This window comes from Abrus precatorius, unplaced genomic scaffold (assembly GCF_003935025.1).
Source record: "Abrus precatorius isolate BTA unplaced genomic scaffold, Abrus_2018 Scaffold3, whole genome shotgun sequence".
Lineage (NCBI taxonomy): Eukaryota > Viridiplantae > Streptophyta > Magnoliopsida > Fabales > Fabaceae > Abrus > Abrus precatorius.
In genome coordinates this window covers 18,177,530-18,238,477 of record NW_020874373.1, presented here as the reverse complement: position 1 = coordinate 18,238,477, position 60,948 = coordinate 18,177,530, and the positions used below count along the sequence as shown (strand labels likewise).

The 60,948-nt window shown below is 31.2% G+C and overlaps 3 protein-coding genes across 8 annotated transcripts; 1 reads left to right on the top strand and 2 right to left on the bottom strand.

Annotated features, from left to right (window-relative positions):
* Positions 1-11,466: 11,466 nt before the first annotated feature.
* Positions 11,467-33,453, top strand: LOC113860636 (ABC transporter I family member 11, chloroplastic). 6 transcript variants are annotated; one of them, XM_027493080.1, is made up of 10 exons: positions 11,467-11,651; positions 11,885-11,964; positions 12,100-12,151; positions 12,274-12,407; positions 14,027-14,141; positions 14,570-14,656; positions 14,810-14,858; positions 16,778-16,862; positions 27,483-27,604; positions 33,086-33,453. In XM_027493080.1, exons 1-9 carry the CDS (start codon positions 11,505-11,507, stop codon positions 27,559-27,561), a joined length of 828 nt encoding a protein of 275 aa, XP_027348881.1. In that variant the 5' UTR covers positions 11,467-11,504; the 3' UTR covers positions 27,562-27,604; positions 33,086-33,453. The 6 variants fall into 6 exon arrangements, with proteins under 6 accessions (XP_027348881.1, XP_027348886.1, XP_027348883.1 ...); XM_027493085.1 differs by having other exon boundaries at positions 11,499-11,593; positions 11,890-11,964; XM_027493082.1 differs by lacking the exon at positions 33,086-33,453 and adding an exon at positions 30,630-30,758 and having other exon boundaries at positions 11,499-11,651.
* LOC113862272 (protein LAZY 1-like) lies at positions 28,521-32,231 on the bottom strand. The gene is made up of 6 exons (XM_027495362.1): positions 32,103-32,231; positions 31,606-31,672; positions 30,226-30,992; positions 29,556-29,678; positions 29,393-29,495; positions 28,521-28,540 (listed from the first exon to the last, which is right to left on the bottom strand). The coding sequence occupies exons 1-6, from the start codon at positions 32,229-32,231 to the stop codon at positions 28,521-28,523; spliced, it is 1,209 nt and encodes a 402-aa protein (XP_027351163.1).
* Positions 33,454-46,040: 12,587 nt separating the features above from the next.
* Positions 46,041-54,512, bottom strand: LOC113860635 (probable metal-nicotianamine transporter YSL6). The gene is made up of 8 exons (XM_027493079.1): positions 54,445-54,512; positions 54,063-54,410; positions 53,736-53,908; positions 52,202-52,299; positions 51,850-51,987; positions 49,176-49,365; positions 48,402-48,534; positions 46,041-47,362 (listed from the first exon to the last, which is right to left on the bottom strand). The coding sequence occupies exons 2-8, from the start codon at positions 54,406-54,408 to the stop codon at positions 46,431-46,433; spliced, it is 2,010 nt and encodes a 669-aa protein (XP_027348880.1). The 5' UTR covers positions 54,409-54,410; positions 54,445-54,512; the 3' UTR covers positions 46,041-46,430.
* Positions 54,513-60,948: the final 6,436 nt, after the last annotated feature.

The window sequence follows — 60,948 nt, the reverse complement described above, 5'->3', positions numbered from 1 at the left end:
TATATAAGTTAAGTAATAAAGAGTACAAAATAATGAACTATAGGTTAGGAGACCATATTGAGGTTGTACGAGTTGGACTGAGTCCAAAGGTGTCTGACCTTCGGCATATTTAATTGTGTGGTGTGATATTGTGTGATAGTTTTGTGCTATGATTGATATATTGTATTGATTGCATGGTGTGATATTAATGGTAGTTTCTATGTTAGATTGACCTGTTGTACTGATTGTATGGTGTGATATGGTATGATAACTTTCTACATTAAACTGACATAATACAATAAGTATATATATGCTTTGATAGTGGAAATGTATTCAAATTGAGTGAATTCACATGAATGATTGAAGTATTGACTGATATTGAAAGTATATGATGTATGATAGAGAAAGAATGAAATATATGATTATGATGCATGGGTAAAATAACTTGAAAAGGGTAATTACGATACATATTATAGCATATTGAAGAATGTGTTATAATATCTATTATGATCCATGAATTTATATAACTTATAACTCACGTATTATGACATGCTGATTGATAAAAAGAATATGGAAATGAGAAATGATAAGAAAGAGAAAGAGAATAAGTATAGATAGTACAACGATATACTAGGGTATATAGTCTAAAGAAGATTTGGAAAATCTTGGAAAAATGAGAATGATGAATGTTAACAATAAAAAAGTGCAGAATCAATTATTGAAAAATAAACATTTATAAGTCGCACCCTTATTTTCTGACGAAGCTCCTGACTGTACTTTTGCTAAAAGGAGCCGGGGCAGCACACGTGTATCCGTGATGTTGCCGCCAACCAACAGCTATCTATGCTAGGAAGTCCTCAAAGGATCCTAGAGACAATTGTTATGAAAATGTTATAGATGTGTAATGGTATAGAATTTGTATGATTATAATATATGTATTGTAACGGATCGATTGATGTTGTTATGATATGAGTATTGTAGTACATCGACGAGTGTGACTGAGACACATGTATCGTGACATATGAATTGAGACAATATGATATATATATATATATATATATATATATATATATATAATAACATGCATGTCAACATGGAAATGGATGTTTAATGAATGACGTGTTGTATATGCTTTGATTGATAGTTGTATTATTGTATGTATTTGGAAGGGATGAGTGTCAATATGAATTGTGCAATATTGATAGTGAATTAGAATAAAGTATTAGACAATAACTTTAATTGCTTTTATGATAATTCATAATAAAAGAGATCTAATGGGGCGGGAAAAATACTCACCCTTACTGAAATGTTTCAGATAATGAAAGAGAAGTAATGGAGATGGATGATTCGTTTTAAGATCATACTGTCAAGGATTGTGGGAAGAGAATTGCTCAGATATAATTGATTTAATGTAATAGATGTATAAATCCATTCATGTATTTTATTCATTAACAGTGAAATCTTTTATTGAGAGATTTTGTAAATTGGTCAAATTTTATTAATTTGTATTCTCATATTATATCATTTATTCAAACCTGTACTATTTCTTACATAAATTATTTTTTATTTTTAAAAATATAAATATTTAAAGAAAATTATTTAAATAAGAGAAGGATGTTACACATGTGCTCTTCACAACTAATTTCTTTTACCAAATTTCCATGGTCACCAACTTCTGCCATAGCTAAATCTCCAACCTTACCTACAATCACCGTAAATCAACATTAGGTATGAGTAAGAGTTTGGACAAGTTTGTCATCACCAGATCCCTAACCTTATTACCATGCTTAGTTGAAATTACTTTAACATCACCTTATCAAATAATAGTGTGATAAGTATTATGAGTTTAGTCTAATGATCGTGTTCAACTCACTTTTACTTGTAGTTTAGCACTCTAATATTTTAAAAAACTATCGATCTTAGATTATGCAATAAGCCTTGCAATAGTGGCATGACAAGAATAGGAGAAAAATGTACTACAATAGCTTATGAAAATGAAAAATGAAACATTGTGAGTGATGGAGCTCAAGAGAGGGGATAGGCCATCACGCGAGTTTTTAATTTTAAAAATTAATTTAAATGGTTAAATTTAATTTAACAAATATCATTGAATATTCTTATTTCTCATAAATATTAAATATTCTCATAAAATTATATATATATATATATATATATATATATTAATTATTATAAATAGGGAATGATCTTCTTATACCAGTGTAAGTTTAAAAACTCTTACACCCAATTTGAACCCTTCATTTAACTTACATCTAACGGTTAGTGAATTAATAAATTATAACCCATTAGATGTAAGTTAAATGAAAGGTTCAGATTTAGTGTAAGAAATTTTAGACTTACATTAGTGTAAGAAGATCCTGCCCCATTATAAATAATTATTGCTTACCATTTGAATTAGATAACATATGTAATTTATGTTATGTAATTTATGTTATTTGTTATCATGCATCGATCATATACACAGATTCTCATTTATTTATTTAAATTATTCATTATAAAAATTATATTATTTAAATAAATTGATTTTAATTGAATGGTTTAATGAATTCTAGTATTATAGATTGATATACTTTTAATTTATTCCCTTCATAATGTTTTATTCAAAAACCATTCATTTCTTTTAATTGTTAATAATTTAATTAATATAGCATTGTAGTGTATAAATAATTTGTTTCAATATATATATATATATATAGGAAGGATCTTTTCACACTAGTGTAAGTCTAAAAACTTGTACACTCGATCTGAAGCTTTCATTTAACTTACATCTAACAGTCAGTAAAATAATAAATTATAACCCATCAGATGTAAGTTAAATGAAAGACTTAGATCAAGTGTAAGATTTTTTACTTAATCAATGACTCCACTTTTTACCCAAAAAAAAAAAAACATGATGAGCAAACTACAACAGAAAATGACTTATGGAAATTAAAACTCAGTTACTACATATCTCTAGTACAAAAGATAGAAACCTCATTTTATATAAATATATCATACTTTGTGTAATTCAACATATATGAGAATTGAATTATACAGTTTTGAATTGTTATGTTGGGGTTGCAAGTAAGTTGACAACAACAATGATGTTTGAATTGATGAGTTAAATGTTAGAGTTTATATGAGATGATCTTAACATAATGGGTTATAATGATAAGTCTTTATCTTGATATCACAAGCTTAACAAGTTTTCTATGTCTTTGATCCTATTAATAAATCATAGTTAGTTGTCTTGCTATCAAATAAAATCAATGCAAATATAGATGAAGAAAGCATGGAAGAAAACATTGATGTCAAGAATAATCTTTTCCTTAGCATAAAACGTTCGTCAAACAATAATGTACTATTGGATAATGAAATTTTTATACAAGACATGATCATAAAGAAGGTAATTGGTTAAATCTATTCTTTCATAACATAAAAGAAAGATTGTAGGGTTTGTAAGAAAAGAAAAATGGTCACCTAAACATGTATTTTTTAGATGACATGTATTCTATATAACATGGAACTATGTTCTTATGCTACCTCCTAAGATAAAAAGAACACTCGTGGAATAATAAAAATGAAGGCAATAATGAGATCAAGAAAATTAGGAATGAAATTACCAGTAACGAAAAAAACATGAACCTTACTATTATTTAAAGCTTTTATACTTATACTTTGACTGTAAATTCTTGCTTTTGTGATTATATAGATTGAATGAAATTTGAAAAGGCAACCCATTGACCTTGAAAAATTAAAATTTTCACATTTTGTTAGGTATGTTACTAAAAGTATAGTGACAATTAGTTATTTTAATTGGACAAATATGCCTACAATCTTGTACCATATTTGGAATAAAGTATAAATGAGAAAAATTAATTTCATATTCTCTTTATCACCAATGAAATTTTGTTATGGGACTTATTAAATGTTGATTTATGTAGCAAAGTTTCAAGGATGTAAGAGAATCACAGGGACCTTGTCTATTAGCAAGACGAGAACTTTGTATTTTCTAACAAAGCAGAGGAAACATATCAAAGATAAAGACGAAAATAGTAATCCTCATCAACTGAAGAAATATCAATGATTAATATATGTAATTGATCATTGGTGATGTTTGTTAGGCCAAAATTCCATAGAAGAATTTAAAATAATTTTGCTTTTTATGTTTCAAATATAGTAATGTTGTCACATCACTATTAAACAATTCAATATTTTATGATATACAACACAAAAAGAAAGTAAAGCTAATGTAGAAAAGACAGAGAGAATTACTTAAATACGTAGGCGATTAACTAAGGGATAAGTTCATATGGTGCGTTTCAAATAACTTAGTAAATTTTTTATGTACTTTTTCAATTTACATTTCAAACATGTGTAGATTGCATTATTAAGGTCAAATGTTACATTTTATACACTCCACAAATTTTATGAGAGGTAGTAAGACTTAACAAATAAAGTGCAATTGATGATGAAAAAATTCAAAGAATTGTCCGTTATTGTGTAATTTTTTTGTCAATCTATACTTAAACTAGGATTCTATGCTTTTTTTTTTAGACAGTGTTTAACATTATTTATTTGCTTATGCTTATTTTTTATTATTATTAGGAGACCCTATCACAAACTTTCCTTAAACATGAGTTAAAATTGAAGGGGAGATATAACATCATTTTTCAGGTACTTGGTGTACCTCAACATCCTAGTTGTGTTAGAGTTGTAGGATTGGGTGTCACACAAATATTTGTAGTTAGGTTGTCACAATAAGCTCCACATCCATCATCTATCAAGTAGCTAAATACGAAACATTATGTAGCACATTTGACGAATATTATGGCACAATTGAGATGTGGACAAGGATTGTCACTATTCATGTTAGGTCAAATGCCATTTATATGGCTAGTTTACACCATTCATGCCTACAACATTCTAACCACCTTTAATTTTTTATTTTTATTAGGAGACCCTATCACAGACTTTCCTCAAATATGAGTTAAAATTGAAGGGGAGACTAAACATCCTTTCTCAGGTATTTGGTGTACCTAAACATCTTAGTTGTGTTAGAGTTGTAGGATTTGGTGTCATAAAATTTTTTGTATTTGGATTGTCACAATCAACGTCACATCCATCTTCTATCAAGTAGCTAAATATGAAGCATTAGGTAGCACATTTGATGCATATTGTGGCACAATTGAGATGTGGACAAGGACTGACATTATTCATGTTAGGTCAAACACCATTTATATTTATGGCTAGTTTACACCATTCATGCCTACATCATTCTAACCACCTTTCATCCTTCCTCAAATGCCTCAAACATTAGTACCTAGTTAGTAATCACAACCCAATATACCATACGATAACCAGGAAGGTAGTTATATACCAATTTCTTGGAAAATTCTTGAGATATGTAGAAATGTTATTTATATTTATTTAGTCATGTTGTAATGTACTTTATATTATTAGTAATTATTTTTGCAAATTTTTGTCTAATGACCATGACTATATATTGTATTTGAACACCTCATATCTCCTTGTTGCAAGAGGAAGAATTTATAAAATAATGGTTAGGAACACTTTACACACTAACTTGGAGCCTTCCTCCAACCAAGCTAAGGTATCAATTAAGGTAGTGCAACAACACAAAGAAAAATCTCCATTGCACGTACCTAATGATGAAACAAACCTTATTTGTCTTAGAGATGTGATAGATACTTATGTTTCTTAGCCATTGTTCTTAATAACTTTATGACACCATTATTCATAATTTATAACTAATATATCTAAAAGTAATGTTTTCAAATTGCACTATCATATTCTAAAGGCATAAGAGAAGAAACATGTCACACTAAGGAGTCAAATTCACCAACCAATAAGGAACTTGTTTTTACTTCAAACCTTACAAAGTTTGCACAAGCCCAAGGTATTGTATGCTTTGATATCATGAAGCTTGTTAGAGTTGATTAACGTAGATGAAGCATAAATTTGTATGTTTGTTGGAGGAGAAAATAGTATATTGTCATAGTTAGGAAGGAAAAAATCATTGATATTATGTCATTAGTGGTTAGGTGCCTCCAACATTTGTTATACATTAGGTAATATCATTGTATAAATTCTTCTAATAAGATTATTTAATCTTTATGTTCTTCCAATACATTTTTATTGTTGATTTTTAATCAAATGTATTTGTGTGAAGTCTATTTGCATAACACTGATAAAGCAAGTTGTAACGCTCCGAATTTTGGTAATATTATTTATTATTATATATATATATATATTCATATGTGTGTTGATTTATTTGATAATGATGTTTATGTGTATTAAGTACATGAATGTGTGTATTTATGTGCATGCATGACTGGATAGGGCTAAGATGGGCTAAGTGCCTAAGTGCATAATGTGATACTGGGTTGTTCTCGCTATAGCGAAAGGATTCTCGCTGTAGCAAGAAGGCCCTGGGAGGAAGGACCAGAACTGTCGTCTTCTTGCTGTAGCAAGAGACGTCTCATTGTAGCAACAGAGCGACAGTTTGGGGTGCATTTTTGGGTGCAGTCTCGTTGTAGTGAGAGGGTCTCGTTGTAGCGAGATTCTGCAAAAACCAAGATGCAGTTTTGTTGCAGTTTCGTCTGATATTTTTGCTGCAACGTGAGGGTGTGTTTCTCAAAAATCCCTTCGAATCCCTCGACCCAAAACCCTTTTCCACCAATTAAATTGCCTCCAAAGCCGTTCAGGAGTTTGATTGAAGGTTGAATCCGTGTGAAGAATGCTTGGAGGTGAGTTTTAATGGTTAGGGTTCCGTTTCTCATCCCTTTTTCTCTGTTTCTCAGTTTCTTGGAGTTCTCATGGAATTCTTCCATGTGTTTAGGCCACAATCTGTGTAGGGAGCACGTCCGTAGTCAAATCCGAGTGTGAGTCTTTAATCCGAGGTAAGGGAGGACTTTACCTATCTCAAATGTATTGTAATTCTTGTGTGTTTTGTTAATTAATGCAATGTGGCTGAGATAGAGAGTAGAAATTGTGTGTTTGATGGAAATTGGTGTGCAATGTGATGTATGCTGTAATAGTTAGGCTCCGTAGGGGTAATTGTGTGTGATAGAATGCTATTGATTGGTAAATTAATGTTATTATGAATGAATGAAGGCTATGTGCAGTATATTATGGATAAAATGTGGGCTATATGCCAGTACTGTGAATTGAATATAGGCTGTGTGTCATGTGCAAGCATGAATATTGCATACATGAATGAAAAGTATGTGAATGGGGCGTGTAACGTCATTGTAATGTGCTATGAATGGTTCAGCAATACACTGGAGGTGTGGAAGATGAGGACGGTAGAAATACCTTGGGGAAGAGGGAGTGGTGGTGACACCGACTGTGGAACGGGTGCACCACGGGCCACATACTCTCTTCCTGACTAGACCTTTGACTACCTTTGCTAAGCGATCCGTAACTGCCCACGTGGTATCCGTGAGGCGGGGGTAACCGACGACCATTCATGGTGTAAATCTGTGATCACAGTACCACAGTGAGTGTGGCTAACGTGCATATGCATGGGTTTGTGTATTATTTATAGATGTGAAATGCTGCCGATGCCGTGAGTGTATCGGTGTTGACTATGCTGCCTGTGATTGTGTTTGTTTAATGTAGTGGAAATGTGCTGGAGGTAAGACTTTATGCTAACTGTGTGTTTTTTGGTAGCGCAGAGTACTCACTCTTACATTCATTTTTCAGGTAATCAAAATGATCAGCACCGAACTCAGTGAAGGGGTTAGATGAAACTGCTATAGGACTTAGAATATTATTTTGGAAAACTGATGTATTTGAATAAGTCCTGTAGCAACTGTTTGATATAATTTGTAACCCCTTTCTTTATTTGAAATGGTTGATGAAACTTGAATTGAAAATTAAAATTTTACTATTTCAAAAATTTGTGAAATTTCATATTTATTGAAATTAAATTTAAGGTGTTACACAAGTAAGTTCTCATTTATATCTTTGTATAAGCTAACGAAAGGTTCAATCCTACCTTACATCAACATATAGTTGAAATGCTCAAGTGTCATGTAAGTCAAGATCACTTGCTTTTAGCACCAAACAATGTTGGATAAGTTAAGATGTAATGATTTTCTTTTCCATATTTGACTCTTGTATTGTTTGTAATCACTTTTTGATTGTAATTAACTTAAAGGTATTCACTATCATAGACAAAATTGAGTGTAAATTGTTGTCAACACCTCTTATGAGACCTTATATTATATAGATCCACTTCCTAAAAAATTACGAAAATAACACATATGCATAACTTATTTAAAATGTAAGCATAATTCAATTAATAATATATATGCATGTACATGGACTGTAACATGTTTATTATGTTTATTTGATTTATTTTCTTAATATCATTATCACTTAGGGGAGTTCAAGTCTGTGTAGGACAAATATCCATCAAACTAAATGAGTCACTGTTACAAATAACATTTTAAAATAGTTGTTATTACAATATATATAATCTTTTTATTTAATTTATTTATGTTTTTGTTTTTTGTAAAGTGTCTTACGCAAACAAATAGTGTTGATTATATTTTATATGTCTCTTTACCGTGGATACTTTCCAACATGGAAAATTTACTATCTCAATTAACGCGAGGGATCTATATCTTTTTAACTTAATAATTTTGTTTTAATTAACTTAATTTTATGTATTTGTCACATGTTTAGTATTTATGTAACTTTCTTTGTAATTGTAGCATCATTCATTATTTATAAATCCTAAATCTAAAGACAACGTTTTCATATTGCATCACTACACTAGGGAGTAAAGAGATTGGAAAAGAAACAAGTCACACTAAGGAATCCATTGCTAGTCTAACCAATAAGGGAACTTATTTCTAATTCAATCCTTACAAAGTTTATATAGGTCTAAAGAGTTGCATGCTTCAACCTCATAATGCTTGTTATGAAAGGTGATTAGCTTATTGACGATGCACAAATCCCTATGACTGTTGAGCATAAGAGAAAGAAGTATATTGACACTGTTGGGAAGGAAAACTCATCAAGATTATACGTTTGAGTGCCTCTACTGTTTGCATAATTTCGTTCTAATAAAATTATTTATTTTAAGGTTCTTCTAATGCATTTTGTTTGTTAATTTGTTATCAATGAAATTTGTGTGAAGCCTACTTGCATGACATTGATAAGACAAGTAGGTTCTCATTTTTATTTTCGATTGAGTTGGGTGAGAAGCTCAATTCCACCCCACATTAATATATAGCTAAAATGCTCAAGCATCATGTAGACCAAGATCAATTGCTTTTAGTACCACACCATATTAGGTGAGTTGTAATGAATTCTTTTACCATATTTGACCCTTTATATTGTTTGTTATCATTTTTTGGTTGTAATTAATTTAAAGATATTCACTATTCGTATGCATTTTTTGGTGTTAATTTCCATCTTCACCTATAATGAGACTTGGATTATATGGATCCACTTCGCTAGAAATTCATGAAGTTGACACATATATACAACTTGTGATGCAAGTATATATTGGATTGTAACATGAATTTAATAATTTTGTTTTATTAAATTCTACCATATTTTTTCATTTAACTTGATTTTGTGTATTTGTTATGTGTTCGGTATTTTTTAGAGTTTCTATTTTAACCTTTCATGATAACATAATTGAACAAGTTCAGAGGAAGTGATGTGCATATTTTTATTATAAATTTTTGAAGGACAAACTAAGTGCAATAAATTCTTAAAATATATTTATATAAGAACAATGTATTTATTTCACATTTGCAAGTATATTGTATTTTATTCATTATTGATTTTGCTTCTCCAAATGTAATTATTGTAAATTTTCTCTTTTATTTGTATTGTTTTGGAATTTTGGGATATTAAATTGTTCATTAATTAATTTAATTATTCATTATGATATATTATTTGGTTTATCAAGTGTATGAGTTTTGAGATATTGAATTGTTTCTAAATTTATTTAATTATTCATTGTGATAAATTTTTTACTTTATCAAGTGTATCAAATTTTTATAATTAAACAAATGTTTTCAAATTTTTCTAAAATTTAAAAGAACAATTAAAATAACCGCTATCAGTTATATACTTTAGAAAGATGTTGAACTTGACAAATAATAAAGTATACTTTAAAGGTTAGTTCCACCACAAATTGCTATTCAAAGTATATTTTTGAAAGTAGTTGTTAGGTGGAATCATTCTCTAAGTTTCTTACACTTGCATAACATCTTTTAAAAGAGCAATTTAAATCACTTTCCAATGTTACGTGGAACCGCTCTCTAGTTGATAATCTAGCATAGTAAACGAACTTGATTGGAGATTCCTCAAATCTATTGAACGAGGGTTTGGCTTCCCAACTAATATTATTAATCTCATCATGAATTGTGTCTTCAACCCCTTACTTTAATTTGGAATGGACAAAAAAAGCTTAGTCTTTTGCCTTCAAGAGGACTTGGTCAAGGAAACCCCTTGTCTCCCTCGGCAATGGAGCTAGTTCTTTTTTGCACGTTGGTTGGCTAAATACAATTTGTCTATGCAACAAAATTTCCATGGTCCGTATTCATCTTTGCATTAGAGATTTATGGAATGTTAGAACTTGGGACCTATATAGACTATATACTCCCTTGAATGTAGAATTACAAAGAGAAAATTTTGAAACCAATGTTAATAATTTTGAGATGCTTCCAGATATTTTGATATGGAACCATATGCAAAGCAGTTTGTATACACAGCTAAATCAACCTTCCTCTGATTGATGAATGGCTCATTTTAGCTCCCTCACAGAAATTGGAATTGGATAGGGTCTTAGAAGAGAAAATTGGCCTCTTCCACAAAGTGTACTAGGTGCAATAACAATGAGGAGAATATTCTCCATTATTGAGGTAACAAGTATAAGTATGAGCAAAGGAGTTTTACATTAATATATATAAGTGAAAAAAATTCATAATTTAATGTCTTAAAGTTTTTGGTTGCACGTGAGATTCAAGTCTTTGAGATAAAGTTTTAATTGAGCTGAAACTTACGTGGAATAAAGGACGTCAATGTGTGATTTGTATCTCAAATTACATGAAAATATTAGGAATGGTTAGTGTTGATAATTTTATATTTCATAGATATGCTTCCTGTAAATGATATAAGGTTGTTGATGTAAAGATATTGGCAAGTTTCCGTCAAGCATCATTTGAGAGAAATGACTTCTTGTGTGGACTTCCTTAGAAGCTAGCTTGTCTTTTATTTCCTTTTGTAATTATAATTACGTGTAATTATTTATATTTATTACATTCCTGGTTATTTTAAAACTACAAACTTAATTTTCAAAATTTTAATAAAAATATGGAACTTAAATTAATTTAAATACATCTCATCTATATTTAATTATTCAAAATTAATTTTATTAAAACCAATTTTAATCATTTGAAGTTAGTATGAACGAAGTATGGAACCCATCCCATCCCCAGTACGAGTCTTGTTTTCCTTCGCAGTAAAAGCAACCAGCTATGGCTACCTCTTTAAACCCACCGCTTGGCTTGCGCTTCCTCAAACTCAAACCACCATCGTTTCCCCTCGCCCCCATTCGTCATTGCAGGTTCAACTTCCCAAAGACTCAGCTTCTCAGAATCAACTGTGATTACTCCTCTTTCGAAGTATTGCTTTTACTTTACCATTAACCATCTCCACAATTAGAAATAGAACTGGTCTTATGTTCAAGCTTCCGTTGATTTTGATTTTGCTTTTCTTTCACTGTAATGCATTTAGCGTGCTGATTGAAGAGGTCTCGTATTTACCTACTTTAGCATGCATAAATAGGGACTATGGACGTTATTGTGGAAATTGGAGGAGTGTATGTACTAAAATTATTCTAATATTTTTGCTTAAGGTTAGAGATGTTAGCTATCAACCCCCAGGGACTCAGCTCAGACTTCTGAATTCAGTTAGTTTTTCACTTCCCGAGAAAAGGTGTCTTTATTTCATCACATTAACTTCAATATGTATGTGGTTGAGATGTTTATCCCGAATATGAATTTTCCCAAATATATATTTTCCATTCCTAGTTCTTTTTTTTTTAATATGTAATATTTTCGATTGCCACAGTTTTGGTCTAATTTTCGGACAGAGTGGAAGTGGCAAAACAACTCTCTTGCAGGTGTTTTTTTAGTCTTTTCCTCTTAGTATAATGAATTTGGTTCCTTAAACATTCATGAATGTAAAGTTTGTATTTGGATAATCATCATCTCTCCTTGAAAGGCATCCCTTCCCTTTGGTTAGCTTCTTGCAGGAATAAACAAACCAACCTCTGGATCTATTTACATCCAAAAATATGGGAATGATGGACATCTTTGTCAATCGCCAGAGCCATTGGTGCCTGAAAGGGTTGGTATTGTCTTCCAGTTTCCTGAGAGGTACAAATATGAACTAACTGATGTGTTAAGCCTTAAGAGATTTGTTACACTAGGACTTGTGTTAGTTTTTGTTCTTATGGTGTAAATCTTGATGCTAGGCAATGCCCTCCAATTAAAAGGGTTTTTATGAGGATAACTAGGAGAGATGCTGGGGATTATGATTCCTGACTTAGTTGTAACTGTTTGTAGTATAATTCTAACTAACCGATTAGTTAGTTTATTCAGTAGTTGGGTGGGTTGGGAATCAAATATTCACTTGTATGGTAGGAACAGCATCTCATTTTGTAATATGAGAGATTAGGAGAGAGCCTTTAACTCTTTAATTGTCCATGGGTATTCTTCATGCTTGCTGTTCTTGCCTAGCCTAGTTTGTTACCAGTGGTACATAATTAGGAATTAGTGTTTCCTCAATAATACTTCATTTTTATGTTTTCTGATCCAGTTCTTATCAACTGGTATCTGAGCTTTTCACCATGTCTCTTAGCTGCAAATGAGCGACATGGGTAGTGATGCTTGCATTGTGGTTGTCTAGGACTAGTCAAAGGGCTAGTGTGAATCCAGCCCACATGGATGTTGGGGCTGTGGAGCAAGGTAGGATGTTAAGGCTTAGGATCCAATTGCAAGGTATGGGACTCAAGTCTCTCATTAGAGGTATGGGATTTTGGTTGGGGATAATAATGACTTGGACTCTCCAACTGCAGGGGCACTTTTGTGGCGTAGTTCTGTTCAGATTCTTGTCAATTAGGATAAGATTTTTTTAATTGATCCAGTTCTTATCTCTTGGCCTATACATCAACTATATTGTTTGACTATTGGGATCCCTACAATTGCATGTGGCTGTCCCAACAAGAATAGACATGGAAACAAGAAGCAATACAGCTTAGCCCTTGGATTTTCTCATGTAAATTTCTTTGTCAAATTTGTAGAGGGATTGTAGAACCTTTCATTTATGTATTTTCTTCTTTGTCTTTGTACTCTGTCCTTCTGTAGTCTATTATGGAGAATTTCTTACGCTCCATATGTCCCACTCTCATTTTGCCATTTTAAATGGGTTGCTCAATGGTCAGGACTCCAACCATTGTGGGACTTGGGAAAGTCAGATTTATGCTAAGTTGCTCTCTGGACAGAAGATTTTTCTGTGATTAGAACCCATGACCTAGGTCACAAAGGCAGCATCATTGCAGACTTACATGCCCACCATCTTCTTTTTATTTTTCTAGTATAATATATACTTTTGTTGAGGTAGAAATATGTATTAAATCATTAAAATGAGATATTTATGAAGATCTGTTTTCAAACACTTGTTAATGCAGCAATTGCCTACGATTAGAGATAGCTTTCATCCGTCATTAATTTCTTTTTTCTAATTGAAATATTTTGAACTTTGAATTATAATTTTTTTGTTCTTATTATCAAAATATTAATGGAAATTTACTGTTTAAATACCTCTTATATGGGTCATGATACTAAGTCAAACCTTTTTGGATTCCTTAGTCAGAGTGGTATGTTCTTGAATTGTCTAACTGTTTCCATTATCCATTTGTATATTTTGTCTGATCTTTTTTCATTTTTATTGGACTGTCATTTCTAAAGTTCTACACATTTATGTTGCAACCTAGGTATTTTGTGGCTGATAATGTGCTTGATGAAGTCACTTTTGGGTGGCCAAGGCAAAAGGGTAATCACCAACAGAGGGAGAGCCTTGCTCTAGGGCTACAGAGGGCAATTAACTGGGTAGTTATGCCTCTGTATATGTCTTCTTTAACTATTGATATAACTTCTGTATATCACATTGAGTAGAATAAGAAACTCAATGTGACACTTAAGTCGTGGGACTCTGCCACCTAATGCACTAGTTTTTTGGGTTGTGCTCTCCTCATGTGCTTAAGTCATAACCATTGGTGCTTTCAAAGTAGCCAGGATCTAACGAATATTTCTAGCTTTGTATGATAAAAGTCTGCACCTACATTGGGTATAGAACTGTGTTCTTGTTCATTCTCAGTGATACAATTAAATCTCTCTCTTTACTCACCAAACCAGTTCTAACATTTTCATTGTGATTTGTATGCTTATTTAGTATACTCATCATATTCTTTTAAGATTTTCTTCTCTTAATATATTTGTGTTTCTTGTGTGTTGCTCTTTGTTATTCATTATTATAGGTTGGATTAAGTGGGATATCGCTAGATAAAAATCCTCACTCTCTCAGTGGGGGTTACAAACGTCGTCTTGCCTTAGCAATACAATTAGTAAGATTTTTTTTTTTTTCAATTGCCTGCTTGTTATTGCTTCATGCCTTCATCTAAGTGGCTCTTGAGTAGTTGTTGCAATCTCACTTAACTTTTAGCTGTCAATCAACCAAGGATCAATTGGTTTAATTGTTTTTCGAAATGTATTTTCAGGTGCAAATCCCTGATCTATTGATATTGGATGAACCTCTTGCTGGACTGGGTACACAATTGCTAACTTTGACTTCTTGCTTCTATTTTGCTGTATGCTATTGCACTCAATGAGGTTGCTGATTTCTTCCCTTCCCATTGAGGCAGAATGCAGCATTTTTCTTTCGGTCCTTGTCCATTGCTTCCTGCATAGATGCCACCAAGAGTACTGACTTCTCCAGTTGTGATTCAATCTAAACCACCTTATCATCTAATACTGCGATGTTTACATTTACGGCAAAAACCTGATCCTCCAAAAGCCTCTACCCATGGTTGCATTGCATTCACCATTGTTGGCAGGCCATACCAATTAATAGGTCACCAAACCAGAAAAACACAAAATAATGGCACAGGGATTAAAGATGCAGCATGAGTAATATAGCTTTCAGCAGCTTTGAGCAAAAATGCCTTAAGCCCCCAAAGTTGTTGGTCCCAAGCTGGGTACCGAAATACTCATAATTGCCCCCTTCTCTCCTGCCCCTTTCATATGCACCCCTTTATCATTGATTCATTTCCTAGTAACTAACTCCTCAATTTGCTTAACTGCCTGCTACACTGACTAGCTGCTACACTTCCCCTTCCCTCTTTTGGAATAGACCCTCCAATCCCTTGGGGCCACAGTGATTTTGGTCTAGCATTTGCTTGTTGGCCCTATCTTGTTGCTTTCCAAAGTTTTTCTTTTTCAAAATTATTAAACAACACAGATGAATATATGTGCATGAGATGACAACAGGCCAGCCATTTATTCCCATTAATTCTTAAATTTAATTTCCTTAATATAGGAAACATATAACAGATTAGAGGGATTTTAGGAAACAGCCTTCCGAGTGCCTTATGTTAAAGTTTACTGAACAAATTCAGTAAACAGAATAAAATTATTAGAGTACAATTAATAAAACAAAAAAACAAGAAAGATTAAACTGATCCCTAAATTTTAGGGGTTGTGATCAAAATTCAATAGAAGATTACTTCAGTGTTTTGGATCAGATAACATATAATCACATTCATAATGTGTTTTCAGTCCTATGCTAGATCATGTGCGAAATATAAGGGGCACAATAGGAATTTGGTATTGTGCTATAATTTTTATTGAAGACCATGACTTTATGCTTTTTCTTTTATTTTTGGCTAATACTGTGGACATTGGTTAAGGAAACAACAGTAGATGATTTTTATTGGGAAAGGAAGCATTTTTATTATTTGAAAATGCAGAATTCATTTAACCTGTGATTTATGTAATTAAAAGCATTTAATAGGGTGTATTTAATGTCCCTTAACCGGTATCTTTAAGGACTGGTTAGCAAGACCCTTTCCTTTTATAGCTGAAGTCATTTACCAGTATCTCTTTAACCAGTTCCATAAAAGAGATTTAAGAGGTAGTGTGAGGAGTGGAGGCGAAAGTGACAGAAATGGACCTAAATTATATGAGGAGGAGGAGGCCCAAGTGGATCAGATTCTGGACATGGTCCAAAAGAAACCCACAGAATGGGAAGTGTACTTAAGGCACAAAAGGGGCATTCCACATGAAGGAGAGTAAGAGTATGAGTGGGTATGGGAGTTATTTTGTTGGTGGCCACTTTGGTTTAGACAGAGAGTGAATATATGGAGAAGCATCTCGCTCTGGGAGAGGGAGTGATCATTCTATTTTGTAACTTCTCATTGAGTGTGATCTTTTCTTCTATTTCGATAAAGCCCTCCTCTGTTATTAATTTCTAATCCCTTAAAAAAGGGTAGCGTAGTATAGGGGCAAATTGACATTGGTGGAATTTGATCACAGGATCAAGCCACTTGAGCTATGGCTTGTGGACATGTTTTTAGTTCTTTTAATTTGAAGGATGTGAATCTTAATTCCTTCAAGAAATATATGACTTTTTCTTAATGAACTATACTATATTTTTGTAATGCTGCACCTAATACTTTCCCATTGGTCAGATTGGAAAGCACGTGCAGATGTTGTGAAGCTTCTAAAGCACCTGAAAAAGGAATTAACTGTGCTTGTTGTTAGCCACGATTTGAGGTTGTTTTAATTGATAGTCTATTTTGTTTATCTGATTTCGTAATGATCTTTTTTATTTAAGTTCTACTTTGTTTGAGTTTGTCTTTTGCTTTGCTTGATTATTTGCCTATGCCATTTAGATATTCTAAGTGTATTTGGATGTGATTATTTTGGAAGATTATTTGAGAAAAGCTTAAAAAAATACGTTTCATTTGTGTTTGGATCATTTTGATAAAACAGCTTATAATCTTAGATTAATTTTTTTACAAAGGAAATAACTTATATAAGATAAGCAAAATTTTGGAGCTTAAGATTAAAAGCTACCAGAGTATTTTCTAATTAACTTTTATTTTCCCATTTATCCTTAATAATTAATTATTTTAAATACAAATCTTACTATCATACATAACTATTTCCTTTTTTTATAATCTCAACCTAGAAAAAGTAATTATTTCATGCAATCCCATGATAGATTATTTTATTCATTTTTCACCTAACATATCCAAACATAAAACTTATTTCATAGAATTAGTTATCACAATAATTGATTATATAAACGATTATTGAAATAATCTACTTTTTTCACACTAAATTTGATCGTTACAAAACACTGATTAAGGTGAGCTTCAAAATGATGATATATTGATGGATAAACACATGATGCTAATATTTATATTACATGACTTTTTGTGTATCAATATTATAGAGAGAAAATGTATAAATGTTGTGTCATATGATCACACATGAATCATATTTATAATTATAGAGGGTACAATAGAATCAATAATAAATATAAAACAATAAAAACAAATCCCAAATTTACAGTTACATATAACGGGATATCTGATCATATCGCGTATTTTGTGATGATTATTTTCTAATACTCCCCTTCAAGCTTGAGCAAATAAGTCAAATGAGGCAAGCTTGCTACAAATGTAGTCAACACGAGAGCCTCTAAGGGATTTAGTGAACATGTCAACCAACTAATCATTAGAGTGGGCAAAATCAGTTGTTATTTTGCCAAAAAGCACCTTCTCTCTTACAAAGTCACAATCTATCTCTGTGTTTGGTTCATTCATGGAAGATAGGATTTGATACAATGAGAAGTTCAGCTTGATTGTCACAACTAAGTTTTGCCTCTTGTATGTCTCCCAAATTTATTTGTTGAAGTAGATGCCTAAGCCATGTAAGCTCACATATGGTTGCTTCCATAGCACGATACTTAGCTTCTGCATTGGATCTAGCAATTATGTTTTGCCTTTTGCTCCTCTACGAAATAAAGTTTCCTCCAATGAAAACACAATATCAAGAAGTAGAATCTTCTGTTTGATATTGATCTTGCCCAATCAGCATAAGAGTAACAAATGATATTGGCATTACCTTTATTTTCATGTGATAGCCCTCATCCAGGTGCATTTTTAATGTACCAAAGAATCCGTATCACAATATCCCAATGGATATTACAAGGAACATTTAGAAACTGGCTTACCACATTGACTGCAATGTGATGTCTAGTCTGCTGATTGTGAGGTAGTTAAGTCTACCCACGAGACATCGATATCTTCCTGGGTCTTTCAATGGCTCTCCTTGACTCGGAAGAAGTTTAACATTGGGATCCATAAGAGTATCACATGGATGACTATCAAGCTTACCAGTCATAGTAAGAATGTCCAAAGCATATTTCTGTTGTAAATGGCAATGCCAGAGGAGGATTGGACAACTTTAAGGGGACCTAATTCTTTCATTTGAAATTAACTAAAAAAATGAACTGAGTCATTGAATGATTTCTATGTCATCGCTAGTACTAACGATGTTGTCAACATAGACAAGAAGATAATACATTGTGCAGATGGAGAGTGAATGGAGAAAACATAGTGGTTAGCCTCACATCTAGTCTTGCCAAATGGTATTAAGGCAGAGCTAAATTGCCCAAACCAAGCACAAGGATATTGCTTCAAGCCATAAAGAGAATGAGGAAGGCGACAAACACGGTGAGAGTCATAAGAAATAGTAAATCTTGGAGGCTAGTCCATTTAAACATTTTTCTGTAATTCACCATGCAAACATTTTTAATATCTAGTTGGTGAAGAGGCCAACGATGATGAGCAACAAGGTCAAGGAAGACGAACATAAGTGGTTTTGGCTATGGGAAAAAAGTGTCCTTGTAATCTTGACAAAAAATCTGTGTATATCCTTTAGCTACCAAGTGAGCTTTGAAACAATCAATATTATTATCAAGTCCAATTTTCATGGTATTAACCCAAAACAACCAATCATAGTCTTATTAGGAGGTATAAAAACAAGGTCCCAAGTGCTAGTAGAATGTAGAGTGCCATTTCATCCAACATGGGTAGCACCAATAGGGATCAGCAATAACTTCACCTATGGACTGAAGAATAGACACAGAATCCATAGACAAAGGAAAAAAACAAAGGAGATAAATAGTCATAATGAAAAGGACGCATTGAGAGGATTAGGATTTCGAGAAGACCAAAACATAGTAGTCAATAGCAGCCATAGCAACTGTTATCGTAGCAGAGTAGAATGGCAGGGCACTGCTATAGAGTTGCGTCGTGTTTCAAAGGAGTGGTCGTTGCGCTGCGAAATGCAGCAAAAAACAGGGGAAATCATGGCCATCATGGCCACTATTTCATTCTCACTAAAATTCTAGATTTGCCCCTCTATTTCTGAACGTTGGTGACTTTTAAGATGCCCAATCTTGGGATTTCACCCCCTCTTAGTTCTCATTCTCATTTCTTGGTTCTCCTTCATTCTGTTTTTTCATCTTTGTTCTCTACGATTCCACTGCTACCAATGTCTTCTTTCCTCTTTCATTCTTCGATCATGTTCTTCATCTTCAATGAAGCCTTTGACATGACCCAGGCTATTTTCTGTCGTCTTTTTCAAGTCTAGTGAAACTTCCGATGTCATCCAAACATTTTTCGGTCATCTACACCTCTGTCTAACTTCCAACAAACCTGCACATTTTGCGGTGACTAAACATTCTCTTTTTTCTATTTTCCTTCTCTATTTTGATTCTCGTACACTGGCGAACTTGGCGAACTTGCTCTATTTTCCTTCCCGGTTATTTTATTTCCTTCTCACCATATATATGTGTAGCTTAACTTAAGTATATTTAAAGAGCCTAAAATAACGGTCATCCCATTATCCTGCCTATAGCATTTTTGAAGTTAGCCACTCCGCGCCGCTATCTGGGATTGACTACTATGGACCGAATACCTTTGCATAACACAATGGGAAGTTCTGGTGATGTAGGTGGAAGGATAGTTGGAATAGGGGATGAGGCTAGAGGATCAAGAGTAGTAAGCAATGTCAAAATCTGAGACCATCGTTGGTAAGTAAGGAGAAAAGGTGGAACAAAAGTAATAACAGGAACAGGGTCAATAGGAGGAATATCAAGAATGTTTGTTGTGGTGTATCAGTGCAAGATGTTCAATGAAAAATGTCTTGCGAAATTAAAAAGGATTGAAACTGGAAAGATATATATATGCGAGCATTATCATTGCACAGTATTTTAATAGAACCAAAATAATTTTGAATTTTAGACAAGAAACCTTGAAATATAGGAAAAACATTAGAAAATTTTTTCATTAAGAATAATCAAGTAAAACAAGAAAAATCATTAATGAATATAACAAATTAAGAATAGCCTAAAGTTGAACTAACTATTAGAGGGAACCAAATCAAAGGTTGCTGAAGCACTTGTATTGACACGACTACTATATGTGTGATGAGTATGTTTTTCTAACAGACATGACTCATAATTAATAAATGCACCAAGAGAGTCTTTCCCCTGATAGGTACACTTACTTCCACCGTCACCACTTCTTTTGGCAAACATGACTTGTTTTATTCTTTCTTTTGGCTCTAGTAGATGGAGCAAGACAATGTTTCAGGCAACCTTGACATATAGTAATTTGATTGACCTTGCCTGCAAGTTGTGCAATTATTCCAAGGCCATTTCCATGTTCACCAGATTGCAAGCCTCCTCTATCACTCATGATCTTATTGCCTATAAGTTTATGATCAATGTCTTCGATAAAGCTAAGCTCTTCTATGAGGCTTGCCTTCTTCTGCGGGAGATGAGGGAATTGCATTCACCCTGATATTGTCAGCTACTCCACACTTCTTGTCATCTATGTTGACAATCAAAAGTTCATTGAAGCTCTTTCTCTATTCTTTAAGATGAATGAAGCCAAATGCCCCCTTGATTTTGCCACCTATAACATCGTCATTGATGTTTATGGCTAAGGAAGCCGACCGCCTCGTTTGGAGCATGAAGAAAATAGGGATTCATGAGATGGTGAAAGAGGAGAGAGAATGATGATAAGAAGGGAGGTTGAACAAGATGGACTAATTATTAAATTTTTAAAATAATATAAATTTTTTAAGGATTTTTTTGTAAATATTAATTTTTAAATAATAAAATATTAAAAATAATGATGACGTGTTACATATATTTAGGCTATACAACACATGTTTGATGGAGTAACTACAAGTATGAGAACTCATAGAGACGTATTGAAGGACTTTTCTGTAAGGATAGATTTACATCAAGGCTTTTTGCATTCTTGTTTAACCTAGTTTTAGATGTGTTTGTGAGTGATATACAAAAAATTATTATAAAGTATGTATTCTTTGCAATCGAGGAATCAAAAGAAGCTAACTCTAAACTTGAACTTTGGAGGTATGCTTTGAAATCTAAAGATTTTCACTTGAACATAAATAAAATAGAGTATATGCATTTGCAATTTTTGTAACAAATAAGATGATTATGCGTCGAAAGTTAAATTGGAGAAATAAATAAAAATGTTACTTGTACAATACAAATTGGTGATTAATGTAGAAAAAAACATCAAAATTTATTTGTAATCATAAAGTACCTATCAAGTTAACGAGAAAGTTTAATTATACTATTATACAACCAATTATCTTATACAGTAGTAAATGTTGGGTTTAAAGGAACAATACGAGAAACAAGTGAAAATTGTAGAAATTAAAATCCTGAGATGGATGATTAATCACATAAAAAGATAAGAAATGATTGTATACATGTGAATATTACAACAACACCTGATGTGAAAAAGATGATAAATTAATTAAGGTGGTTTTGATACATGCATAGAAAGCTGCTGGAGGCACTAACCGGAAGTGTGAATTGTATAACTTTTAGTTTACTAAAAAGGAATAGAGAGAGACTTAAAAGATTATTAGAGAAAATATTAAAGGAGATCTAGTGACAAATAATATTTTAGAGAATTTGGTTTTTGACTTACTTCAATGGCATATGTGATTCTTGTAATTGATTTCATCTAGTGTAATAAGAGTTGTTGTATTCATAAGTAATCATGAACCTTATGATTTACAAATTACAATTCAAAAATTAGGCCCTCTAATTAGCTATTCAATTTACAATTTGACAACCACCATAAGAAAAACTATACTATTCAATTGATATGTACTCAATTGCCAAGGGATTTTTGCTGCAATATCTTTGTTGCATACAATATTGTGTGTTCTAGCTTAGTTATCCCTTGATTTAATCCTTAAATACATTGTTTCTACATGTCAAAGGACTTTTTTCTTCTATTAGAACATATGAAAATATTCATGTTGAGAATGTTGTAATATGTAACCTTAACATATCATCTAAATAGCTAAATAATGTAATTATTGATATTGTTGATATGTAAATATGGTAATTAGGAACATTGAGATTACGTTTATGTAAATACAGCAAATAGGAACATAATGTCAAGATTACATTTATTAGATAATATTCTGTAATTAATATAAATCCTTGTACACTTGTATAAATTCAGACCTTTGAGTCAAATGCAATACACAGAAATATTCAAACACCTCTTCTCCTTTCTATATGGTATTAATTTTGCTTCCAAACCACCCTTTTTTCTGGCTGCTACAGTAACCTCATAACTGCCAAGCCATTTACCAAGCAGCATTGCCAACTGCCACTGCACACACCCACATACCCTGCCTTTGTCAAACAGCATGCATCTCACATGCTGCCACTGTTCAAACACGCCCTTCTCTTTTCTGCACCGATCTTGCTTCGGTCACATTTTTTGGTACCTTGCCACTCTCAGATGACCCCCTCTCCCTTGGTATAGTTCTTGGTCCCTTTCTTTTTTCTCCTTCTCCACGTTGTGTTCATGATGTCAAACCTAGAGGATGCTTTTGTGACCTGCATTATTGATGCCATGCAATCTACTCCACCTGTCGCCGCTATGGCTCAACTAGGTACTCCTATTGCTTGTGTTTCCCAATCTTCTTCCCTTGGGTTCTTGATTCTAATGCTTTTAATCACATGTCTAGTAATGCTACTCTTTTCTCTCAACTCACCTTTCTCAATCCTCTCTCCTTCGCCTCTTCTAACCTACCATAGGAGGACTTCACACAAATTCTAAGTTAAAACAATTGGAGCTTAATCCTCCCAATTCATCTGCTACTCCAACTGCCTCTTCGCTTTCGTCTTTCAATAGATACAGCCCATTAGATACCCTACTTCTACCAATAATCCTCTGTGTCACCAGATCCTGAAAAACACAAGAATCAGAAAAGAATGTTACTGAGCAATTTAATGATGAAGTGATTTGGCTAATGGACAACAAATTTAAGGAGAATTGAGACAAATATAAAACAGAGGATAAAGGTAAGGTTGAAACTGGGGTGGTACACTCGCTGCCCTTAATATGGACAGTAGAACCATCAGCGAGTATTACAAAAGAATGAGAACTGGGTAGACAAAAGGAGGAAAGGATACCTCAATCCCCAGTCATATGATCAGTAGCGCCAGAATCAATGACCCAACGCCTAGAAGAAGAGGAAAAATGTGCAGTACGATTACCTTGTTAGACCAAAGTGGCTGTAGAGGATGTAGACAGCTGTTAGGAAATCTGAAACTGAGTATACTGAATAAATTCCTCATCACTTATATGCACAATACATCTTTCTTTCTCCTGAGTAGCTATAACAGGTTGAGACATCGAGTTAGCGAAGCAGGAATTACCTTGTGAGTGAAAAAACGAATGCTTCTGCGGAGGATGAGTGCATTGATTTCGATAATAGCCAAATTCGTCACAGTTATAGCACTGTACAATACCACGACCTCCACTATGCCCACGGCCACGACTACCTCTACCACTATTGCGACCACCACGGTGACGGTATTGGGCTGCTAAGGCAGAGTGGTCAGGAGACTCATTTTCTATAGTGTTCTTAAGCTCCTCAAAGGAAGACTACATAACTTTGTAGAAGACATTGGTAAGATTATCAACCTTCTTGCTTGACTGAATCTGAGACCGAACTACCTCATATTCCAGAGAGCTAACTTAAAGCCATGAGTTTCTTTTGTTGTGCTATCATCTCGTCAATAGTTTTGCAGGCTAAAAGAGATTGTATCTCCTTAGTATGCTTCTTAAACTCCAAAAAATAATCCATTAGCTTCCGCTGATTTTGTTTGGGTTGATAAACTTCCTGCAAGAGAGCATATAACCGATTCAAATTATAAGATTTTCCAAAAATAAATTGCAAGAAATCCCACAACTCCTTCACAATTTTGCAATGAGTAATACTCGCTTGTATTCGCTTATCAATAGAGTTTACTAGCAATGCAAGGATCTTTTTGTCGCGTATCTTCCATGTGTCAACATCCTTAGAATTGGCAAGTGCTGTTTCAGTCAAATGATTATCCTTTCCCATTCCACCTAGGCTAGTCTCAACCAAATACTTCGACTTCATATAGTTTGTACCATCTCCATTCAGCTTAACATCGGTAAGTTTGGATAGAGATACAATCTCCGCAACAGCCCCTTGTGCTGTGGATCCTGCACATCCTGGCTATCACGTTCAGACATTGTAACGTTGTACTCAAATTGTAAACGTCGAATTACTGTATATTTTGTTCACCGGAAAAATTTTCTATCCCCACAGCAGCCATGGTTGGCCTTTTCTGAAGCTGCTTTTTCTTTTCCCCAGTGGTGGTGGTGCGGTGGTGGCGGCCAAAGAGACAACCTAGAAGGCTCTTGATACCATGCAGAGATTAAGAGAGAAAGAGCATAGAGAGAGACAGATTAGTGTGCTGGAATTGGATATGCTACAATGTGTAGAGATTCTTATATTTATAAGGATACATATGTAACCCTACTGAGCTAAGCCCATTATTATAATACTAAAATAAACCCTAATCCTAATACGTCTATTCCAACTATTCATAACACACTCCAATGGCACCTTGGATTTGGTTCCCCTCCCTCTAGGTAAGACTACCGATGGTTGTTAGAGGATATATGTTGTCAAGGTTGGATTTGATGGGAATGTAGACTGCTTAATATCAAGATTAGTAGCCAAGGGCTACATTCAGATATTTGGTCTTGACTATGAAGATACTTTATTTCCCGTGGCCAAGATTGCTTTTGTTCATCTCTTTTTATCATATTGTTGCCATTCATCAATGGCCCTTCATCAATTAAACATCAAGAATGCTTTATTCACAAAGAATTACAAGTTTATATGGACCAGCCTCCTAGCTTCACTACATGTGGAGTGTCTCCTTTGGTATGTCGCTTATGACACTCCCTTTATGGCCTAAAGCAATCCTCATGTGCTTGGTTTGATCGCTTTAGCACTGTGTTACAACAATATGACATGATTTGTCGTTCCATCTTTTGCCTTCACTCAACACATACTTGTATCTACTTGGAAGTGTATGTGGATGATATTGTCATTACTGACAATTATAGTGTGGAAATCTAGAAATTCAAACAACACTTATCCCATTATTTTCAAACAAAATATTTAAGTCCTCTTAAATATTTCCTAGGAATCAAAGTTGCTCAATCCCGCCATGGGATTTCCACTAATCAGCACAAATATTCACTTGATAGTCTCACTGAAATAGGAATGCTTGAATCTCGACTAGTTGATTCCTTTGTGGAGCCCAATCTCAAGCTTCTTTCGAGTTAGGAGGACCCTTTGAAAGACTCAGAAAGATATTGATGCTTGTTTGGTAGACTTAACTACCTCACAATCACTAGACTTGACATCACGTTCGTTGTAGGTATAGTTAGTCAGTTTTTAAATACTCTTTGTGATAGTTATTAGAACGCAGTTGTCCACATTCTCAAATATATCAAGAATGCACCAAGCAACGGATTACTTTACCAAAATAAGAAAAATGTTGCAACTGTTGGCTTCTCTAATGCTGATTGGGCTGGGTCACCATCAAATAGAAGATCTACATCTAGATACTATATTTTTATTGTAGGAAACTTAATCTCATGGAGCAAGAAGCATCACACTGTTGTCAGATTCAGCGCAAAAGCAGAATATTGTGCTATGGCTATAGCTACATGTGAACTTATTTGGTTGAAACAATTACAACTTAAAATCAGAGATACTGATAAGATGAAGTTGATTTGTGATAATCAGGCTGCTCAATATATAGCATCTAATCCAATTTTTCATGAATGAACCAAGCACATAAAGATTGATTGTCATTTTATTAGAGAAAAGGTTTTCTCAAGAGAAATTGCAATAAGCTTTGTTGGCTCTAATGACCAGTTGGCTGATTTGTTGACTAAGTCATTATGGGGACCTAGGGTAAACATGTATGCTCCAGCTTTAGAAGGAGTGTTCATATGTAAATATGGTTATTAGGAATGTAATATCATGCTTACATTTATTAGATAATATTCTATAATTAATATAGATCCTTGTACAGTTGTATAAATTCAGACCTATGGGTCAAATGCAGTACACAGAAATATTCAAACACCTTTTCTCTTTTCTATAGTGATTATGAAACTGATATCAATTTTATTTTATTATTCTAATTATTAATAGGAGCCTCTACTGTGTAGCTAAGTCATGGATTGATTTATATGTTCTCACATTCTTCTCGCTCAACATAGTATTGAGAGCTTAACGAGGGACAATTTTAATCCATGAATAACCAATGGGTCCACTGCCCATTGGTGCAAAGTTTTTTTGAAAACTATGTTTCATCTTTGGTTTCCAATCTCTCTATTCTTGGCTGTGCTCTGACTTTCAGCTCTTATTTTCACTATTCAAATGCATTGCTCACTGGGTGGTGTAGATTGCGTTATCAATTTGATTTATTTAGGGATTTTGATTTGGGATTATTTTGCTTATTTTGATTTAAAAATTAAGGTTTTTCATTTGGGATTATTTTTCTATTTTGGGATTTTATTCTCTTCTTTTTATTTTATTGGGCTTTTATGTTTAGGCTGATATTAGGTTTAGGATTTATGTAGTATATAAGTATGCTCTCACTGTACACAATTGTTGGTTTTGGATCAATATTGACCTTGGAGGAGTACTCTATGTTTATTCGGGGAAATATATTGCTAAAGGGAGTACCTTTGGGGTTACACTTTACATCAATTGGTTTTTTATTTCCTTTTATTCTTGGTGTATATAGTTCTTGAGAATTTTATGTGCTCTGACATTTGTACTTCTCGTTAATATCTTAATAAATTCTGTTTATCAAAAATAAATAAATAATTTTTTTTTCTTTTTTAGTATCCCATGATACTCTCAACCTGATGAATTTACTTATGGAGCTTTGTATGATTTCAGAGAGTTAGCAAGTCTAGTTGATCGATCATGGAGAATGGAAATGGGTGGCAACCTTAGACAGGAATTTCTACCATTATAATTTATGTTCCATTGCCTTGTTAATCAGCATGAGATGCTACGAGGTTTGAACCTTGATCTTCAAGTTCATGATGTATTTTCTACTATTCTGTGGATGCTTAAACTGGATAATTTTAGAAGAAAGAAGAAACTTTGGTTCAGCAATTGTTAGAGATATAAACTACTCTTACGTTATCATCTAACCACTAAGTTTTCCCGACATTTGATCCTTGAAATGGTCTCAAGGCCTCTATGACCAAATAATCTGGATTGGGAGTTTAATTATTGACACACACGTTTTTCATAGTTAAACATATGGCTATGATGGCCTATGCTTTGTCCATGTTTCAAGTCAAAAGGCTTTTGAGTGAGGTTATTTAGTAGATATAATTGTATAATATGCATAATATCTTTGTGCGAGTTTGATATTTAAAAAGTAGGTTATGTTTTTTCTATTATAACCAGTCACCTGTACAATCTACTTATTTGGTCTATCAGAGAGGGTCACACGCATGCCCTCTTAAACCCTAGTGACTAGTGAGGAGAGATTTTGTACTTTGTAGTTTGTATTGATCTGATAACAACTCCTAGAAATTTATTCTTGTGTTTCACACTTTCACGGGCGTATCTTTTGTTGTGGACTATTTTTTCATTTTCATATTTTTTATACTCTTCTATGACAGTTAAAAGTAGCAATATTGATACTTTCACCTTTATCAAGTTCAACTGCTGACATGATTGGTTATTTGCTTGAGTTGTGAAGCCAGAATGATGCTCAAGAATTCATAACAAACTACTAAAATTTGACCAAGACATGTCAACTTATTAGGAAGCTTTCATGAAACTCACAACTTTATTGAATGCTTTAAAGCTTTCCACTCAAAAGTACAGGCATAACATGATCATAATATCAAATACTAGTTTTGACAAGTCTCGCTTATAGAGGCTCAATTCATTACCACTTCCATACAGCTTAAGTTGCTACAGCTCCAGCACCAAATCTACAATGCCAACAATTATAAATGAGTAATAATGCATATACATAATCTAAATAAAGTATAAAGCAGTCCTGCATATATCATGATGCCCCATGATATATTAGTTTGTATTGAAATCTAGAAACCCGCTTAGGATTAGTTTGAGATCAGTGATATGTTACATCTTAGATGACATTCCAATGTTTATCAAGTTGATTTATGTTATTAGGAAAATATATCTTGCTCAAAATATTTAGTGATAGGTGCTTGGTTATTTACAATCTGTTGTGCAGGGTCACTGTTATGATTGTGGGAAATAGGAGTTATGCTGGAACTCTTTTATCTTTATAGGTATCCAAGTACAAGATGTTCTAACATAATTTGTATTTCTGTTAGGTAAATGATTCCAGGATAACAAGACTGGATTAATGCTGAAAATAGGATAGAAATTGGGGAGAAAAAAATTCTACTTGGTGAACACACAGTGGAGAAAATGCAGAAAAATGCTGCAAAAGAAAATACAGTCAGGTCTGACAGACAGACTCTGCCCTCCCTGACTTATGCAACCAAACCAAATCACTCCTTAAAATTATGTTATGTCCCACCCCCTTCCTTAACACTTTTTTCTATTTCCATCATTACACAATCATACTTACCCTCCCTGTCCAACACTTTTCTTTCTCTTTTCTTATATACATTTGTCCAAGGCCCATCATAGAATCGACATGGCATTCCTTTATTTTGGCAATTCATACTGTATATTCTGTGTTGTTGAGAATTGAGATAAGACCTTTTTTGCTTATAATGATGCCGACAGAAGATAATATCAAATTTGTGTGTGTGTGAGGACTTGCATTCTAGAGATATTGTACTTACACTCTGCATCTGTTTTGATCCAGTGCTCATTGTTTCCAATTGAGCTACTGCATATTAGCCCATGTTGCAGTGGGTTCCAGTTGGTCTTACAGTGTTGGGACCACTTTCTTGATTTGGTGTCTGAATGAAATTGTCTACCTTTCTCTGGGTTTGTGGGGTTTACATTATCATATTCATGGATGTATTCATGAGGAACATTTTTGCTCTTACCTTTGTGGGATTTAGCAAACTCTTTTGCATTTGTGGGGCTTTCAGGATAGACTTTCCTGTGAAACATACGTAGAACCTGCATATCCAGATGAACGAACCAAATAATTTATTATAGTATGATAGTTTCTTAATGAGTACATATCCAAGACATGCATATTGGAATTGTGGGTTTGTTGTGATAGCTAAACTTTGGTTTACAGACCAGCAGTGACATTTGACAATTAACAATTAGCATAGTTACATTTGGTTTAAAGCCTGATTGGAATCCCTTTAGCTAATATTCTTTAGATATGCTTTGCAAATTTCAGATGTTGATGTATATTCTCCTGTATGTACTGTTTTTACTTTATTCTATGAGAACAAGTGCCAGTAAATTTGTTAGTGTTACTGATAATTCTTGGCTAATAAATCTGATAATCAGGCTACTCCGACTATCTGATTTGTATAGTTTGTGTTTGGTTTCATCCTTTTTTTACATTATATCTATGGTTGAATAAAGAAATGGACATGCATGTCAATTTTCATTGGCTATATGTTGTTTAGATGCTAAGGCAATAATCAAAGGAACAACAATTATATTTGTTGTTAAAGGTGGTGCAGAAGATCTAGTTATAGAGACCAACCTTATGGCGTTTTTTATTGGTCAAAGCAGAATCAGCATCATTCATGGAAGTGTTACAGCATTTTGAAGAACCGTTGACCCTTTTCAATATATTTTTCATAATATGCATGGCAGACTTAGGTGTTTGCTTGACTTGTGCCTCTCCTCTTACTCCTGTCTCTATGCAGTCTTGACTAGCTGTCTTTGTCCTATGAAATAGCTCAGCAAGTGATGTTCTCTCTTTCCTTATTTGTTTTGTTTCTGGTAGTTCAAACGAGGACCCCATCAAATATCCTTGTAGTGGACATAAAGCTTTGTTTCCATAATCCTCAGCATCGGTTCCATCTACTTGCTTTCCACTAAGTGTGATAATGCTAACATAGCTGTTTCGTCCTGATGATTCGTAGAAACTTTCTTCTTTTTCAGCCTCAAGAAATTTCTCAAGCTCATAACTTATCAGCTGCAGTTCATTGTCTGTCACCTCTTCATTTCTCATAGTTATGTTTTCCAAAGGCATAGCAAAAGTTGGAGTTCCTGGCTCATTGGTGACTGTTTCTGTGCCAAGAGTTCCAATTGTCAGAAAACCTTCAAAGAACTCAGAGATGACTGCTGGTGTTTCTTCTTGGGACTTCTCTTCTCTGCTGTCAACCAATCCAGAATAAGATGTTTGACTTTCCTGATGGTGTGGCTTTATGAAACTGGGTTGATTTATGGAGCTGAAGCTTGGCTTTGTCTGGGAGTATTGATTGTCAAATATTGGCTGCACTGTAAGGCAAGTACAAGGATTTACTGAATCCAAAAGAAATTGATAAACTGGTGAAATTAGTAACTAATGATAGATATACATTCTTCATAACTTGGTGAAACATACTGATTTCTTGTTATTATTCTCCTTCTACTTTGGAAAAAGGAATACAGAACAACAGAATAAAGGATAATAATAAGATGGATTAAATATGGACAAGGGACCTTGAGAGTGATACAAGTGTAACTTTTGAATCTGCAGTAGATTAGTGGTTGCAACCAATCTAATAAAGTGGGATGTGGATGTTTCAGGTACAATACTGGTCCTGATCTGTTCAAAAAGCCTGGTATCGAAAACACCTTATTTTTACTTTGGCCCCCAGGTCTTGTAACATTTTGGTTAGATTATTTATTATTTACAGATTCTAGAGCTCAGAAAAATCAATCTGATACATATTATGCTATTGCGTTGATGGACAGTAACTAGTCAATCACACAATTTAGTTGTGTCAAGGTGTGACTGATGACGGCTTTTAGCCTCAACTGAATGCCTTAAAAACCACTTATATGGGCACCCTTGTCTTCCCCTGTCATTCACTCCTATTAAGTAAAAGCAATGAAAAATTGGATAAGAGTTAAGGACAGGGCAGCTCAATACCGAGTGTGAAATCCTTGACAGGATCAATACTATTCTGCCGAAGTTTTCGATGCACCCATTGAAATAACTGCAACAAGTAAAGGCAGGGATGAAGCTTAAGGACTGAAGAAATTTTTCATTGTAAATTGAGTGTTCATACTCACCTTCATTTTGATCACTTTTCTTGTTTGATAACAAAGTTTTTCTTAGTTTACAGATTACGCTGGTAGATATAAATGTGCTAGGAAAAAGGTCTCTAGGATTGGGAGGTTATGATTGATAAAGTGAAAAGGCACATAGACCTTTTGTTTCTGACCCGTTATAAGTTAGAATGAAGTGGATGCTAGAACAGTCTGTGTGCATAGAGAAAAACAATTAGATAGATACAAAAATGTGGTTGGCTATTCTTTTCAAACTCTAATCATGAGGGTAAATTGGGTGTGGAATGTGTACCAACACGTTGCTATTTGTCTATATTTTTGTCTCTGTATGAACTTTCATATTGTTGGATCACACACGGTTGTGAATCCATAACCTTTTGAATCCAGGCATGAAAACAGTGCATCTGGGACAGCATTGTCAATTTTGAATGATGAAGCTAAAGCACTCGCTGTTGAGCAGAAAGATATGCTCGATTGAATGTTCATGGTTACACATGTACCTAACAATATACTGTCACCACCCATTCGAGATCACAGAAGCAATTGCTGAAATTCTAATTTGCAGTGGTTGGATGTGCTTTCGGTGACATGCTATTGTTTGAGACTGCTGTTTAATTCAGAAGTCCCACTTCTACAAAACATTTACTACTTTTGTACTTTTGAGTGTCTGTGAAAAACATTTTTCCCTAAGTAATTTAACTGTAATATAAACTTTTCCAAGTTTAACTTATGAAGATAGACCTAGTGTTTTGAGAAATTTATTGGAGACATCAAACTTCAATTAGAATTAAAATGGTAGACTTTACTTTTTGCAAGGCTAGGGTGCAAAGTTCCTGGGGAGGTACTTAAAAGAATGAAGAAAATTTGATACACCTGAAAGTTCTCTGCTGATATATTGATGTGCTTATATTATTATTATTAGATCAACCTTCGACATCATTATCGCATCTAGATACTAAGGCCAATGCAATTGTCAATTGAGCTAAAAGCTCTGACTAAAACTGTTGATTTTGGATTGTTATAAACGTTGTTTGTGATGTCTAACTGGTAATTATTACATAAAATTCTTTTTACCTTCCCAATTCTCCACTTTCACAGACGCATTTACAGACTGATTAAAAGTAAAGTTGAAGTCTCCTAGAAAAGGAAAAATAATGTTTTCAATTTTGCACTTGGGAACAAGGTCGTCATAGAAGGGATGTTAACCCTTCACCCGGCACTTTGTTTGATATGACTTGACTTCTTGCATCTTTCTAAATCAAGATCAATTCCCTTTTTGATCCCATCCGTGCTTCAAGCTTTGGGGATTATATCTGAGCCATTGTTCTTTGTATTTACAGCATGTTGCAGGAGATAAATTTCAGATGCTGTTCCTGAAAGATAAACATCATGCCTAGAAAGCGAGGGGAGTCACATTTGCCCGGGGAAACTGTAGTAAAGCTCACGTGTGAACACTAATAACCAATGTTCATTTAAGAGATATACGTGAATGTGATGCAGTATCAGTACTTTTCATTGCTTACTTTTGTTGGAACAGGGACAAATAATTGTTGCAGTCCTTCTAAAGCTACACATGCTTACTGTTGTTTCTCCATAGATGGTAATTGTAGTTAAATTAGATTCTTGTTATTAGGTCAATATATTGAACATGCTGGTATTTATTATTTTGTTCAACTCTTTTTAACCCAAAATCAGAACCCCTTCGATTTAAGCCTGCCCTTTCAAGTCAAATTTTGAGGCATAAACCAATAATTTTCAAGGAAAATAGTACACAAGACTAGATTGCTCCTGTATAATCTAACCATGAGCTGAATTATTAGGTCAAGCACGATTGCCTTGTCGATGGGCCGTTCCTACCATATTCCACTTTGGATTGGTTGATAAAAAAGCGTGCAACGTCAGCAGTACATTAGCAGATCAACTGCATTTGTTTGTCATATCCTTACCTGCTTCTCAGGAATAGTCTCTCAAATCTTATTTAGCTTTTCGTGCTTGATTTTTTTGCTTTAAGTGGTTAAACAGAACCAATATTTTCTACTTACTTTGCATGTGGAACAAGGCCTAATACTTGACCAACAATTAGGACGTTCCCATTTTAGAAACAATTTTTGGCATCACGACACTAATACACTATGTTTCAACAGGGGAATATGTACCAAATCCTGCCCCAATAATTGAAGGTGAGAGAGGCACATAAGCTTTTGCGTCATGGCATCTTCATTTTTAGCAACACGCCGGGCAGATTAACATGAAAGTTGCCACATTTGGAGAATTTATGCTAGTAAGGACAAAGCCAAGTCATAGCCATTCAAAATGTGCTAACCAAAACAAACGCTAGACCTTCAGAGTTATGGGTCACTTTGGGGTCAGTGTCTCATATCAACGATAGATGGTGACCATGTGAATTTCACGTGATTAGGGAAATTGGATTTGGCAGACCCTTATCATTTTAGCAACATGGTCAAACCTAGTCTTTTCTAACAACCATTTAATAATAACTTTTCCTTTCAATTACAAGTTTTTTCTTTTCACCTTTGAAATCGAAATAATTCTTGCTTGAGATAATAAGGCTTTTTTTTTTTTTTTTTTCCAGCGAGCTTGTACTTCGTAGGTTAAGTTTGACCAAAATGTACCATTATTCCTTTTAAAATTGATTTTTTTCCCCCACACTAATTGAATAGTTGCTTATCCCTTTAAACCCTAGAGCTGAAGCACGACACATGCTAAGTGATTTTCTCCTTGTTTTAAACTTCTGTGATGTCAATTTCGTATATTAGCTTCTTTTATAAACTTACTAACTATAAATATTTAAGGGAAAGTTTAAATTATAGTATTTTTTAAAAAATAGAATAGAAATTAAATAAAAAAAGCATAAGGCTTAATTTATGACAATAATAATAGCCCTTACCTGATGTGCATGTCTTGTATAGTATTGTTTTCAATGATGATTTTATTGGAACTGTAAGCCTTGCAATTTTACTGCTCTGTTCGACTTCCTATCCAAAGGGGAAATAGAAATCTCTAAAAGCCACACGTAAGCATGGCATCAGCAAATACATTTTTTTTCGTGGAAGATAAATTTGATGTCATTAGCAATTATTAGGCAAAATTAATTTTTTAATAACAAAGTTAGGAGAACAGAAGATACTTTAAGTACAACAGATTTTCCATGATTTATAGTGATATTTACAAGTAAGCTGCCACCTACAAACATAGATCATGTACTAAAAACCAGAAACAAAAAAATGATAAAAAACTGTGTACTTGGAATGATTATTTTTACCTTCCCTTGAGTTTTATTTGCCTTAAAAGTTCTCTCAGAAAAGAAAAATGTTTATCGATACCTGTAAAATTAAAATTTTATGGCTTCACTGGTAGGGATAGTATTGTTTTTAAGATTATTATTTGTCTACGCAGTGATAGGTTTTTTTCTTAAGATATTCTTTTATTTGTTCAACGTAGGGATAGGCTTCTGTGCACGGTGATATTGAATTGTGATTGTGTAATTCATGAACTTTGGGAGAGGAAATGTGAGAAATTACTAGAGAGAGGATTAAAATCCAGTACGTGATGCATATGTCCTTGTAGCTCTTATTACTGAGCTATCAATACAAGGACCGTCAATTCTATTATTCTAACTTTTATTGACAGATGATGATTCAAGCTTCTTTTTTATTATTATTTTTGGGCCATATTGATTCAGCTTTTGTTGGACTATGTGTTAAATTTTAATAAAAAATCCTTTCCTTTTCATGGTTCAGTTCTTTGTTTGGGAAGTAGGATTGGTCTTTGAAGTTTATAAGATTGTTAAATTGTGTTTAGTTTTGAGTATATTGTTTGGTCTCTTGTTTAAAAGTTATGTATTGTTGTAATGGTTTTATTATTTTAATATTTTTTCACTCTATATCACATATATCTTTCACAGTCAAGACTTGAATCCATTGGTTAAGGTAGAATAATCTTATGTTAGTATATTTACATATTTTGTAGTTATTTAACATATTTTGAATTAATATGTCTTCAACTAAAGGAAAAAAACTTGTCAATTGACTTTTTGAACATTTTTTTTATTAATTTTTACATTAAAATACTTATATATATATATATATATATTAATTTGAGTCTTGTTAATTAATATTTTTAATATATTTTTTAACATCCTTTTATTTATTAATCCGTGTCTTAATCAATATTTTCTATACTTTCCAGGTATTTATTTATATTTTATTGATTTCTCATTTAAAATATGAATTTATTTCTAAATATTATTAATTAATATTTTTAAGATACCGTTTAAATTTTATTTATTTATTTAATATCTTTCATAATTTATTTATTTATTTAAACAATATATTTTTCTGTCGTAATTTATTTAGTAATTATTTAATGTGGTAATAAATGTCTTCTGAGGTCAAATATTTATTTTCCTTTTTAAGTATTTTTAATTTATAAATATTTATTTATATGTTGAATTACGAGTCTTGTTAATTCAGATTTTTTAATATATTTTTAACATTATTTATTTATTAATTAATTTAATAATGCCTTAATATTAATTTAGCTAACATTTTGTAGCATATTTAATTTGTGCCTTGATTAATTAGTTTTAAACATTTATTTATTTATAAATATTGTTAATCAGTATTTTAAATTGGTAAATTTTATTTTAATTTATTTTTATTTCATACATTTAATTTATATTTATATAGTTATTTACTTGATCAGCGACTTTAGTATTTTTATTTATTTATTAAACAGTGTCGTAATCCGACTCTTCGTTGTCGGTCCAAGCATTTATCTGTTATTTTATTTATTTATTAACTTTAAAAATTTTATTTGTTTATCAATCTTGCAAATCAGTATGTTTGTAGATAATTATAGGAATTATGTACTATTATTTAATGTGGCATTCTTTTTTCCCTTTTTTATTAGTCGTTGTTTTTGTATCTTTATTTATTTATTCTGTTAATTGGTATCGATAACTTATTTATATATATTTTTTATTTATCATATTTAGCCTTTTAAATTACTTATGTAGTTATTTACCTTTTAGTGTCTTAATTAATTTATTAATTATTTAATTTGTAATCAATATCTATGAGATCGATTATTTATCTTCTTTTTAATTATTTTGAATTTTTAAATATTTATTTAATTGTTCAAAACATTTATATATTTATTTATTTACTTGATCAATGCATTTAATTTATTTCTTTATTAATCAGTGTCTTGATTAGTATCTTCCTTATTTATTTATGCTGTTAATTGGTATCTATAAAGAACTGTATAATTTGAAAAACTTATTTATATATTTATTTGAATCTTGTTAATTAGTATTTTTAATATTTTTGAACATTATTTTATTTCTTAGTCTGTGTCTTAATTAATATCTTTTATACGATTCAGGTATTTATTTATTTATTATTGATTTCTCATTTTAAAATATACATTTATTTATAACTATTGTTAGTTAATATCTTTTAAGATAGTATTTTATTTATTTATTTAATCAATATATTTAGTGTCTCAATTTATTCATTAATTATTTAATGCTGTAATCAATGTCTTTTCTGTGAGGTCAGATATTTATCTTCCTTTTTAATTATTTTTAATTTATAAATAGTTATTTATAAATTCAACACAATTATTTATTTTTTATAAAAGATATTTATTTATTTATTTGATCAATGCATTTAACGTCTTTCTTTATTTATTAATCAGTGTCTTTTTTTTATTTACTGATTTTATTATTTTTAATATTTATTTATGAATCTTGTTAGTTAATATATCTTTGGTTTTGTATTTTTTTTCATGTACTAATTTCTTTAGTATCTTGATTTATTTGTTAATTTTTTAATATAATAGTTTAACTTATTTATTTATTATCTTTATCATATTTATTTAATTATATTTATTTAATAATATCTTGAGTGTTCATTTAATTATTGAAAGCCAGCATCTTAATAATTGTCTTCTTAATGAATGCATGCATCTATCTATCTACTTCACAATTTTTTTAAAATATTAAGTTATATATATATATATATACACACTGTTATACGGTTTTCCTTAATCAAACATATTTTTAGAATGCTTTTAACATTTTTATTTATTATGTAATTAATTTACCTAATATTTTTAATTAATTAGTTTTGAACATATATTTATTTATAAATATTTTTAATTAGTATTTTAAATCATTAAATATTATTTTCATTTCATACATTTAATTTATATTTATATAATTATTTATTTATTCAATAACTTTAGTCTTTTTATTTATTTATTAATCAGTGTTTTCCTTATTTATCTATAGCTATTTAGTCTCTTTTTTTCTTTTTCTCTTTTTGTTACAAGCTATTTAGTGGCTTTAGTATTTTGATTTACTTATTATCAGTATCATCAGTTTCCTTAATTAAATGGTTTGTGTTGTAGTTGTCTTGTGAGGATCATATGATTTTTTGGCTCCTATTTGATGATCCCTTCATATTTACATTATATATTGTGAGTTGTTTTCATTTGTTAATTACATGGTCAGTGTTTGATCATTTTTAATTTCCTTTGTTTCTTTTATTGGTGAGATTTTGGTAGTGTATGTTAGTTAAGCTGATAATAAAGATTGTGTAATTGAGTAGTTTTCAGTTAAAATTAACTCTCATGGTAATGTCAATATGTGTATACGTTTCTTTTTATATCATTCAGATTAATTCAATAATATTCCGAAAAGCTAATCTCTTTTGAGTGTCTCATTCTCTCTCTATCCTCTGTTTTTCAACAGACTTCATGTCCGCTGCTTTAGCAGTGTGACAACATGCAAACGGAAGCTCTATCTCACAACAGAAAATCCTATGAATATGAAGACTATATAAGGAAAAAGAGAATCAAAGAGATAGCACTTTGCATTCCATATGCCCAAAATCTTAAACGCCTCATTCTTTACTCTGTTATTTGTATATAATCGTAATTATAACATGTCTTCTTTGTACCTTTGAAGCTATCTTATTTACTAATAAAATTTATTCTCTTTTAAAATCCATTAACTGAGAGTGGTTTTAACGACAAGAACAAGTCCCCTTATCTTATGACTGCATAAAAACCCACTTAACGTGCACAACCATGCATGAGGGACTGTTATGGTAATTGCTACCCTTATTTATGTGTTGGTGGTACCTAGAAAACAAGATGCTTTGCTCGTATGCATCATATGTAACATTTGTTAACCATACTTCAGGAAATATGTTCTAAATATATTAAGTTAATTAAGTTATAGTATCAGGACTGCAACCATTCTCTTCCATTTTTTACTGTTGCCCACTTTATAAAGCCCATTGATCACAGCATTATATGTTGAGACATCTCGAGGATAGCCATTATTCAATAAATCATGAATGGGTACAGTGTGCAGTGCTTTGCTAGTTTTTGTCGGATTAAATTGAACTTAAAAAAGAAAACATTCCTTAGTAATAACTTCGAAATTATCAGAGAGCCACATTTCTTATGTCTATTTCTACAACAGCTTACGAATAGGTCTGTGGTTTTGTCCAAGTCATTGTTAAATTTTTGTCTTTGAATAAATAGAAAAAATGAATTGATAAAAGTTCGATCAATCTTAAATTAGACGGGTCATTTCTTTTCTCTAATATATAAAATATGAAATTTTAATAAGTTAATGCTTAAGAAATTCCTAATCAAACTAGATAATTGTAAAAAGTAATACTGATTGGAGTAGTATTTAATTCAGTTTGTTATAATTAATTTTTTTCTCTTTAATGTTAATGGTATTAAAACTAAACCTTGTGATTAATAATTACTTAAATTGTATATGTTATTAATTTTTTTTATTGATAATATAATTTTCACAAGGACTTTTCAATATTTTCAATTCTAATTTTTTTAATTTTTAAATTTATATATTAACATGAAAAATTACAATAATTTATAGTTGAAATATGATTTGTGTGTACAAGTATCTTGTAAACATAAATTTCACATAAATTTATATTTGTGTAATAAAAAATATATTATAACAAAAATATTTATAGTAATATACACTTAAAATATTAAATTTACATTATATTTTTACCAAATGATTCAAAAGTAATTTTTAAAATTTTTATGATCTATCACTAATGGTGGTTGGTCCAAATAGTAAGGGGCTTGGTATTACTTATAAAAAATCTCAGGTTCAAGTCTTTCTATATGCCAATAAAAATTATGATCTATATTATAATAAGTCGTTTATTTGTGTATAATATATAAAAAAAAAAGAGTTTAGTTTAGTTCTTAAAAAAATATGTAACAAAAAATATTATGTGTTATTAATTTGTACAAAGAAACTAGTAACAAAAAATATTTCATATTGTATTTTTTTCATTATAAAAATTAGTATCTAAAACTATAATCATATTATAAAAATGACAAAGTAAAGGAATAATAAATTAGAATTAAAAATAAAGGAAAAAAATGAAGAGTTATATACATGTAATTATATATTCATTAATTTAAGTGACGTGAATATTTATATTAACATTTTTAATTTCTTATCTTGTGTAAAAAAATTAAAAACAAAAAATTATAAATTGAAAGATATAATAATATTACTTCAAATAAAAATTATTGTCCATCCAATAAATAAAATATTAAGATTAAATAAGTACACCTAATAAAAAAAAATTTATAAATTCAAAGCTATCTAATTAGTTAAATTAAATAATCGATGCAGAGTATTTTAATATATTTACTCAAAGTTATCAATTATATTTTTTATATTATTCAATTAATTTTTAATTTTTATATTCAAAATTAAACTAAATAAATTCACATATATAAATTTATATTAATTTTTATTTTTTTATTATTATATAAACATTAAACATTATTTTATAATATATGTATTTTTTAATTGATTTTATTTTATTTATAATCATACTAAATTATATTTTATAATTAAAATTAATATGTTTAACATTTTTTTATATTATTAAATCTTTAACTTCTAAATGAGTATTGTATGTTAGATAAAAATTTATGTATTTATAAAAAAAATTAATTTATACTATTATTATTTATTATATTTAATCTATTTTTAGATATTATCAATAAATAATAAGAATATTGTTATAGTATTTGATTGTAAAATTTAAAAATATTTAAAAAATATCTATGACTTAATATTCATATTATAATTTAAATATTAATATAATTTTATAAAATATATTTGTTTAAAATAAAACTTTTAAAAATTTATTGATAACTTAAATTTTATTAATTTTCTTTCTTTTTCCTTTTTTATTTTTAGACTCTCTCTCAAACAAAACTTTAAAATTATTTCTATAAAATTTTAAGTTTAGAAACTAACTTCTTTCATTGTAAATTTAAATTTTTTGTAAAATAATTTATTACAACGAATCAATATAAAAAAAATTATTTTAAACTTTTCATTTTCACTTCTCTCAACAAGTTAGTTTCTATAAAAAAAAATTATTAATAATTTTTATAGTCATTGTCATGATATGGCATGAGACAATTATGTGTATGTGTATTCTCATAGCATATACAATATTTTCCATTAAAAAGAAATAGAGATCTTGAGATATGTTAATGTCTGGTTAGTAAAAAAAACTTTTGTATAAGAGATGAGGTATTTTAATTTCTAATATAATAAAATAATTAATTTTTTTTGCTGTCAAATAATTATTTTTTAAAACCAATACAGGTGTATTAATACAATTGAATCTTATTCTTATAAGAAAATTGTTTGATCTTTAATGAGCTCTTAGACTTTTATATAAATATTAATTTTAAATACAGTGCTGTTCTGTCAAATTTATAAATTTTATTAAATTTTAATAAAAAATAATTGTAATTTTTTTATGCAAATGATACTTATTTATGCATAATAATGGTACCTATTTTTACTTCCACAAGTGTGCGAAAATCGTTAACTACTTTTATCGAATTTGCCTGAGTTTAGTTCTTATCACAGCTATCAATTTTCTTTTATAATCCTTCTTTTCATAGTTCTTTCTTTTGAGAGAATTTTGTTTATTATTACCCAACCTTTAGGAGATATCTATTTAATATTCATATTTCTCATCTTTTTTATTTTTTATGCAATAATTTTAATTAATGTACACGTTAGATAGCTAAATTTTTATAACTTACAGTAGTTATTCATAATTTACTAATTAAAATATATTTTTAACATAAATAATATTATAAAATACTTTAAAGAAAATATAATAAAATAAATTATATTATAACATATGTATAAAATTACATCAAAATTATTTATTTAAAATTTTAGTTTTAATTATAAATATTTTTCAAATATCTAACAAAAATGAAATTAATTATTATTCTTTTTTATTGACATTATTGTATGCAAATTTATGTAAGTTCGTGAGGTATTTTTGTAAAATTATTTCGTAATAGCAACACTTTTAAACTAACGTCTACATCTGATTTTCTATTTAAGCATTATATTTTTCTTATAACCATAATGTGTCTTCTCCCCCCCTCCCCCCACCAATATTCTTAGGTTATGTAGCACAAAAACTTGATCGTATTTCATCATTCTATCCGAGAAAGATGAGTAACAAGTAGAAATACTCGTTTGACTTGACTCTTTTTTTCTCCCTAATTTGATAAACACTGGAATTATACATGTTATTTTTGCGCATGATAATATAATTTCAATAAAAACTCTACCATGCATTAAATCTCAGCTATTTTTATTTAGATGTTATCATGAAAAATTATAATAATTTATGCATGACTATGATTTGTGTAAGTGTCATGAAAAAAAAATAATTAAAAGACTTAGAAAGTTGTAAGTTTGAGGAGTATTTAAAGAATTTTTGTCCTAGAAAATTTATTGTTGTTCCCTCTCATTTTTCTTTATTCTCTCACCTTCTCTTCTTAAATAAAACTCTCTCAAACTATATATGAAATTGTGAGATGTATGTTTGTAAGATGTGAATCATAACAAACTGATTAGTATGATTATAATACATGTATTGTAATACATCGATGGGTGTAATTAATGTATTGTAATATATTAATTAATATTGTTATAATGCATGTATCATGACGCACTGCTCGGTGTGAGAATTTATGAAATGATATAAACCTAGTGTGTATTTAAAATTAATGATGATATGATTGATAATCTATTTGATTTACTGTAACATTTGTTAATATAATATATGAATTGGTATTATCTTAGTGTGCATATCATGTAATTTAAAGTATGAATGATATGATTGTTGCTACTATGATTTTGTTAATGAAACATTGGAACAAATACTATTTATTATATTTGGCACTAATTTACATTTCCTATATTATTTTGAATGATTTATAAATAAAAGAATTAGTAGGGGCAGGAATACTTACCCTTACGAATTATTTTTCAAGAAATGAAATTAAAGAATAAAGGAAGGTTGATTTATTCTAGAATCATATCCTCGGTGAAGTTGTAGAAATTACTGCTATGCTAGAATTTAATTATTCTGAAGATTGTAATCTTTTTAGTCAGCTTCAATTTTAAGGATATGTAAATATTTTGATATCAATTGTGAAATTTATAATATCCAGTAATCTTGTAATCATTGATTTGGAGTATTTGTAATATAGGTCGTTGGCCATTTTATTTTAATTACATTAAATTTTAGATAGAAATTTACTCTGCTGAAAGATAATATAGTTGATTTTTGAATTTATATACATATACTATAAATTAGATAAATCATGGAGATGTATATTTTAATCTCTATTTTTATTCTCAACGTTTTGAAATTATTTTAAATCATGGAGATGTATATCAACTATTTCTAAATTTTAGTTATCTAAAATTATTATTTTTATTTTAACTTTTATCACAATGTTCCTATTAATAAGTTTTTTTACAAACATATATTTCATGTTAACTTCACATAAACATTTTACAAACTACAACTTAATAAATAAAAGTTACATACATTTTGGGATAATTGGGTCCATCCCAACTTGAATCTTAAACAATTTGTCTTCCAGTCTATTCTTAACTCTAACTTATAGGAGCTTGTAGCTTTACTTTCTTAGAATAGTGATTGGAACTAGCTTTACTTTCTTATAGGTGTAATTTTGTAGCTGAAATTGTTATGCATATCCTTAGAGACTGTTAGTTTGCTAGGCACATTTGGAACTAGCTTCTTCTCCTTGACAGCTGGGTTTTATTTTACAGTATAGGATTGTCTAACTAACTTGATTTTAATTTGTCCAAATCTAATTTCCATTCACATCCTCTTTGGAGCTTATTGTTTGGTATAGTGGTATGGAACTTGTGGTATAACAGAAATAAAGATTTTCCAAAACTCTCCTTTGTCTGGTGTGTCACTTTTTTAAAAAATTTATTCTGATTTTAACTATGTGGCAAGACAATACATAAGGAGTTGCCCTGGATGTTAATAGAAAGACTCACTAGATGATAATCTCCTATGAGTATGCATCTTAAACTCAATGTTGATGGTGCAATTCTTCAAGATGTTGGGATGACTAGCTGTAGTGGCCTCATCTTAGGAGATTTGCTAGGGCTTTCATCTTATCATCTCTAAAAAGATCCACTTAATTTGGATTGAATGTAACTCAAATGAGGTCATATCTTTCGTTGTTAATCTCCAAAGTTGTAATCATCCTCTTTTTCATGTTTTAATAGTGAAGTTATGAGTTTGTTAAGAAATATTAGGTTTACCATCCCCTTTTTTAGTGTCTTTCTTAAGATTGGACACTCTAAGTGCTCGGACTTCTAGATTAACAATCTAATTTGTTTGTGATCTTTGGATTTTTAAGCCCTATTCATTAAAAAAAAAAATTACATACATTTAAGTTAAAATGATTTAAATAATTTTTTTTATATTTTGAGTCACTTATTTATTATTTAACAATGGTTAAATATTTTAAAAATTTTAATATATATGTATATTTTTATTAACGTAATTTTTTAATAAAATATTTACTAATTATTGTATTTTAGTCTACAAGACCTAACAAATCTAATTTAACTACATTCTTGTTTTATTAAATTTTATTGTAGTTAAGTTTATTTATTTTTTTAGTAACTCTTAATTTATATTTATCTATTTTATGTAATAGTTTATAAATTAATCTGACTATTAATTCTTATTTAACAATGGTCCAGTTGTTTGCAATATATAATAAATGACATTATTTTTTTTAATGCTATTACATATTTTTTAACAAAGATGATAAAATTCATATTCTATTTTACTCTGGAAGAACTTGAAAAATAGAATTTAACTACGTTATTGCTTTATTAAATTTTTATATTTTTAAGTTTATAAATTCATTTCATTCTCCTCATTAATATTAGTCTCTTTTTTTTTTTTTATCAATTTATGTATTTACCTATTTCGTTAAAAATTTTAAACTGTATATTTAATTTCAAGTACTACAACCTGGTTGATTAAATTTACCTACATTAAACTTAATTTTTTTATTTATATTAACTTCCCTCTTCATATCATATTAACAATGATTTATTTTATAATTTGAATTATTTCAAAATCTAATTTTTTTATTTACTGGTGTTACCTTTTTCAAATTTATTTAAACTCATGGTTTTGGTTTTATTTTAGTATACTACAACCTAATAAATTTTATATATCTATATTTCAATGTTTTTGTTTTTATTAAATATTATATTATTTTAATTCACTCTCCTAATTAATCATTACCAATAATCTGATTTGTCAAAGATAGTGAGACAATAGTCTATTAAAATAATAATAAAAATATATTATCGTCCATGCAAGTACAATACGAATACTTATATTATAAAAAAGCACCTTAAATAAAGAAATTAGTTTTAAATTAAGCTTATTTTAAAAAAATTATTTTTAAAATATTATTTGAATAAAAAAGTGTTGTTAAATTGTTTACCTGATATCACTATTTTTTTTGCAAGATTTGCCTATATGATCTAATTTAATTTTCCACCAAATTGGTTAAATTCAAATATTAATTTTTTAATGTGTAAAAGACTAGGTAATATTTTATTATAAATAGTTACGTATTTTCGTTCAGACATGTTTTGTAATATTACCCCGGTTGTAGGAATCATATTCACATGATTTTCTGTTCTAAAAATTTAACATTGAAGGGAAAGAAATGTGCAATAAATAAATGCCAAAAGAAGAAAATTAAGGTCAAGGGACCCCCCCTCTCTATGCCTTTCATTTTTCCCAAGGCACTTGAGGGATGAAATATTTTCTAATATTCACGTAGATTCATGAAATGAAATACAGAGGAAACGGAATGTAGACATTCCTGGGATCTTATATCCAATTATTTACAGACGAGGCAAATAAAAATACATCGTAGTTTAACATGTTCACTGAAAATTGGCTGTGTTTAGATATCTAATAATAAACAAAGTGAAATGCAATAGAATGAACTAAAATTACCACTCTATTGTTGGGATATATTACAACGAAATGGAAACTCAGTTTGGTTCCATCGCATATCCTCAAATTGAGAAGGAATAAAAATTAGAATTTTGGATGGTATGGATTGGATCCATTTCCATTCTATTCTAATTTAACAAATTCGAAATATGGAACATTTTAAATTCCATTCTATTCCATCACTTTGCAACAATCCAAACACAGCCAAAAGTTGCTTATTTCAGATACTTGCAGAAGGCCCAAAGTACATACAGATGGGGGGATCGATCCTCAAAATAGAAAGAACTGCAGAAGGAATTGTCCATATCCCATCACCACATATCAAACCAGAAGCAACTGCTCCAGCATAGTCCTCTGCATCCTTTCTATTCCACCGCTCCCATACAAACAATATCACAGTTCCAACAAACATATCAATTGCAAAGTAAGCACCAATGTAAAAAGGAACTGCCATTGCCATTGGGATAGGTATATATTGTGAAAACTTCTTCGGAGTCGCATCCCTTAGAAGATTAATAACCAGGGCTGCTGCAAAGAAACCACCACACATTTCCAGGCAATACTTTGGAAGCTCTGAGAATCCCTCCACGCCTAGTATGGCCATTTCCCTGAATATAACGGCATATGGTGCTTTGTAGGGGCCATCAGGTGAACCAATATCAAAGGCAGTCCAAAACATCCAGAATGTGAGAGGAGCAATTATGCAACCCATGGCTGTTCCTATCAACTGACTCACAAACATGGACTTTGGTGATGAGAGGGTGAGGTAACCTGTCTTGAAATCTTGCATGAGATCAGCAGCAGTTGCAACAATGGACATCATCACAGCAGAAGATGCTACCCCAGCTATTACACCGCCATTTTGGCCAACTGCTGCTGCAATGATGAAAAGACCAATCTTTCCATAAGTGGATGCTAGACTCCAATCTGTGAGCCCACAACCATAAGAGTTGCAAAAGGCAAGGGCAGGGGCAAGGATGTAGCAGCACAATACCAAGTACCATTTGAGAGGAGGGAAAATAATTGGTATCGTTGCAATGGATATTGCAGCCAAGCAAACATATCCTGAGGCTGCAAACCAGGTGGGTATCCTGTCCTTCAAAAATGTTTCATCCCTTATCTTTTGTTCTGATTGCAGAGAACTATCATCCTCTGAGAAAAAGAATATGGAAATAATCAACTTTTATAAATTACACACATACCAGAGCTCGGCCAGAGGAGCAAGAACACAGACCTGAGTTATTCTTAATTGGGTTATACTAGTAATCAGATACCAGATCAATCTATACAACATGGCTTCATTTTCAAATATTGTGATGGTTAACTTTTTGACTATGGATAGAAAAGAATTAGCAGCAGTACCAAAGGTTAACATCAATGTAATATCCTTAATACCACCAGTTTCAACTGATAACTCTGGGTGGAGATAGGGCCCGTTTATTTCAGCTTTTGAAAAAAGTGATTTACTTTTAGAGGTTTTATAAAAATTATAAGTTAATCTGTTTGTGTTTTTACAATTATAAAAAGCACTTTTTATTTTAGTGGGTAGTTATGATTTCAGATTTTTTCTAGAAGCTATTTTGAATAGCTTCTCAAAAAATGCTATAATCAGATTATTTTCAATTTAAAAAACTGAAGCAATTATTTTCAAAAAGTACTTTTTTTGAGAAAAAAATCTAAACAAACAGACTCATAATCAGATATGATTTTCAATTTAGTTAATCAACTCCATCCAGTTCAGTTGTTTTCCACAATGCAACCAATTTTTTACATTAAGAGGCAAGCTGCCATGCAGATCAAGATAGGTCAGGACGAAAGTAACTTATTGGTAAAATATAAGACACATGGATAGCAAGTTGACAATATTTAAATAGTCCTGCATGGGAAATGATTTCGCATATACCAAACAGAACTTTATTTTACAACAACAACCAAGCGTTATCTTGTTGACTACATGGGTCACACAATAACATTGACCTCAATCAAAAACCAAATTCTCAGAAATATTATTTATCATTAGATTTCTTTTAATAATTCCTTCTAAAGTTCTTCTAGGTCTCCCTCTACCATTTTACCAAACTAAAGTCATGTCATCCACCTTCTTCACCAAAACTTTATTAAAAGAAAACAAGAGAAAGAAACCTCATTTGTAAGAAATATTTAGAAAGTATTTTATGATTATCATACTCACCATGAACCCCTGTCACAACAGGAAGGCTGTTCTGTTGGGAGCTTGTCCTCCACATCTCCCTAATGGTTATCAATATAATCTTTATCAGATTGTAAATACCATCCCCTAAAATAAGAGCAATTGATATGAACACCTGCACAAAACATGATAAGTAAAAGAATACTGCAAAATTATAACAGAATATAGAAACTAACCTATGAAGAGAAAAATTACTAGAAGAATAAGTACTTAACAAGAAAAATGCTTTGGAGTAAGGATGTAACGAAGCTAAGCTGATCATACAAGTAAACCTTTTTAAGACATTAAAAGCTTGGAAAAACCCTGAAAAAAGTTCAGGCTGGCAAAACATGTTTCAGACCAAAATTAAGTCAAAACAATGACAGCTCTACATGGAAAATGAAAACATGATCTGTATTGTACTAAGCAACAAGATGAAAGTATAATTTAAAATTCCAATGTTGATAATGATATAATATTCCTCAATATGTGTTATTAACTGTTTTCTTTTGAACTTGCAAGTTAAGACACATAGAAGAACTGAAGAAGATATATAATGTATTACATTTGATAGTTTTAATTAATAAGTAGTACGATGCTCGAGCTTGGTTCCCATGTTGAGTTAGTCAAGATATTTGATAGTTAAAATTTAGACTTGCATTTAAGATAAAACATGAAGGCATTGTTTTCCTCTATTCAAGCATAGAGCTTCATGTATAGATCACAAGTACTGTTTACATAAAGATGTGTCCAGCAAGTATATTTGCTTAGCCATACCTTGTATCCATAAAGACCTTTGAAATCATTGCTACCAAGGTCAGCTGGATACCAGTCCCCAGCATGCTGAGAGACAAAAGGCCACAGAAAGCCCCATGATATAATAGCTCCCAGGAGAACTGAACAATTGACTAGGTGAGGACAGATAAGACCACACCCAACATAAGTTGGACTGAAGTCAAAGTAGAATCTGCATGAAAAGCAATGTCATTTTAGTATCTGGAAAATTACTTGTACCCTCATAATCCTCCACATTTGTTCCACAGAAGACATAGCAGTTACCAATTCAGAATAAATAGGGACGTACTACAAAATTTTGATTTTTGATATGGTGTAAATGAAGAAATATTTGTTTCAGGCTGCATTGGGAAGGGCAGTTAGACTTAAGAAATACAAAACACTGTATAATAAAACAAAAAGCAACTGTTTAAAAATTAAGAAAAAAAATTAGGTTAACTTAATAGGGAAGTAGTTGTCTTTTATAATGCACTGTCAGTAAGAATCACCAAATACCTGTATCATCACAAATAGATAATAGAGGTGCTAGCATTCAATATTTGTGTTCTTTGATACCTTCTACCAGAGGCTCACTAATAAATCACTCAGATTCAAAATTGAAAAACAAATTCACAACTGATCAGGAGGACCACAGTCAAGTCTCCACTTGTCATTCAAGTTGGAGAGTAAAATTTTCAACACCAAACAACGTAGCCTTTCAGAAACAAAATACTATGAGCGCTTGATTGGCTCCTAGGTAGAATTACATCAATATATATATATATATATATATATATATAAACAAACTGTAGTAAGGAACTAAGGATGTCACTGCATTGTCCAAACTTACCAAAAGATCAAGAGCTTTCAAGTTTCCCACAAGCATGAATCCCATGTACAACCCCATTCAGGCACAGATTATAGGTAAAGACAAGCTTCACTTTCACAAGTTTTTTATATTGTTCGAGGGAGGGTGATTGTAAGATAGTCATGTTAAATGAGAAACCCATTGAGGATTGTGCCTTGGTTTCTAGCAAGGGTCCCAAATTTAGTACCTTCTCTTTCAAGCAAGAAAGGCTCCTACCAATTCTAACCAAGAGGATCACTGGTGCTCTCATTGCACAAAATCCGGCCACACAATGCATAGGTCCTTAACCACTTAGAAGGACTCAAGGACCTTCTACAGGACCAAGTTCTCCAGGTTTTAAATGGTCAACCAGCCCTTACATGAGAAGAGAAGGTTCAAGCACTCAGTAAAGTGAAGCTAAAAAGTTTGCATACTCTCATGGATTTGTTGAGTAAGCCATCTAGCTCTTGTTTTCTAGCAATGACTGGTAAGAATCCCAGTTTATTATTATCTTCTAATATTTCTAGTACTGTCTCTCAAGATCTTTGGATTATTGATTTTGGTGCTATTAATCATATGACCCCTTCTTCCACATATTTTTCCACCCACTCTACATTGTTTGGTAATCATTTTATTATTGTTGCTAACGGGTCACATACTCCAGTTGTTAGATGTGATAACATTCAACTCCAACCCTCCATTCACTTACAAAACATGCTTCATCTCCCTTCACTCTCAAATAATACTATTTCTATACACAAACTTGCTCATGCTATGAGATGTGCAGTAACATTCTTTCCTTCACATTGTGTCTTTTAAGATCTTGCCATGGGGAGGATGACTGGAGTTGCTAAGGAACAGGAAGGGCTATATTGCTTGCAACATGAAGAAACTAAAAGTAATATCAGACTGAAGGTTTCCACTTCCTATCATTGGAGAAACTGAGTCTAAGGCTTCTCAAATTGGCTTCAGTATAAGCATCTAGGACATCCTCCTTTCAGTACTCTTAGGTTATTGTTTCAACATTTGTTCATTTTAGAGTCTATTAAGTCCGTAAGTCCTTTAGTTGTGATGTGTGTCAATTTGCAAAAAACCATCACCCAACTATTCTGACTAGTAATAATAAAAGTGAGACTTTGAACTTGTTCATTCTGAAGTTTGGGAACTTGTCCCTGTTTTAATATTTCTGGTGGAAGGTGGTTTGTTTCTTGATGACTATACTCGAGTTACAAGGAGTTACCTTGTGAAGGACAGAGCTGAGGTTTTTCAATTGTCTAACTTTTTATCAGATGGTTAAAACTCAGTTCAAAAGATCAACTAAGAGATTGTGCTCATATAATGGAAAATACATGAATCAGTTTATTTTTTCAAATTTCTCCAACAAAATGGAGTTATTTATAGGCTGAAATGCGTAAATACCCTACAATTTTTTATGGCACTCTTTGAAGTTGATAAAGCTTTGCTATTTCAAATGTTTGTTCCAAAACTTTTTGGGAAAAGCTGTTTTAACTGCTACCTATCTGATAAGTAGGTTAACTTATCAGGTTTTGGATGGTGTTAGCCTGGTATAGGCAAAAACTTATTTCTTTCCTTCCATCTCTACTATGAAAAGTCTTTCATTATCTTCGGTTGTGTTGCCTTTGTTCATATTCACAGTTACATTGCAGTAAATTAGATTCTAGGGCTACCAAATGTATAAAGGTATGCACATAATAAAAAGGGTACAAATGTTAACATATATATGTGATACCCAAGAAAAGCTGCAGCACAATTTGATGTAAGTGGAAAGTGAATTCAGTTAAGAGAGAGTCAGAATCACAAGAGGCTTACGAGTTCTTAAATAGTGTCAAACCAAAGCTAGGGAAGTTGTCAAATCCACATGAATCCCCAATACCACTGAAGAACCACTTAAAGCAACTCCAGCAGAAACTAATGCTTAAATACTTCCCAAGCTGCCGAACTTGGTTCCTGTATTGTAAGATTATCAAAGACAATAAATTAAAAAATATAAAATGGAAAGAACGTAGTAACAAAAAATCAAAATACAAAAGGTTTAAGGTGTTTCCACAAACTCAGATTAATAACCAGAAAAGTTAAGCAACAAAGTGCCATGACCTGTATGAGATTGTAAGATAAAAAATAGTTTCTGAGTGCTTAAATGAACATAACTAGTAATGTATACCCTGCAAGTTCTGCTCCAGATTTTGTATGGAAACTGTTAATTAGCATTGCTGTGGCTGTCCCACTGGGATATGTAAGCTTGTAATCCAAAACCATAACCTGAAATTGCATTCACAGAGGTCACGATACATTGGCAAAGGAAATGATATTTCAATTATGCTATAGATTGAAGTAAACAGAGATTACACCTAAACCCTATATATGGAGTGAAAAAAACCATAGCCAAAATTTGCACTCCCCCCAGTTCCACTCTTTTATTCACTTTTCACATCATAGATGTACAACTATATAAATCCCATTTGATTTTTGTGGGATAAAAATCATTTGAAAAGTTAAAAGCATTATTAAATTACATAACTCCTCTCTGCATAAACTTTCCCATTTAGTATTTAACATCAACAGCCATATATTTGAACAAACTTTTCATCCCTCTCAACAGATAAAATATTCATATGTTTGCCCAAAAATTAATAAATATTTCGTATCACCTGGACCACATATATGGCTCCTTAAAAGTCTGATTTTTGAGGGATAAAAACCATTTGAAAAGTTAAAAGCATTATTAAATTACATAACTCCTCTCTGTTAACTTTCCCATTTAGTATTTAACATCAACAGCCATATATTTGAAAAAACTTTTTATCCCTCTCAACAGATAAAATATTCATATGTTTGCCCAAAAATTAATAAATAATTCATGTCACCTGGACCACATATATGGCTCCTTAAAAGTCTGTGATTTCAGCTGAAGCAGCAAAATGAACAGAATGAAGAGAACATTATTTATGGTACATAAGACAACCAAACATACTCAAACAACCTTTTGTATATTTTCACAAAAAGTATAAACAAATATTCCTTCCACTCCTATTTGTATGAAACAACTATCAATATTTTTTTGTTCCAAATTATAAGAAACAAAAATTCATTTTCAAATGTATTAATTGCTGAATTCTTTTTATATCATTATTTATCATGAAATTTGTGTCAACAAAACACTCACTTATTACCTATATATGTGGATATATTCATTCATAATTCATTTAATATATAAATTATTAATTTGACGATCTAATGTTACAGGTATTTTTGGATTTATACTATAAATTTATAACATATGATTACTTTTTATTGGTCGTGATAAATTATTTGTTTGTTTCTTATAAATAGGACCGGAATGAGTATATAAGTGCTCTGATAGAATGTAAGATCTTCAATACTAAAACCACAAACATGGAAGTTGACGTAGAAAAGTATATTCACCATATCAATAATTATAACAAAACTCCATAACTAAAGAACAATAGCTAAAATGATTAAGAACCAAAAGCTTAACCACATATTATTTTATCATTTGATCTTCCAGATCAAAACGAGCAAAATCCTGAGATATCTTATTTCATTCTCCAGCTTGTGCTGTCTATTCATTCCTTCAAAATATAACTTCCTATTGATAAGAAAAAGTGAAGAAGAAAGACAGAAACAGAATCTAGCAAACCCAACCCAACGTAATAACAAAGAATCACAGAGAATACCTTACGAAGTGGCACAAGACTAAAAAGTCCAAGGAAACCGACGACAAACATGAAACCCATCATCCAACCCAAGCCTGGGTTTTTAACATCTTCAGCTCTATTACCAGGATAATCAGGCCCAATGAGTTCATATGTTCTCTGATCCATTGCAATCAAGGACGAACCAAACCCCCCTGTCAACAACAATCTCACCAGTATAAGAACCAAATAATCTTATGACTTAACCAAGTGTTAGAACACAACATCATGCGTAACACAACATTGTACTAACATTATTTTGTTTAACTTAAACGATGAGTGAAAAAATAAGCATAATATAGAGTATACCACTGAAGGCAAGGCCATAGCAAGCAACAACACAGGTCTGAATAACAGTATTTTCTTGTCGGGTGAAGGGTTTGGTGAAAAAACCGATCTTCGACAAGAAGCCAGTCCAAGTTTTGACAAAGAAGAAACCCAACAAGCCAGCAGCAACGTTGAGAGAAGGGATGATACCAACGGTGAGGTTGAGTTTGTGGGTGATGATGCAGAACAAGCTGCCCAACACCGCACTCACCACCAACCCTCTCACCGTTATTTGCTCCTTCCATTCTGGAATCTTCTCGATCTGGCTCGAACATTCCTCGCGAAGCAAAGGTTCCGAAATCTCAACGGACGAGGTTTCGGTGCCCATGATGTGGAAACAACACAGAAAAGGTTCCTTTTTCTCTTCTTTTTTCTCGGGTTAGGTGAATCAGAATCAGAATCAGAATCAGAATCAGTTGTGGATTGGGATATGCGTGAATAGTGAGTAGTGATTGGAGAAGCGTAGAGAGAAAGAGAAGGGTCGGTGACGATTGGAGAATGGTCTCACGAATTCAAAGGAATTTTGCTTTCATTTGGCTTATGGTTATGGCCAACTTGATTCTGATTCCAATTGCCTAGGTCCCAATTGGTAACTGCACCACGTCATCATTTTCCTTGGATTTTTCCCTCATGCTCCTTTTTTATCAGCTTCTCCTCCTTCGTAACCCTTCCATGCTTTGCACGGCTGTTTAAAGAAATTAAGAAATAATAATACCTTATTAAAAAAAAATTTGTTTTCGATGTGTTGTTAAACAAACGAAGACATTAGCGCACTGAATTGAATGTATTTGTAAAACTAGCTATAAGACAATAGCTATAAAATGATAAATAAGGACATAATAACTAACGAGATCTAAATATGAAATTTAGCAATCATATATTTTTTATATATATATTTAAATTTAATTAAGATCATATATTACCTTCAAATTAAGATAATATTTTTTTAATTTCACTCTTATTTATAAATAATCTATTATGAAAAAAAGTAATGCCTTTGTTAAAATCTTTCGGTAAGATTAATAATTTTTTGTTTAATAAAATAATGAATGTTGTGACTTTTATTTGTGTTTTATTATCTGTGACATAATTCTTTCATTTTCAATGTAACAAAAGTTAAAAAAAAAAAGATTTAATTGAATGAATAAGAAAAGAATTACTTAAAATAAAAGGAATAAAAATAAAGAAATAACTAAAAACAAATATGTTAGAAGTAGGATTTAAAATATGCTAGTAGCTACTCATTTATGCTATACCAAATAATGTTTTTATTAAACAAACTTTTTAGCTAGCAAAATAAGATTTTAACTGGTTGAATGTAAAACAATCTTAATATAACTCTACATATTAACTTTTATCTATAATTTGCGAATGTGAATTCTTAAACAATAAATATTTTATTATGTAATTAAAATTTTAAAAAAGAGATAAATTTTAAAATAAATGCTTAATCTAAAAAAATAATTAGAATGATAAAAAGTAATGCTAACTCTTAAAAAATTCTTTTTATCTTAGTAAACAACTAAAAATGTTATTGTTAAAATATTAGTACATATAAATTATAGGTATAAATTTTGATACATAAACCATTTATAAAGGTTGATTATCAAACTAAAATTTCAATATAATGTAGTCAATTGTCTTCTTTAGCTATTGTTTTTATCTTTAAGAATTTTATTCAATTTATCTCCGTAAGAAATTAATTTACTAAGAATAATAAAAAAAGTAATTATATTTTGCTAAAGTAATATTAATAATATTAAATGGTCAAATAAGTGATTTATATATTAAATATATGAATATATTCACTTATATAAGTAATAAGTAGTGGGTGATTATTTTGCTAACATAGATATTATAATAAATAAGGGTTAGAAAAAAAATTAATAATTAAGATATTTTAAAATATATTTTTAATTCTTATAATTTAGACTAAAAATATTAATAATTATTTTTTAAAAAAATTATAATAAGTAACACTCCTTAGCCACATGTCATTTCATATATTAAGTATTAAAATTTTAATTTTAATTTTGTATTTTTAACTTTTCATAATTTATTTTTTATTTTGAAATTTCTATTTGTTTAATTAATTTTATTTAATATAATAGAACATTTATTATTAATAATTAAAATATTTATTTGTAAAAAATTTATTAAATTAAAAGTATTATAAAAATATTTTTTATTTTTTATTTCAAAATTTATTTTTATTCAATAATATTTTCAGAATGTATAAAAAATTTGCTAATTTTTTGAAAATACCGAACCACAAGAAAATAGAGGATAGACTATACTTTTTACTTTACATACCTGATTACTTTAAAGAAATAAATTCTATTTTTATCATGATAAAAATAAGTAATAATAAAGTGTTTATTTTTGTGTTTACCAGTAAATTTTTTTATGAATAATTGAATGAATTCAAGAAATAATTAAAATTTTCTATTTAATTTTGTATCGTGTGCATTTTAGTCTATTAAATATTTTAGCTAAATTAGGTCTGTTTATTTTTAAATTTAAGAAAAACTTGTTTTTTATAAATTATTTTGCCAAAAACCTTTAGGTTTTTTCATGCAAAACTTTTAAAATATTGAATTGATTCAGTTATTTTAAACTTTTTCTATTCAAAAACCTGTTAACTTAGCATCTAATTATACTTATTTTTAAAAATAAGAAAAACTTGTTTCTTATATATTATTTTACCAAAAACGTTTAGCTTTTTTATACAAAATTTTTTAAAAAGAATTTGAATTGATTCAATTATTTTATACCTTTTATATTCAAAAATCTGTTAGCTAAAGCATCTAATTATACTTAAATTAAAAAAAAAACTCTCAAAACTTCTCTCCTTTGAATCTTAGAGTGTGTTTGGATGATAACACGTGTTTGAAACTTATTAATAAATTATACACATCTATGTCAAAAAAATTATATTATACATTGACCAATCAAATTAATTTTTATACATTTAGTAGATTAATAAATTCTTGGTTAAGAGTTTTATATTGTAGTTGGAATACTGTGTCCCAAAATTTGTCATTGCCCAAAATGTGTTACTTATGAAGTTGGGGCATTATCAAAATTGCAAGAGTATTATCAAAATATGAGTCCAATACAGCAAAGTACATATGATATTTTACTTTTGTAAAAGAAAAGAAAATTATGTTTGATGTATTTAGATATAACTCATATTTTAAATAGGCAAAATTAGTCTTTTTTTTCCTTTAACTTTAAGATAAAATTCAATTTCATTTGTTAACTTTTTTCGATTCATTTTAATCTTTTAACTTTTACAAAAAATTTTAAATTGGTCTTTTTCTTTTAAAAATCTAACTCCATTAAAAAAATTTGTTAATTTGTGCATGTGTATCATAGGGTAGTGTTCATCGTCTTCCTCCTCATATCTTTGACACTTCTTCCTCTTCCTCCTCTCTTTCATCTTCATCTTCTTATACTCAAATCTCACTAACACCAAATACCCACTCGCAAATCCCAAACCATAAGTAAATCTAAATTTATAAAAAATGTAATTAAATTTTAAAATATTACTAAATGCCATGAACTAAAATAGGGATTGTAACACCTCTATTTTGTTATTTATTAATTTTGTATTTTGTATGAACTGTTAATGCATGTTGTTTGAAATTAGAAGAGTTTTAGGTGTGTGAGTTGCAGGATTCTTACTATAGCAATATGTGTCTCGCTATACTCGCTATAGCGAGAAATATTCGTCTAGAATCAAGTTCTCTAACGCTCTTTCCAGATGCTTTTGTTGCAGCGAGGATGTTCTCACTATAGCAAGAACTCTTGTTGTAGCTAAAATGACAGACAGCAAGGGAGAAGTTTTGTTTAGTTTTTTTCCTATAGCGAGAGAAGGGCTCACTATAACGAGAATGTCACAAGTTGAGAGGTATTTAAGGGTTTTCAAGTTAAGAAACTTAGATTATAATCCAAGTTATGACCCTTCTACATTTCTTCTAACCTCTCTCTTCCTTTTCTTAGAAAATCCTTGAAAAGCTCCTACTTTTCTCTGATCCAAGCTTGAGAATTCATTTTACTTGCTCCTTGGTAAGTTCTTGAAGCTTGGTTCTTCATTCCTTTGGTTACTTTCTTATTTTTCCTCCTCTAAATAGAATCTCTTATGATATTTAGGAAGAACCCAGTCTTTTGAGAAAGATTGCTAAAAAATCCTGCACTAAACTTCTATTTCAAGGTAAGGAGAGCTCTATCTTGTTACTAAGAATATAGTATAATTGTATTCATAAAAATGTTGGATGAAAGCATTTTTTTTGTGGTGTTTGATGATGTGTATGATCTTTGTTTTGAGTGTATGTGCATGTTTATTGTGAATTGAGTGCGGAGGTGACCAAATATCAGCAATGATTGATTGATTGATATATGATATAGTAATGAACTTGAATAAAATAGAGAAATGAAGAGATGAATAATATGATAGTATACAAATAATAAGTTCAAGATATAATAAATAATGAGTTTGGGTTATAATGACTAATGAGAAGAGTAGACCATAATGAGAAATATAAAAATGAGATGGAAAATATAGAAAGAGAAATGAAATAAGGAAGGAACATGATAAGGACAAGTATAAATAGTTCAGAGGTACATTGGAGGTGTGAAAGATGGAGGTGATTGAAAAATCTTAGAAAAATGAGGGTGGTGGATGCTCTTCTTGAATTGCGCATAACAAATGAGAGTAAGAGCACTACAAGCCTCATACTTGTTTCTTGACTTAAACTCCTGACCACGCTTTTGTTAAAAGGGACCGAGTCGACACACATTGTATCTGTGTATCTACAGTTATCCAGCAACTATCTATGCTAAGGAAGATCTCAAGGGATCATAGGGGTAGTGAAAGTGTAAAGTGAGAACTTCAAGTGTTAATAGAGAGAAAATGTAATAAGTGGAATAATTAAGGACTGATACATGTATTTGAATATGACTTTATGACATGATTGATTATTGTATTATATTTGCTTGCATTGTTTGCCTAAATTGTGATGAATGTTTGGTAATGAGAATAGAGACTTATCCTTACATAACTTTTTAGGGAACCAGGATGATAGTATCCAGAGAGAGCATTAGGCTTATAGATAGCTCTGTATATTATAGGTTAAATTTTGTACTTAATGAATATCAAAGAATATGTTATTTTAAGTTGGCTATCCATGTCGATGATGTACCTAGGAATACTATTATCTTGGAAATGGAATTTGTAACACCTTAAATTTAATTTTAATTAAATAATAATTTCACAAATCAGATAACCAAATTTTTCATAAAAGATTTTGAAATAAGTGAATGGTTACAAATTAATATCAAATAACTGTTATAGGACTAGTTCAATTACAATAATTTCAAAATAAAATTTAAGTCCTACAGCAGTCCATCTGTCCCTTCACTGAATCCGATACTGATCGTCTTGATTACCTGAAAAATGAATGTGAGTACTCTACACTACCCAAAATACACATTTAACATAGAGTCTCACCTCCAGAACCTTCCCAATACATTCAACAAACACAATCACAGACAGAAATTCACATCCATAAGTACAAAACACAAATCCATGCACACGCATACCAGTCACACTCACTATAGTACTGTGATCACAGATTTACACCATAAATAGTCGCCAGTTATCCCCGCCTCACGGGTCGCTCAGCAAAGATAGTAGTCAGAGTTCTAGTTAGGAAGAGAGTGTGTGGCTCGTGGTGCACTCGTTCCGTAGTCAATGTCACCACCACTTCCTTTTTCCCAAGGTATTTCTACCTTCCTCATCTCCCACATCCCCAGTGTATCGCTGAACCATTCACAGCATATTACAACAGCGCTAACATGCCCATTCACACATATTTCATTCACGCATGCAATAGTCATGCTTACACACGGCACACAGCCCACATGACACTCAAATACACGGCACTAGGCCTACATTCATTTCACATTACATGGCACATAACCCACATTTATTCACAATATCATTAATTCACCAATTAATGGCATTCCATCACACACAATCACCCTCTCGAGGTCTAATTATTCTATCACACATCACATTGCCTATCAATTTCCATCAAACACACAATTTCTATCTTCTATCTCAAACACATTGCATTAATCATCAAAACACACAAAAACTACAATACATTGAGATAGGGTAGAGTCCCCCTTACCTTGGATTGATGTCCCACACGCTAAATCCACCAAGAAGTGCTCCCCCTCACGGATTTCGTCCTAAACACATGGAGAAACTCCATGAGAACCCAGGGGAAACACGAAAACAGAGAAAGGAGATGAAAAATCGAGACCTTAACCATTAAAACTTATCTCTAAGCGTTCCGCACACGGATTTAACCTTCAATCAAGCTCCCGAACAGCTTTGGAGGCAATTACTCGGTAGAATAGGGCTTTGGGGAATGAGATGATCAAAGGGAGAGGGAGAAATAACTCTCCCCGAACCCTAACCCCCTTTAAATCCTTTTCTGATCGCGACACTCTCGCTACAGCGAGATATTCTCACTACAGCGAGGTCTCCTCCCTACAGCAACATGCCCTCTCCCTACAGCGAAAAAACCAGAGAAAACTGCACTCTGATTTCTGCAGAATCTTGCTACAGCGAGACCCTCTCACTATAGCGAGACTGCACCTAGAAATGCACCTCAAACTGTCGCTTTCTCACTACAGCGAGACGTCTCTCGCTACAGCGAGAAGGTGATAGTTTCAGTCCTTTCTCCTATGGCGCTCTCGCTACAGCGAGAGTCCTTTCGCTGTAGCGAAAACAGCCCAGTATCATGCCCTGCATTTAGGCACTTAGCCCATTTCAGCTCTATCCAGTCATGCATAC

What these genes read in the sequence shown, in the direction of transcription:
- LOC113860635 (XM_027493079.1), bottom strand. Translation starts at nt 54,408, where the DNA reads ATGGGCACCGAAACCTCGTCCGTTGAGATTTCGGAACCTTTGCTTCGC. An exon ending in TCTGGAGCAGAACTTGCAGG is followed by an intron (nt 51,988 to 52,201) that starts GTATACATTACT and finishes CTTACAATACAG; the next exon opens with GAACCAAGTTCGGCAGCTTG. An exon ending in AAGGTCTTTATGGATACAAG is followed by an intron (nt 48,535 to 49,175) that starts GTATGGCTAAGC and finishes TGTTTTGTGCAG; the next exon opens with GTGTTCATATCAATTGCTCT.
- LOC113860636 (XM_027493080.1), top strand. Translation starts at nt 11,505, where the DNA reads ATGGCTACCTCTTTAAACCCACCGCTTGGCTTGCGCTTCCTCAAACTC. An exon ending in GCAAAACAACTCTCTTGCAG is followed by an intron (nt 12,152 to 12,273) that starts GTGTTTTTTTAG and finishes CCCTTTGGTTAG; the next exon opens with CTTCTTGCAGGAATAAACAA. An exon ending in TGAACCTCTTGCTGGACTGG is followed by an intron (nt 14,859 to 16,777) that starts GTACACAATTGC and finishes CCCATTGGTCAG; the next exon opens with ATTGGAAAGCACGTGCAGAT.
- LOC113862272 (XM_027495362.1), bottom strand. Translation starts at nt 32,231, where the DNA reads ATGAACATTCAATCGAGCATATCTTTCTGCTCAACAGCGAGTGCTTTA. An exon ending in TGTCAAGGATTTCACACTCG is followed by an intron (nt 30,993 to 31,605) that starts GTATTGAGCTGC and finishes TTTTGGATTCAG; the next exon opens with TAAATCCTTGTACTTGCCTT. An exon ending in CCAATAAAAAACGCCATAAG is followed by an intron (nt 29,679 to 30,225) that starts GTTGGTCTCTAT and finishes CTGGATATGCAG; the next exon opens with GTTCTACGTATGTTTCACAG.